Source organism: Lepus europaeus, chromosome 3 (genome assembly GCF_033115175.1).
Source record: "Lepus europaeus isolate LE1 chromosome 3, mLepTim1.pri, whole genome shotgun sequence".
NCBI lineage: Eukaryota > Metazoa > Chordata > Mammalia > Lagomorpha > Leporidae > Lepus > Lepus europaeus.
The window spans coordinates 81,473,092-81,545,180 of record NC_084829.1 but is presented as its reverse complement, the minus strand read 5'-3'; the positions used below and the strand labels follow the sequence as shown (position 1 = coordinate 81,545,180).

At 39.3% G+C, this 72,089-nt stretch overlaps 1 pseudogene; it reads right to left on the bottom strand.

Annotated features, from left to right (window-relative positions):
- Positions 1-26,137: 26,137 nt before the first annotated feature.
- On the bottom strand, positions 26,138-30,794 carry LOC133756585 (poly(A) polymerase alpha-like; annotated as a pseudogene).
- Between the last annotated feature and the right edge of the window lie 41,295 nt (positions 30,795-72,089).

Sequence of the window (72,089 nt, the reverse complement as noted above, 5' to 3'; positions counted from 1 at the left end):
GCCATTGTACCAGCCTCTGGAGAAATGGTATAGACATGATCCTTGTCTTCATGGTAGTACACACTAGAAGGGAAATTTACATTAAGTAAATACATGAACTAATATTACTTACAAATACACTGTTTTTATTTTTATTTCTTATCACTTCTGTCTCTCTCAGAGGAAAACTTTTCCACCAACATTGTAAAAAATTTAAATGCATATCCTCCAATGTCTCACCAGTGCTTCCCACTAGGAGGCTGGAAAAGTAGATCTTCAAAGACCAGTTCCCCCTCCAGAGCAGAGGATCAGTGTGGGCCGGTTCTGAGAGCAAAATGGTCAAGGATTAACGCAGGGTCCACTACATGTAATTGTTTAAGTATGTCTAAAGATACATACCTGAAAATAATACAGTATTAGTTACAAGAATCATGGGCCTAAAGGTTGTTTCACTTAACTAGAGAACTGAAAAGAGCACAAACATTTCTTTCCCTTCACTAAATCTGAATCCAGATTTGTCTGGCGTCACAACTTGGCATCTAATGTCCTTGGTGGCCTCTTAAAAAGTTTACTAAATAAGGGTCTGTTAACAATAGCATTGTAAACAATGAAAGGAAGTATGTTTCCATGGTGACTTTTTAGGTAGTGACCACTTCACTAGATTCTCCTTTTAAAGTCTAACATTGCTGTTTTTGTGTAGATCTGGGCTTTGGGATTTTTAAAAGCACTATTTAAAAATATCTATTGGGCTGGGGTGGCGCTGTGGCATAGCTGGTGGAGGCGCTGCCTGCAGTGCCAGCATCCCATATGGGCACCAGTTAGAGTCCTGGCAGCTCCACTTCAGATCCAGCTCTCTGCTATGGCCTGGGAAATCAGTAGAAGATGGCCCAAGTTGTTGGGCCCCTGCACCTGTGTGGGAGACCTGGAACAAGCTCCTGGCTCCTGGCTTTGGATTGGCCCAGCTCTGGCCATTGCAGCCATTTGGAGAGTGAACTGGAGGATGGAAGATCTCTCTCTCTCTCTCTCTGCCTCTGCCTCTCTCTGTAACTCTGCCTTTCAAATAAAACAAATCTTTTTAAAACATTTATTGGGCTGGAAAAATGACATTTAGCAATAATTCTGCCATTTTTTGAGGCTTTGGGGGGGGGGACCTTTTGCTCAAGACATTTTCAGTGACTTGAATATGTTAATTGATGTGATTCAATGACTAAAAATGGTGATAATTTCCATTCAGTAAATATTCTGTGTATTAATTTAAAAAAATTGTGGGCTGTGTTTAACAGCCAATAATCTAAATGAAGAATTGGTTGGAGTCCCCCTGGCTCCCAAGCTTTAAATGTAATTTTCAATAATGACTATTTTGCAGTCAAACTGAAAAGAGTAGGTTTGGGTCCTAGAAGAGTAGACTGCTACAAGCATGCAGGCTGCTCATTAATGGTTCAGGCATTGCCACCCAGTTTCAGCCAAAGTGAACTTAGGCAATTTTCAACAATTCTTGTCTCACAAATGACCCAAGAGAACAAGCCATCACCATAAAAAGACATTCCAAGAAAACCTGTGAACTTCTGAGTCAGACACACTTGCCAAATTGTTGCTTAACCCTAGGTCTGCTTGAGGAATAAGTTATCTTGACAGATCTAAAAACAGAATGTCAGTTGCTTCACTGTGAAGTCAGCACAGCCACAATAATAATGATAGTGGTGAATTCCTGATCCCCTCTTCATACTTTGGTCCAGCACTCTCTCAAAAGTACATTTTTATGTTTATATAGTATATGTATCATATATGTATTTACATATGTGTGCATATGTACACATATGTTTATGATATAGAGATCAGAATTATACATTTAGAATCATGATAGGAAACATTCATGCTAAATGCCTACATGTGTATATGATATCATTTATTTTTAAATGATATCTAAAGTAATGATATCTAAAGTAAATACTACAATTTTCTCCATTTCATGAATAAAGGTGTTGAGTCAAAATGATGGTAAGTTACTTGCCCGACATCTTATATCCAGTGAGAGGGAGAACAAGACAAATCCATTGTCTAACTGGAGGTGATGAGGCTTAATATACTATTGTTTAATGACTTTCATATTTCATTAATTTAATTAATCTACAAGTATTTATTATACCAGTTGTAGTGCATGTTGTATCAGAATATCTTCTATTAATCTAAACTTTTTTGTATAGTGTTTATTGGCTAAAGCATCGCCATTATTATACTAGGGGAGAGTTTTATTTGATTTGATAATATTTGACCAGAGGACAGTGGAATTTCTGAATATTACCCAGCAAATCAACTCTTTTACAATTTTCCCAAAGGAGATATACACAGAAAGAAAGAAAAATCAGAAGCATGACTTTCTTATTTGTTGTATCTATGCCTCAAATCCCACAGTGCTGAGTTCCAAAGAAGTTGGGTTGGGATTTGCAGATTAAGCTTGAATTCTAAGCAAAACGTCTGTCTTTTTTTGTACCAGAATCTTGGTCTTGGATTCCCAGAACCCTCTAGCCAGCCATGTGATATAAAATGAGATACAAATATATAGTATTTATGGGAAAGGAGAAAGATGTATAACCTGTGCCATACCAAAATCTATTTAATGTTTATTCATGAGACAAAAAGGAATCAAAAGAAACAGACAGTACATGACCACCTAACACACAGGGACCCCATGCATGGAAAACATGGTATAGTCATTTTTCTTTGATGCAACAATTGGATTATCATTCCTCTTCTTGGCTAGATGAAAGAAGAAAAGAGAGATATATATGCCCTTGTTTCAAGGAGCACATTGAAATCTCTACCTAAGATACCTGTGAATAATATCAAAAAGGGATGATTTCACAAACTTTACGTTTATACTGGGATAAGAAAAATTCAGTGAATAGCAGCATGGCAAACAAAAACCAATAACACAAATCCAGTTTCCTGTCCAATTTCTAGCCCTGTGAAACAAATTAGTTCTTTGAGCTGAACAGGTTAACTTTGGGGCTTTAGCGTCTCAGTTTTGAAATTTAGGGAATTTATAAACTAAACTCTAAGAATCTATGATTTCCCAACTATTACTAAGATAATACCTTGACACTCTTTGCAGCAAAAACCTGATTAAATGCAATAAGTCGGCTTAGTGTCTCTTTTTAGGAAGTTGTTACTGGATCCAAGCTAAGCAGACTGGAAGAAATGTTCCAATATTTACAGACAAAAGTGATGTAACTGTGTGCAGACAAACTTCCAGAAATATTACCATTCTTCATACAAAAAAAACTAACTTGGCAACTGTCAATGGATAGTGTTGTTTCATTTTGCCAGAGAAATCCTACACCGAAGGCTTTAGATCCAAATCTAAAGATTAGGCTTAACATACTCCCTAATCTCTGGGATTAACCTGGGGATACTTCAAGACTCCCATTTCTACCTGCTCTACTATCATGGAGAAACTCTGATACTTGTTATGAACACTCCATTGTAAAGAGTGAAATCTAAAGAATGCAGTGGTAAGGAGAGAAGAAATTAGATCCTCTTTCCTCTCTGAATTAAGGTAGCATTGGGATTGCTAATTTCTCTCTTTCCACCCATAGTGGGTGCTTTTGGCACCAGACCAATGCTGCCTTGACTAGGCTAGTTCACCCATGCCCTAGTTTCAGTGAGTATTGGTTGCAAAAGGTACACAATGGCCACTTTTTCCAAAGAATTGTCATTGACAGAAGAGTAGGAAATTTCCTACCTCCCTTTTAGGAATAGCCAGTGACCAATGACTTACAGACATGTGACCCTCTTGGCTTATGTCAAGAACAACTATGCAGGGCACTTAATGTCCCAGTGCCTCCTATGGAATCCGAAACTAGCTTCCAAAATAAGTGAGTTCCTTCATTAGATATCTTCCCTGCCACACTTTGCTGTTCACACTCCTCTTCTTCTACGAATATTCCATCAATATATTACTTGATAAGAATTCCCATACTGGGCTTTATGTCTGGGAGTACAATCTAAGATACACCCACAAGACTTATGATGGATGACAGGCTTAAAACTATCTTCTTACAGGGGAATACAGGCTTCCTTTCCTCAGAAATGTCTCTGGACCAGTTATGTACAAGGAAGGCCTCAGGCTTATCCCTCTGTGAAAGGATTCTGGTTCTGTTCACTTCTCATGCCTCTTCTCATAAAAGTATCAGACAGTTGAAGTCAGGGGCCAAGATACCCAATGAATCTATCTTTAGATCTTAAGCAGAAAAAGGTTCTTGAATGGTCCATCTTAATTCAACATAAATAAAAGTAGACCACATAGAGACTTAGAGTTTAAATTTGGCTAACATGAAGTAATGTGAATTTGCCCAGAGTATCTTTGATTGTTAACTTTTCCTGAAATTATCACTCAGCAGGACCAAAGAGTCTGCTATTCAGATTTCTGGCCAAATTTGCTTCTTGCCATCTAGAGCTCATTTAATACTGAATATTGCCCAACACCAGGCAGTATAAGTGTAACATGTCTTTATATGCAGGGTATATAAACCAAATCAATGGTTTCTTCTGATTCATTGCCAAGCTACAATTGGCCTAGTGATACAAAATTGGGAGAGAAAAATCCCTTGACTAAGATCCATGGCGAAGTCTAGCCCAGGAACAGATAGAGTTAATCTGTGTCCATCTGGTTTTTATTTTTCTCCAACCCACTCTGTCAGCCACTACAAAATATTCCCATGTGTTTCTGGGCACTGCTGAAAGAGACATCTGGAAACGAGCATCCTTGTTTTTAAACCACGATAACAATAGAGGAATTAGAAAAATTATGTTAAATGCTTCATTATTCTGGTGGGAAAAATCTCCAGCCATAAAAACTATATTCAGATCCATATTGGAAAGTATTGTTCTTCCAGGTCTGGTTCTCAAGCTTTTGAAGTGTGTGTTGTGTGGCAGAAGGAAGGGAAGGTGACATGGTACAAAGGGGCAGGACAAGTCAGGTGGTTGTTGGAATCAAAAAAGCCAAAGCCAAGCAATACTCTTTGAAAAGAACAAATTAAGTCAGGGGTTAAGGACCTCCAGGCTGCCTCCAATAAGGAGAAAACACCAATGGAATTTTTGAAAATACCAAAAGGAGGACATTTAAACAAATAAGAGTCTATTAGAGCACATGTGCATGTATTTAATTGTTAGTTTTGAGATATAATTATTCCCTAATCTCAGTTTAAACATCATGAAGTCATAGAATTTAAACCTCAACAGGAATTTTGTGCTTATCAAAGATAAATTTCTTCATTTACCTTGAGATTCATAATAGCTAAGGAATGGCAGTTGGTTTGAGAATTCAGCTATGCCTCACCCAAGTTAGTATATTTTGCACTGTACTATAAAATATGGCAACTCCCAAGGAAAAATGACAACTCCTCATTGTTTACTGTGGTCACCAATGCTACCCTTAAAACTATAATTCACATTAACATAAAGGTGGTGATAATATCCTTTCTCAGTAGAAATTAATATGTTCATCACAGAGATGTTACCTCTGCCTTTAACTGTAGTTCCTTCCTTACAAATCATGTGGCAGTATCATTTACTTCTAGCATAGCAAAAATTCATTGCAACAGAAAAGTCATGGAATTAAGCAGAAATGGTCCTTACTGAATTAAGTATCACTATATTGTTAACACTGTGGAATAAATGACCTTCAGATCAAAGTCAGGATGCATGAGACTGCTACAGCCAATATAGACAAGGCACAGTTAAAGGGAGCCATAAACAAAATTACTAGGCTGACAATTCTGCCTTCCTTCTGGCCAACACCAGAAAAATAGCTTAACACTGACCTCCTTGATCTCCACCAGCTTTAAACTGGGAAATCGAACTCAGCTGGCCTAACTCAGCAACATTTTAGAAGGATTCATGAATTAGAATAACTACTCCAAATAAGGACAGTGGAGTCAACCTATCGCAACTTCATGCCAAGGAGATAATTGCCTTGCACAGAGATGGACAAAATTAAAATGAAATGAAATCCAAGAACTCCACTGGAGCATCACAAGCTTTCATTCTATCCCAACAGAGTGGGCATCTCAGACCACCCTCCTGACATCAAATAAAAATGGATCAATTTGCACTTGCTCAGGGTTTCTAGGTAACCATCCCTTTATCCCCGATTCATTAAAAGCCCTGCAGATGTATAAATCCTTCTTTACATCCATATTTTTTCTGTGTTACATTACAAGTCCTCTTTGTGGATTTTAATAAGGATGAAAGACCAGGCTGTCCCTGAGAAGAGCTAATGCTTAAAGTCAAGGCTTTAGAATATTTGAGACAGCCAGACACTTACATGAAGAAAAACAGAAAATTTGGTTTCCTTCTTTGGAGTCTTCTTTTTTATTTTTTGACAACTTTCACTGAAAAGGCTATGTTTCTCTCAAGCTTCAATCAGCATACGATCCCATGTACATTATTATTTCTAGCATTGGACTAAGGTCAGGAGCTATCTTTGAGAAACCAAGAATGACAATCTCAGCCTCTACACTCTCCTTTTTCACCCTTCACTGAGCCACCTTAAGGAAGTCACATTTAAAGCCCAACTGGGACTGGTCCTCACCCACCAAGGCAGGTGGTGTTCTAATGGTGTGCAGGGATGTGTTTGGAGCCCGAGATTAACAGAAGTATCAGAAAAACCATGACCACCCAGACCTTAGCCTGCTGTGAGGATAGCACAGTCCAGTTGCCCTTCTGGGTTTTATTTACTCATTCATTTCAGTTTAGGGTACTGGAATAAGAGTTATTCACTCTTTTTGCTATCATATGTCTATGCTAGCAGTAGACAGTGATGGAGGAAGTCCATGCAACTCTCAATGCTCTGGGGCTTTCCCTTGGTAAACTACCTGGATACCTGGCCACTTCCGTACACTAATACATGGTAGGACATTAATAAAATATGATCATAAAAGATGAGCATTGAAAGGGGCTTTAGTTGTGGGTGTTTTGGCTTGGCAGTTAAAATGCTGCTTGGGACATCTCATTTCCTAATGCTATCCTACTGCTAATGTGTACACTGAGATGTGGCAAGTGACAGCTCAAGAAGTTGGGTTCTTGCCACCCATATGGGAGACATGGATTGAGTTCCTAGTTCTTACGTCAGCCTGTCCTGTCCCTGGCAGTTGTGGGCATCTGAGGAATGAACCAGTAAATGGGAACACACTCATACACAAACTCTCTTCCTTTCACATAAATACATGGACCTTCAATTTCATCTAGCATGGTCCTCTTTTTGTAGAGATGAATAAATCAGAACAAGAAGTCAAAGTGAGTTTTACCAGGTCACATTGCAACAAACCTTGGAATGCTGGAGAGTGTGTGTGTTTAATAACATGCTCAGGGCCCCAGCCCAAAGGAATAGGAGGACTTCATGAGGCCAGCAGTCTGGCAGGCTGAAAAAGAAATCTTTGGGAGCATAGGATATTTGGGTGATTCTCATGTTGTGCCAAATGGATGTTGCCCATCCTATAAAACTCTGTCCTAGCAAATATCACTGCCTGAGCAACTTGAGGGGCATAATTCATGCCCTCTGTTTCCACAGGATAAAAGTGGAAAAAATGGGCAGTGGTCTGGGCTCTCCTTTTGAAGTGGTATTCTCTTTGGACCTTTAAAAGAGAATTCTGAAAAAAGGAGACATTCTTTTCTTCCTAGACAGCTTAAATAAATATATTTTTTGCAATGTATAGAATGTCAGACTAATTATTGACATCTCTAGCTACTACCCTGTTTAACTTCCTAGTCTTCAAAGCCATGCTTTCTAAATGCTAGGGAGCGAAAGCACAAGTGAAGATGGGAAAGGGATATGAGAAGGTGAAGAGTATAGGATTTTAAGATAAATTTGGCTTAGGTCTAAAAGAATTAAGATAGTTGTAATAGAGATTAAGTTGGTTCTTTTATTGCATTTTCAATCAACCCACAAATCTTTATAATGTGGTTAGTATGTTCAAGTCACCATGGGAGGTAAAAGATACAATCCTGCCTTTAGGGAGGGAAGGTGGAAAGAGGGAAGAGACACACAGGAGTTTCACATTTCAGAACAACATTTCTGTGTCCAAGAAGCTGATACAGATATCCACTGCTTCTCAAATAAGCCCACATATCATTATTTCTGTTGCTACTTCCCTAGTACCAGCCGTCATCAGCACTTAGCTCCAGTGATGCAGGAACCTCCTAACTGACCCTCTTTCCTCTTACCTTGTCTCCAAAATCTGTTCTCCTCACTAAACTCAGAGTGCTTTCACAAAATCCAAATTACTCAATCAGCCCTGCTGGAAATCAATTAAAGTTCTCCCATTGCTATAGGATAAAGTTTCACATCTTTAATATGGCCTATTTACCCCTACATAGTCCAGACCTACTTTTCTCCTCAACGTCATCTCCCAGTGCTCTTTCCCTCACTCGCTCCCCCTAGATGTACTGGACTTTTCTCTATCTCTGGAATGCTCCCAGTTCTCTCCATTTTCAGGACAGGAGGAGCCATACTGTTCCTTGTAACTGGAGGCCAGTGTTCCTCTTCTCATCCCACTTGATTTTATTCATCAACCAGAATATAGATTAAGTGCCATTTTCTCAAAAGGAACTTCCATGGTTCTCCATTCTAAAATGCTCTCCCTATTATCTTTTCTTATAATGTTTCTACTTTTTCTTAATGTAACTTAGCTGACTCTATGCTATGAAAAGCAAGAATGTTTATGTTTTTTCAAATGCAATATAATGAATGCAAGATTTAATATGTTTGTTCAATAAATAGTTTTAATTTTTATTTATAAAAAGAAAACAAATGGAGCCAGTGTTGTGGCATAATTGTGAACTGCCACCTATAATGCTGGTCCCAGCTGCTCCACTTCCTATCCAGCTCCCTGCTAATGTTGCTGGGAAGCCAAGAGCAGAAGACCCAAGTGCTTGGGCCCCTGCATCCACATGGGAGACCCAGGGGAAGCTCCTGGCTTCAGATTGGCCCGGCTCCAGTCATTGTAGCCATTTGGGGAATGAACCAGTGGATGGAAGTTATCTCTTTCTCCCTCTCTCCCTCCCACTCTGTGTGTGTGTGTCTCTGTGTGTGTTTCCCTCTCTGTCTCTGTAACTCTGCCTTTCAAATAAATAAATAAATGTTAAAAAAAGAGAATGAATTTCATGCATTTCATATATATGGTTTTAAGAGTACAATGATAGTTCCCACCCTATCTTCCCTCCCTCCTTCTCTTCTACCCTCCCTCCCTCCTTCTCTTCTTCCCTTTCGCCCTATTTTCTTATTTTTATTTTCATTTTTGCAATGACATACTTTAATTTTTCTTTATAAACACAAGCTTAACCCTCCACTAAGAAAAAAAATCAATAGGTAGTAATTAGAAAAACCACTGTTCCTCAAAAGTATAGACAATCTATAAACAACAATCAAATATGAAAATATCAATATTGCTCATAGGTGCCTACATCAAGAAGTTGGAAAGGCACCAAATAAATGAGCTTTCAACACATCTCAAGGATCTAGAAAAACTGCAGCAAGCCAGACCCAAATCTAGTAGAAGAGAAATAATTAAAATCCATGAACATGGAATATTTTCAAATTTTGTATCATCTTCTGTTTCTTTCATGTTTTATAATTTTCATCATAAAGATCTTTCACCTCCTTGGTAGCTACTGTGAATGGAACTCTTACAAGGTCTTTCTCAGCCATGTTTATTTGTATATACAAAACCTATTGATTTTTGTATGTTGATTTTATTTCCTACAACCTTACCAAGCCCTCTCATGACTTCCAGTAGTCTATTAGTAGTGACCTTTTATTTTGCTATAGATAGAATGATGTTATTAGCAAATAGGGATAATTTGACTTCCTTTACAATTTATACCCTTTTGACTTCTTTTCCTTACCTGATGGCTTGAGCTAAAACTTTCAGAACTATATTGAATATCAGTGGTGAAAATGGGCAGCTGTCCAATTCCAGATCTTAGTGGAAATGCTTCTGACTCTTCCTTATTCAATATGATGCAAGCTGTATGTTTGTAATATATTGCCTTGATTGTGTTGAGGAATGTTCTTTCTATAACCATTTTGCTTAAGGTTTTTATTTTGAAAGGATGTTGTTTTAATCAAATACTTTCTCTGCACCTATTTAGATATTCATATGGTTTTTATTCTTATTTGTTAATGTAATAAATCACATTTAGTGAGTTGCCTATGTTGAATCATCCCTACATACCAGGGATAAATACCACTTGGTCCAGGAGAATGATTTTTCCTATGTGCTATTGAATTCAATCAGCCAGTATTTTGTTGAAGATTTTTGCATCTATGTTCATCAGTGATATGAGTCCGTGGTCCTCTTTCCTTGTTGTATCTTTTTCTCATTTAGAAATAAGGTCTAGCCTCATAGAAAAAGTTTGGGAGGATGTCCTTCCTTTTGGTTGTTTTGAATAGTTTGAGAAGAATTGGAATTATTTCTTCTTTAAACATCTGGTAAAATTCAGCAGTGAAGCAATCTGGTCTGGGCTTTTTTTTTTTTTTTTTTTTTTTTTTGGAGGTGGCCCTTTTTTACTGATTCTATCTCCATCTTGCTTATTGGTCTGTTTCAGTTTTCAATGTCTTTGTGCCTCAATTTTGGTAGATTGTGCATGTCCACAAATCTGTTTATTTCTTCCAGATTTTCCAGTTTGTTGGCGTTTAGCTGTTTGTAGTGATTCCTGATTATTCTTTTTAGTTCTGTAGTATATTTTGCTATATCTCCTGTTTCATCTCTGATTTCACTGATTTAGGTCTTCTCTTTCTTTTGTTGATTAGGTGGACCAATGGTTTATCAATTTTATTTTTTCAAAAAACCATGAATTCATTTCGCTGATCTTTTAATTTTTTTGTTTATTTCATCTCTAATTTTTAATTATTTCTTTCCTCCCACTAATTGTGGGTTTGGTTTGTTGTTTTATTTCCAGGTCCTTGAGATGCATTGTTAGATCATATATTTGATACCTTTCCAATTTCTTTATATAGGCACTTATTGCCATTAATCTCCTTCTTAATAGCGCTTTTACTAGGCCCCATATGTTTTGATATGTTGCATTGTCATCTTAATTTGTTTACAGGGGTTTTTACTTCCCTTTTGATTTCTCCTCTGACCCACTGTTCATTCAGGAGCATGTCGTTCAGTCTCCATGTGTTTGCTTATTTTCTGGAGTTTCTGAAGTTGTTAATTTCCAGCTTCATTCCATTGTGGTCAAAAAGATACATGGTATGATTTCAATTTTTTGAATTTGCTGAGACTTGCTTTATGTCCTACATGTTGTCTGTTTTAGAGAAAGTTCCATGAACTGATGAAAAGAACATGTATTCTTCAACTGTGGGGTGAAAGTTCTGTACATATCAGTTATGCCCATTTGTTCCATAGTATAGATTATCTCTGCTATTTTTGTTGATTTTCTGTCTGGTTGATCTGCCCATTGATGAAAGTGAGGTGTCAAAATCCCCAATTGCTATAGTATTGGATTCTATTTCTACCTTTAGATCCATTAACATTTGTTTTAAATAGCCAGGCACCCTAGGACTAGGTGCACATACATTTATTTAGTCATATCTTCCTGTAAATTCATCCCTTAATCATTACATAATGCCCTCCTTTGTCTCTTTTAAGTTTTTTTAAGTCTATATTATCTGATATTAACATGGCTTCTCCTGCTCACTTTTTCTTTCCATTAGCATGGAGTATCTTTTTCCATCCTTTCACTTTCAGTCTGTGTGTACCTTTGTTGGTGAGATACATTTCTTGCAGGCAGCAGCAAGAGATGAGTCTTTTTTTTTTTTTAATCCTTTTAGCCAGTGTGTATCTTTTAATTGGAGAATTTAGGTCATTTACATTCAAGGTTATTATTGATAAGTAATGATTTCATCCTACTATTTTTACATAAATATTCCCATTGTTCACTTTGAATTTCCTTTATACGTTTACTAGGTGACTTTCTGCCTTCACATTCTTTCATAATTATGACTATCGTTCTATATTTCTATGTGTAGCACATCCTTAAGAATCATTTGAGGCCGGCATCGTGGCTTAACAGGCTAATCCTCCACCTTGCGGCGCCGGCACACCGGGTTCTAGTCCCGGTTGGGGCACTGGATTCTATCCTGGTTGCCCCTCTTCCAGGCCAGCTCTCTGCTATGGCCCGGGAGTGCAGTGCAAGTCCTTGGGCCCTGCACCTGCATGGGAGACCAGCAGAAGCACCTGGCTCCTGGCTTCGGATCAGCGAGATGCGCCGGCCACAGCGGCCATTGGAGGGTGAACCAACGGCAAAAAGGAAGACCTTTCTCTCTGTCTCTCTCTCTCTCTCACTATCCACTCTGCCTGTCAAAAAAAAAAAAAGTGCTATAAAAGAATCATTTGACCAACTGATGACAAATTATTTCAATTTCTGGTTTTGTTGGAAGGTCTTTATTTCATCTTCAGGTATAATTGAGAGCTTTGCTGGGTACAGTATTCCAGGTTGACAGTTTCTTTAGAACTTAAACTATACCTCTCCATTCTCTCCTAATCTGTAGAGTTTCTGATAAGAAATCAATTGTTAGCGTAACTGGGGTTCCTCTGAATGTAATCTAGCTTTTTTCTTGTGCACATTTTAGAACATTTTCTTTCTGTTTTACTGTTGAAAGTTTGAGTACAATGTGTCAAGATGAAGATCTTCCCTAATCTTGCCACTAGGATGTTATATGACCTTCCTGTACTTGGGTATCTTTTTATTTATCCAAATTAGGGAAGTTTTCTACTATTACTTCACTACATAGGCCTTCTAATCCACTTTCTTTTTCCATGTCTTCAGAAACTCCTAAGACATGTATGCTTGGTCATGTAATGATATCCCAGAAATGTAGTATACTATTTTCAGTTTTTCTAATTTCTGCTTTTTTTTTTGTCTGAGCTATTTCCAAGGATTTATCTTCTAGCACAGATAGATATTCTTTCTTCTGTCTCACCAAGTATGTTCTTGAGGTTTTCCACTGTATTTTCTATTTGACATATTGAATTCTTCAAATATTTCCGTTTCAGTTCACTTCAATATCTCAATGTTTCAGCAAAAAATTTCATCCATATTATGTATTAATTCCTTTGTCTCATGAATTTGTTTCTCTGTGTTTCTGAGTAATTTTGTGATCATTCTTTTGAATTCCTTTTCAGATATTTCATCAATCTCTTCATCTTCACATTCTAAGATTAAAGGGTTGTTGTGTTACTTTTAGGGAGTCATGTTGTTTTCTTTATTCTCGTTTCTTATATTTCTGCATTTAATTTTAGGCATTTATGGAAACATATGTTGGTTTTCTTCTGTGATGTGTTTTGTCTTTGAATTATGCCTCTATGGTTTAGTGTAGCGCTTGCTTCTTCAGTGGATATCTAGATGTGTATGCTGAGTGAGGCCAGGGAACTCTGCTCAGTCTTCATGGGTGGGCAAGAATCCAGGGTGACACCCCTAAATTTGGTGTGGTAGGTATCTTCTATTGTCATCATGAAAGAGGTTATGATAATGCTTGTTGGCTAATCACAACCACACTTTGACTCTTCAAAGTGATCAGTGCCCAAAGTTAGCCCACAGTGGGTATAACCCCTCATTCAGGCACTTGTACTGCACAAAGAATCTGTGCAGTCCATAGTGTGAACACAGAACCCTGTACAGTGACCCAACCTAGGCATTTGTGTAGTTCTGAGCCTCAGAAGCCAGACACAGTGATTGCCCAGAGACCTAGCTATACCCCATGCCCTATTGTACAGTCACAGAATCAACACAGTCACCATACACAAGACTCCCATGGTCATGGAGTACAGAGAATCTACTCAGCTTCTTGAACCTGCCCTATCCACAGAGACAGCAGAACCATTCCCAGAGCCTGCTGCCTGTGGTTGCTTTGCCTTGGAAGTTTGAGCCCTGTAGACTGTGATAGGTTGAGGGGATGGGAGCACTTCACAGTCTTAAGTGGGTGTCAACTCACTGCCAAACCTCCTAGCCAGATTCATAATCAGTGGGGAGTGCAGAGTGTTCCTTCTTGAAAATGCCTTGATTGTGCAAGAGAAAGATGCTGCAGCCTCCACTGACATCAAGATGTCTCAGTCTCCCTATTGGTCATTGGGTACCCAGTGTGGGGGATGGGAAGAAAGAAATGTGCTTTTCCTTCATTGAATTAGGTGGTCACCTTGCCACCAAGCTAGGGCTCCAGGATGGACTTAAAATCAATGTTGACTACAAGGTTCTTCCTCAAGCAATAGCACCTGTGGCACAGGATGCTGCAGTCTGCTCTCATCTTGCTCTCAGAAGGTGGCATTTCCCCTAGTTCCTAGCTGTGGGAGGCATGATATCCCCACTCACTGCTGTGCATCTTCACTTCCCATGCTGCTACATGGTGTCCCTCTTATTGGGAATCCATTTCCTCCACTATCTTCTGTTATCTTTCCCTGGTCAAAATCCAGATGTCTTTTCATTGTTCAGCCATCTTGGATTCTCCTTGTAATTTTCATTGTAGAGACTTTTCACATCCTTCATTAAATTTACCCCAAGATATTTAAAATTTTTGTGACTATTGCAAATGGGACTGAACTTACAAGTTCTTTCTTAGCCATGGTATTTTTTACTTATACAAGGTCTATTGATTTTTGAGTGTTGATTTTACATCTTGCAACTTTGCCAAACTGTAAGTTCTAATAATCTCTTATGGAGTCTTTTGGTTCCCCAATATATAGGATCATATCATCTGCAATCAGGGATAATTTGACTTCCTGCTTTATTATTTGTATCCCTTTGATTTCTTTTTCTTGCCTAATGGCTGTGGCTAAAACTTCCAGAACTATTGAATAGTAATGGAGAGACTGAGCATCCTTGTCTGGTTCCAGATCTTAGGGGGAATGTTTCCAGGTTTTCCCTATTCAATATGATTTTGGCTGTGGGTTTGTCATATATTGCCTTAATTGTATTAAGGTATGTTTTGTCTACAGCCAGTTAGCTTGAGGTTTTTTCAACAAGAAGGCATGTTGTGTTTAATAAAATGCTTTTTCTGCATCTATTGAGGTAATTATGTTTTTTTTTATTGTTGAGGATGTTGAACTATCCCGGAATACAGGAATAGATCCCACTAAGGTGAATAATCTCTCTGATGAATTGTTGGATTTGATTAGATATTATTTTGTTGAGGATATTTGCCTCTATGTTCATCAGGGGTATAGATCTATAGTTTCCTTTCTTTGTTACATCTTTTTATGGTTTTGAAATTAAGGAGATGCTGACCTCATAGAAGAAGTTTGGGGGGGATTCCCTCCCTTTCAGTTGTTTTGAATAGTTTGAGAATTGAAATTATTCATACAGTTATTATAATTCAGCAGTGAAGTTATCAGGTCCTGGTTTTTCTCTATTGGGAAGGTCTTTATTGCTGATTTTCTCTTCATCTTGATTATCGGTCTATTTAGGTTTTCTATGTCTTCAAGACACAATTTTGGTAGACTGTATGAGTTCAGGAATCTATCCACTGGATAACATATCTAGGTTTTCCAATTTGTTGGAATATAGCTCTTTGTAGTAATTTTGATGATTCTTTTTAGTTCTGTGGATCTGTTGTTATATCTCCTTTTCCACCTCTGATTTTATTAATTTAGGTCTTTTTTTTTTGGTTTTCTTTGATTAGTTGGGCCAATGGGTGTATCAATTTTATTTTTTTTAAAAAAACTAGCTCTTTATTTCACTGATCTTTTGTATTGTTTTTTTACATTTCAAGTTTATTTCTTCTCTAGTTTTTTTCTTTTGTAAGATTTATTTATTTATTTGGAAGGCAGAGTTACAGAGAGAGAGAGAGAGAGAGAAAGAAAGAAAGAAAGAAAGAAAGAAAGAAAGAAAGAAAGAAAGAAAGATCTTCTACCTGCTGGTTCACTCCCCAAATGTCTGCAACAGGCAGAGCTGGGCTGATCCAAAGCCATGAGCCAGGAGCTTCTTCCAGGTCTCCCACATGGATGTGGGGGGCCCATGAACTTGGACCATCTTCCACTACTTTTGCAGGCACATTAGCAGGGAGCTGGATCAGAAGTGGAACAGCTGAGATTTAAACCAGAACCCATGTGGGATGCTAACACTGCAGGCAGTGGCTTTACCTGCTATGACACAGCACCACCACCTCCCTTTTTTAAGGTGTATAAATTTCATGTATTTCATATGTACAGATTCAGGAACAAAGTGATACTTTACCCCCACCCTCCCTCCTGTTCACACTCTCACCTTTCTTTCTCTTCTCTTTCCTATTCCCATTCTTGTTTTTTATGAAAATTTATTTTCGGTTAACTTTGTACACATAAGATTAATGCTACATGAAGTAAAGCGTTCAACAAATAGTATGAAGGAAAAAAAAAAAGCTATCCCCCCCCCACATCCTCACCAGCAGCCAGGAGCTTTTTCTGGGTCTCCCATGCAGGTACAGGGGCCCAAGGACCTGGGCCGTCTTCTACTGCTTTCCCAGGCCATAGCAAAGAACTGGATTGGAAGAGGAACAGCCAGGACTAGAACCGGTGCCCATATGGGATGCCAGCACTTCAGGCCAGGCTTTAACCTGCTGCACCACAGTGCCAGCCTTGAAGCTCCACCTTAATAAGGCTATTAGAGGCTGCTATGGCTGGCATATGGCTTGGAGGTTTTTTTTTTTTAAGATTTATTTATTTATTTGAAAGGCAGAGTTAGAGAGAGAATGAATCTTCCATCTGTTGGCTCACTTCCCAAATGGCTGCAATGATGGGTTGGGCCAGGCCAAACCCTGGAGTCAGAAGCTTCTTCTGGGTCTCCCAACTGGGGGCAGGAGCCCAGGGACTCAGGCCATCTTCTTTTACTTTCCTATGTGCATTATCAGTGAGCTGGAGCAGAGAAACAGCCAGGACTCCAACCAACACCCATATCAGATGCCAGCTGCTATACTACAGCACTGGCCCCATGACTAGGGGATTTTATAGCAGGGATAAATCCAATTGCTATTGACTTTGTGTCCCAAGGGTTGGTGGGGGATGGAGCATCCTCTTAGGCATATGAAGTGCTCCCTTGCCCTCACTCTATCAAGACATCCAGACTCTATCTTCCAAGGCAGATCACCAGCCAACTTTTATCAGGCAGGAAACTGGCTCTAGAAATGCCTTGGTTCTCTCTGGTTATGGGGGAGTCTTACAAGTCTGAGAGTGACTCTCCTGCTCCCTGTGACTGTGGGAGCCCTGTGCAGTATGGCTTTGGGAAGTCTGTGACTGCTCAATAAGGCATGGGGTATGGATGGGTCTCTGGGCAATCATTGTGTATGGCTTCAGAGGCTCAGAGTCCCCTGAGTGCCTGCAGTGAGTCATTGCACAGGGTTCTGCACTCTTACTGAGGCAAGCGCAGATCCTTTGTGCATGCATGGGTGGGATGTGTAGTCCCTGGTGGCTCATCTTACACAGTTGGTTCACCTTATCTGAGAGGGTGTGAGGCCATGCTCACACAAACAGATTGATCATACTTCCACCTGCTGCTGATAGAAGAGATCTATCACAGGATGTCACTCTGTGTTCTTTCTTGACACTCAAGCACTGGCTGGAGCCCCCTTGCCCAATGCAGCACATGCCTTTGGATATTCGCTGAAGGAGCAGACACTCCACTAAGTCATAGAAGTATATTTCAAAGATAAAAGCCCTCAAAGAAAATCAAAAAGAGTTTCCACAAATGCCTAAAAATAAATCTAGAATACAAGAAATATGAACAAGGAAGACTATTACTCCAAAAAATGAATATAACACTTCAATATTAGAATGTGAAGATGAGAAGAGCAATGAAATGCCTGAAAAGTAATTCAAAAGAATTATCATAGGATTACTCAAAAATTCAGGGAAGCAAATACTTGTGTTATTTGCTTTGAGTTCCACCTGCTCCACATATGACCCAGCTTCTTGCTAATGTGCCTAGGAAAGCAACAGAGGATGGCCTAAGAGCTTGGACCCCTGCACCCATGTGGGAGATGCAATGTGTCCAGTGCATAAGAAATTTTCCCAGGCAGACGAATCAATTAATTCACAAGCTTTTATTGGGATTCCACTCCCAGGCGAGGTTCACCAATCCCAACAGAGCAACAGAGCCGGGGCCAGGGAAGTCGCATGTCAGAGATTGGGAGGGCTCCTTTTATAGATTCAGGGCGTAGGGGTTAAAGGTTGAGGCGGGTCTGACCCTCATTGGTTGACCTTTAGGCACCCGAGGGGACCTTGACAAGGACTTTTCTTCCCCGGAAGTACAGGTAGGAACTTCTCCATTCCCGGAAGTACAGGCCTTCCTTCCATGCAGATCCCAAAGCTACCAGGAGACCCATAAGAAGCTCCTGGCTCCTGGCTTCAGATTGGTCCAGCACCAGCCATTGTGGCCATTTGGAGAGTGAACCAGTATACATAGAACTTTCTCTCTCTCCCTCCCTCCCTCCCTCCCTCCTTCATGTAACTCTTCATTTCAAATAAACAAATAAATTTTTTTAAAAATAAGAAAAAAGAAATCCATACATTATATTGATGAGAAATTCTATTTAGAGACAGAGATATTGGGAAATCAAACTGAAAAATTGGAAATGGAGACTTCAATATGTCAAATAAAAAAATGCAGTGTAAAACCTTTACAACAGACTCAGTGAGGCAGAAGAAAGAACATCTGAAATAGAAGACAGATCATGCTTAGCTGAAAATTTTCAGATCAAAAACAAAACAAGGATATTCATGCTCATCACTTTTATTCAATTTAGTGCTAGAAATCCCAGCCAGAATAAGTAGGCAAGAGAAAAAAATTGAAAGCACCCAAGATTGGAAAAGTAAAATTATTCTGTTTGTAGGTGACATGATCTTACAAGTAGAAAACAATGCATTTTCCATCAAAAAACTATTGGAACTAATATGTGAATTCAGTAAAGTTGCGGGATACAAAATCAAGATATAAAAATCAGTTGTATTTCTACACACTATCAACTATTTAAAAATAAATCAACAGAATAACCTCATTTACATTAGCATCAAAAACAATAATACACTTAGGAATAATTTTTTATTTCTTTACTTTTTGTATATAAAGGGAACAAATTTCATGTATTTCATATATATATAGTTCTTTTTTTAAGAGTGCTTTATTTGAGAGGTAGAGTTACAGAGGGAGAGACAGAAAGGAAGGTCTTACATCTGATGCTTCATTCCCCAAATGGTTGCTCAGGCTGGAGCTGGGCCAATCCAAAGCCAGGAACCAGATCTCCTTCATACATGAGGGGCCCACACACTTGGGCCATCTTCTGCTGTTTTCCCAGGCCATAGCAGAGAGCTGGATCATAAGAAGAATAGCTGGGACATGAATCAGTGCCCATATAGGATGCCAGCACCACAGGCAGAAGAGGCTTAGCCTACTATGCCACAAGGCCAGCCCATCATATATACAATTTTAAGAGCATAATGCTTCCCATAGTACCTACTTGCACTCCCTCACTCAATTCCACCCTACATCCTCTTTCTATTATTTCTCTTTTAATTTTTACAATGACTTGATTCCAATTTTCTTTATAATCATAAGCTTAACCCTCCACTGCATAATTAAACAGTTTGTAAGTATAAAAGCCACTATTCCTCAAGAGTACAGACAAGGGCTATAAAAATAATCATATCTCAAAATATCAGTTTCACTCATATACATTACATTTTTTTTGCTCAGTTAGCACAAATTAGAGAAAACATATTTGTCCTTTAGACACTGGCTTATTTCATTAAGCTTAATAGTCTCCAGCTACATCCATTTTGTTGTGAAAGACAGGACCTCATTTTTTTTATGGCTGAGTAGTATTCCATCATGTATATATACCACAGTTTCTTTATCAAGTCTTAAGTTGATGGACATTTGGGTTGATCACATATCTTAGCTATTGTTAATTGAACTGCTATTAACATGGGGGTACACATAACTCTTTTGGGGGGTGTTTATCAACTACAATTATGTGTTTTCCCTGATAAAAATGAGTCTTTTAGGGTCTGGTATTATAGCACAGCAGGTGCTACCACTAGCGATGCTGGGTATTGGAGTGACTGTTTAAACCCTGGCTGTTCCATTTCTGATCCAGCTTACTGTTAATTCCCCTGGGAAAGAAGTGGACAATGAACAAGTACTTGGGTCCCTGCCACCCACCTGGGAGACTCAGATGGAGTTTCAGGCTCTTGGTGTCTGCCTGGCAGAGTACCAGCCATTGAGGCTATTTGGGAAGTAAACTACTGGATGGAAGACTTATCTCCCTCTCCCTCTCTCTGCCATTCTGGCCAGAAAATAAACAAATAAATCTATGTAAAAAGATTGAAACTATAAGCAAAAATAAACATTCTCTATGTTAAAATAAAATAAAATATATTCTCTGTGTTAAAATAAGATCTCTAGTCACACTTTTCTTTTCCAACTGATTGAGATGTTAATTACTTCCTACTTACCACACCTTTGCTGAATGAAATTCAAATACGGTATTTAGGTGAATGGTTCATACTACAGTACATGTCCAAAATTTAGCAGTATCTTGGAGAAACTAAAGGAGCATCACAAGAATTTCATAGGTCTAAAAGTTTTAAAAAGAAATTAATTCAAGGAAATTTCAGATATTGAAATTGATTACCAAGTAGAAAAGAAACTTCAATAAGGTCATAAGAGTTGATAAAGTGCATAAAGTATAACTGGTATCTGGAGGTCTTGGCTGGCTATCTTCATTTCTGCAAGAGAGGAGGGGTGAGTAACTGATTGCAGACCATTATGGCCTACGCAAAAGCTTTTTCTTTTTTCTTTTTTTTTTTTTTTTTGGTATTGTTAGTCAATTTCATTTTTTTTCAGGTGAACGAATTTCACATATTTCATATATACAGCTTTAGGAGCACAATGATACTTCCCACCCTACCCCCCTGCCCCACTCCCACCCACCCTCCTCTTTCCTTTCTTATTCCTTTAATTTTTATAATGACATACTTTTAGTTCATTTTATAATCATAAGATTAATCCTCCACTACATAAACAATTGAACAAATAATAAAAAGAAAAAAAAAAACACTCTTCTTCAACAGTAGAGAAAAGGGCTGTAATCAATTATCAAAATATCAACTCCACCCATATTTGTTACTTGTTTGTACTCTATTAGCTAACACAGAACAGGAAAATATATGACATTTGTCTTTTGGGGACTAGCTTATTTCACTGAGTATAATGGTTTTCAGTTGAGTCTATTTTTTTGTGAAAGATAGGATTTCAGTCTGCTTTATGGCTGAATAGTATACCATAATGTATATATACCACATTTTCTTTATCCAGTCATCGGCTGATGGGCATCTGGGCTGATTCCATATCTTAGGTATTGTGAATTGAGCTACTGTAAACATAGGGGAACAGATAATTCTTTCATTTGCTTATTTCATTTCATTTGGTTAAACTCACCAGAGTAGGATGGCTGGGTAATATTTTTGATCTATTTTCAGCTGTCTGAAAAATCTCCATACTGTTTTCTTCAGTGGCTGTACTAGTTTGCATTATCACCAACTGTGGATTAGGGTATCTTTTTCCCACATCCTCACCAGCATTTATTGGTGTTTTTTTGTTTTATTTTGTTTTGTTTTTTTGGTATGAGAGCCATTCTAACTGGGGTGAACTAAAACCTCATTGTGGTTTTGATTTGCATTTCCCTGATGGCTGGTGATCCTCAGCATTTTTTTCATGTGTCTGTTGGCCATTTGAATTTGATCTTTTATCAAATTAAAAATATAGTGGAAAACTTTAGCCACATTACTCTTTTATATGCTGATTTGATTTCCTTTGAGTAAATTCCCAGTAGGGGAATGACTGGGTTAAATAGCAGATCTATTTTGAGATTTCTGAAGAATCTCCATACTGTCACTTATAATGGTTTTACTAGTTTACATTCCCACCAAAATTGTATTGAATTACTTTATTCCCACATCCTCCCCATCATTTTTTTCATTTTATTTTATTTAACTTTTGGGTGATAGTCATTCTAACTGGGGTGAGGTAAAACTTTAGGATATTTTCTTTATGTTTTGCTTTTTTTGAAAGTTTTATAATATGTTGTGGTAAAGATCTTTTCTGATCATGTGTATTGAGAGTTTTATGTGCTTCTCATACTTGCACGTACCTTTCTTTCTCCAAATTAGAGAAGTTTTCTGTTATCATTTCACTGAATAGTTCTTCTAACCTGTTCTCACTTTCCACACCTTCAGGAAATCCTAAGGCATATATGTTTGGTCAATTGATAAATATCCCACAAATCGTGAACACTGCTTTAATTTTTCAAATTTTTTCTCTTCTTTTTGTCTGTCTCAGATATTTCCAAGGATTTTCTTCTAGCTCAGGTATTCTTTCTTCTGCCCCACTGAGTTTGTTGTTAGGGCTTTCCACCTTATTTTTGTATCTGACATTGAATTCTTCATTTCTCTCAATTTGAGTACTCTTCAGTATCCCTGTACCCAGCAGAATTTCTCACGCATGCCATGGTATGGATTTCTTTAGCTCATGTATTTGCTTATGGTCACTGTTTGAATTCCTTTTCAGATATTTCACCAATCTCTTTGTCTTCACATTCTATTATTGAAGTGCTGTTATCTTCCTTTTGGGTAACCATATTGTCTTCCTTGTTCCTGTTTCTTGTATTTCTAATTTATTAGGCATTTGTGGAAACACTTGTTAGTTTTCCCCACCTCTGAACACTTTTATCTTTTAAATATATCTCTATCTGGAGTGCCTGCTTCTTCCATGGATATCTAGAAGTGTGTGCTAGGTAGGGACATGGAGATTTGGCCAGTGCTCATGAGTGGAGGAAGACTCTGAGTGACACACATGTTGAGTGTGGTAGTTCTCCTATATTCTTGGCAGAGGGGATGGGTACGATCATGTTGACTGGCATGACCACAGGCTTACTGCCTCTCTGCCAAGGTGAACCAACTTCCCAGGGGAGCCCATATTTTAATCTAACCCATTGCTTTATACTACTGATGTGAATGTATTCCTTATATTTGTTTAATATTTACTCCTTATCAGATATATGATATGCAAATATTTTCTCCTATTTCATAGGTTGCCTTTTCAGTTTGTTAATTCTTTGCTTTTGCATAATATTTCTACTTTGATATAGTTCCACTTGTTTGGCTTTTGTTATCTGTGATTTTGTGGTCATTTCTAAAAAATCATCTCTAGGATCAACACCAGGGGATTTCCTTTTTATTTTCTTCTAGGAATTTTACAATTTTAGATATTACATTAAAGTCTCAATCTAGATTGAGTTAATTTTTTGTGTATTTGTATAAATAAAGGCCCAACTTCATTTTCTTGCATGAAAATATCCAGTTTTCTGTACTTACCTGTTCACTCTAGCACTATTCAGAATAGCAAAGATGTCGAATCAACATAAGTGTTTATCAGTGAATGAATGGCAAAAAATACTTCTGTATATTTGTATAAATATCATTTTTATTTTTATATGTATCATATATATGACCATACAACAGAATATTATTCAGTCAAGAAAAGAAGAAAATCTTGCCACTGTGACAACAGACATGAACCTGGAGGATATTATGCCAAAATTAAGCCAGATACAGAAAGATAAATATTATGTGATATCACTTACTTGTGTAATCTAAAAAAATTCAAACATCAAAGCAAATAAGAAGGAGGATAGGCTATGGAGGAGATGGGAAGATTTTAGTCAAAGGTAAAAAGTTTCAGTTATACAGAATGAGAAGTTCTGGGGAGTTAGTGGACAGCAAGATGACTAAATATACTTTTTTTGTTTGCTAATTACTTTGATAAATCTGACAAAATGGAATTATTTTATCAAGCCTTGGGGATGAGGGCAGAAAGAGAGATCTGGGGTGAAGTTATTCTTAATCTACCAATCTTTATTTTTTTCTAAGCGATTTATCAGGATTGTACGTTACTATATTGTCCTCTGCCCTATCTATCTAGGTTTTCAGTTTGCCATCCTCCTGCTCTATGTCTTTCACCTCTGGAATATTTCAACCTTCAGTTGGCTTTACCCTCTACTCACACCTCCATCTTCCTATGAAATCTTCTGTAGTATTTTTTATCTGTTTTTTTTTAATTGTGTTTTCAATGGAGAAATACATCATCTGTTTAGAAAATATCTCTTGAAAAATACAGGGAGTTCAGATACTATAAAACAAAGCAAACTCCAGTCACGAGACACTACATACATCATGCGAAAGCAACAGTCTGATCTCCAGGCTATGAAAACTAGAATTAAAAAGTCACTACACAGAAAATGTCCAAGTTTCCAGCTTGGCAAAACTTGGGTGCAGTTATATGAAATGTTAATAAACTGAATTTTTCCCCAATGTGTAAACAAAATGACAAGACTAAATCTGCACCTGGCAATTTCAATCTAACTGTAAACCTACACAAAACCCACAGATACCTTGTACACTTCACCTGTTAGGATGACCATCTTTTTCCTGTAGGTGGTGGAAGAAAGGGAAAGGGAACTGTGCAGATCAAAGATGTAGGAAGCAGAAATATTATATACTAGCTATTATAAAGTAACATTGAAAAGAAAGCTTCAATTAATGCATAGCCTAAGGGGGAAAAGACTACACTCAACTTTGGAAAATTAATTTAGAAAGTTAAGGAAAGAGTTTAAGTAATTGCAATTTAACATGAAAAATGCACATTTGATAGAATGGAGCACAATGGAAGATTCATAAAGCATGCTCATCAGGTTTGCTTTGTCCAGATAAAGATTAAGTTTACCAACATCTGGCAGCCCTCACACTTTGTAAAGACGGATCTTCTTCTACCTAATTATGGAAATTGCTTTCTTTAAAAAAAGGAATTCCTAATCTTTTGATAGACTAAAAGAAAATAAACAAAGGAAAGCTGACTAGATGTCAAGTGCTTGCTAGAAATGATTTTTAAAATATTCCTGTATGTAAAATGCACCGACAAATTTTGGTAAACAGTTAAAAATAAAAGTCAGTTTAAAAATCTTGGAGAAAATGCCTTTTTGCCTACATGTTTAAAATTGGAAGTCAATTTACTATAGACAGGAGTTCCATGGAGTGTACAAAATTCTTCTTTATTTGGAGATCAAATGACCATCCAAGATAGATATTATGTTTCACAGGCATTATTTTAGTCACTCTAAGGGTTTCAACCATGGGACCAAAATGTAATGTTCTCTGTCATGTAGCTACAGCATCTTACTGGTTTCACATCATGGATTAAAAAAATACTGGCATTTTTTTTTCTGTGAAGTACCTTGTGCATACAAGCAAAAGGAAAATAAGAAAAAGGGATAAGGAGTACAAGAAAATTTTCTTGGTTTTGTTTTGAAGAAAACAGATTGAAGGCAAAAGAATACAGAACTTTGATAAGCTTGAAGAAAAATACTTGCTGATTGTTGATTTGTATTCACTGTAAAACAATTCTATAAATAAAACCAGTATATCATTTCTTAATCACAACTCCATCAAAACCAAGTATGTATTAATTATTCTTTCAATGTCAAATGTATACCCTAGAGTTGCCATTTCACATTCCAGGGGTATAGCTACCTCTTAGAGAGACTAAGCTAGACCTGCTCCTATCCTCTCTCTGAAATATGAAGGTACACCAGTGCACAATGGTATCCAACTGGAAGCTAATGGCAAAGGAGATTCTTCAGGAAAAAGAGGAATCCATCAAGCTGAAAATCAAAAATTAGTTCTACTTTCTAATAAAAAATACATAAAAGTGCATTATCAGAATCAGGAATTCTTATGCCAGTTTGTATTGCAAATTTTTCAGACAATGCATCAAACATAAACTCAATTCAGATGTCAATATGGATACAAATATAGCATGAGGTTTTTTTTTAAGGCAGTAATTTTTGAAATAGTTAATGCAACTGTTGCTAGCACAATACTAATAGTACTTCTGGCTTCACATACTCACCTGGACTTCTGATCAAGTACTAATTAGCCTAGTAAGGGAGGGCACCCAAAAAAACTGAGTCCATTTTCAGTCATGTCTAGTCTTGTACCCACCATTCTCCTTTTTTAGCATTTGAAGAAAACAGCTTGAGTTTGCAGATATTGTTTATGGGCCCCCTGAAGCTGTTTTACTGATTCAATCTCAGTTAATTGAATTCTTGATAACAGGAATAGGATTTGCAGGGAGAGCAGGGATATCAGAAAAGTCTGCACTAGCTGTTTTCTGAGAGGCCAACAGAGAAACTGCTGTCTGAATAGTTTCCGATTGAGATGCACTTGTCTCTGTATCAAGTTGTTCCTTTGTTACAGTTTTATCATGTCCACTCAAAGCAAGACAGTTAGCATCTTCACTTGTTTCATCCTCTTCTGTTTTGGTTTTCTTAGGGTTCTCTTCCTTATAAGGTGAGGATGTCCTCTTGACTCTGCTATAGGATTATGTACTTTTGTTGTTGCATTTCCTGAAAGTCTAGATGGTGGGTTTACCAGCCATATTGAAGAAGCAACTCTGGAGACTGTAGGCTTTGGTGCTGGAGAAATGGCTGGTTGTGTGACAGTTTGAGGAATGCTTTCACTTGATGTACCACCTGAGCTTACACTGGAATTTACTTGTACAGAAACTTCAGTAGCCTGTGTGTTGGTCACAGCTGCTGCTGTCACAGCTGGTGCAGGACTGTTTCTGCCCTGAGAGCTGCCAGAACTGTCAATGTACTGGTCTTCATAGCACTAGTGGGAGAAGGCACAGACGTGCTATTATCACTTTTCATAGAGAAGTCTAGAGAAGTCGAGGCTGCTGTCATTTAGAGCTTTCAATTTGACACCTTCTGTTGAATGCCTTTTCTTTATCTGAAGCACATGATTAGGTAGTAGTTGATGGAGTTGGTTTCTTTTTACATGCATTACAGTAATTTTCATATCTACCTCAAACATCTTGCTGTTTATTGCTTGCCTATAAACTATATTAGTAAAAGACTGAATATCATAGATGAAATCAACACAAATTTTCAAAGTTGTCTGTTTTTTTTTAAATGCTAACCCAATCACCCACATTGTTCAAAATTCTTCCTTGTCAGGATTTTCTTTGGGTACTGGGAATAACTGGGGGCGAGGATAATAACTGGGCCAGGGTAATAAATTCATTCTTCTATAGCTTCCAACCAGGATGCAGATTTTTTATTCCACCAAGCCCACCCATTCTAGGCACTGTTTTTCTGTTGGTGCACTTGCTAGAAGTACAATAGAATGCTTCTACTTTTGAAAGAAGTTTGGAGCTTCAAAAAGTTTAGACCACTCTGCCTTACTCAGCAAAATTTCATATGTGATAGCAAGACCTTGTAAAATTCCTCTACCATGACAATCTGTGTTGGAATGGACACATTGTACAGGGAGTTCTGTTGTGGGTATGGTGTAATTATAGGCATAAGATAGTACCTATCACTGGGGTTTACCTTTGGGTCACATACAGGCAAATTAAGATTGCATTCTTCAGGCTGTTTCAATAGCACTGGATTTGACCATTCCCATTTCGAAAATACCAAGAAAATTTTACGTACAAGAGTTGATGTTATTGCGTTTGGATAAAGCTGGCAAGTTTTCTTTTTAACTTTTATTTAATGAATATAAATTTCCAAAGTACAGCTTATGGATTACAATGGCTTCCCCCCCCATAAATTCCCTCCCATCCGCAACCCTCCCCTCTCCTGCTCCCTCTCCCCTTCCATTCACATCAAGATTCATTTTCAATTCTCTTTATATACAGAAGATCAGTTTAGCATATATTAAGTAAAGATTTCAACAGTTTGCACCCACATAGAAACACAAAGTGAAACATACTGTTTGAGTACTAGTTATAGCATTAAATCACAATGTATAGCACATTAAGGACAGAGATCCTACATGAGGAGTGAGTGCACAGTGACTCCTGTTGTTGACTTAACAAATTGACACTCTTGTTTATGGCATCAGTAATCACCCTAGGTTCTTGTCATGAGTTGCCAAGGCTATGGAAGCCTTTTGAGTTCACCGACTCTGATCATATTTAGACAAGGTCATAGTGAGAGTGGAAGTTCTCTCCTCCCTTCAGAGAAAGGTACCTCCTTCTTTGATGACCTGTTCTTTCCACTGGGATCTCACTCGCGGAGTTCTTTCATTTAGGTCTTTTTTTTTTTTTTATTTTGGCTGGCAAGTTTTTGCTACTAGCATAGCCCAGGAAACACCACAGAGGAAACCTGTATATTGGAATAGATGTTGTGGCATTTGGCCCCCAGTTCGATAGCTCTCAGAGTTAACCTGAAGTTGTCAATGTTTGCTACTAGATGTAAAATTTCATCGGTCACCCTGAAACTGTTAAGACTTGTTATGCATCTTATATCTAAATTTTTAGCAGTCTGTTATCTCATAGGTCCAAATCTTCTGGAATAGTTTGCAGTGGAAACAAACAAAATATCAATCTCTGTCCCATCAAAACAGAGTTTGATAACTGGAACAAATACTTCTTCAACAGCTCTTAAATATTTTACTTCTTTTTGTGATTTCAATTTATCATAGAATGAGGTGAAAAAGTCACTTCAATCAACATGTCTAGGTGCAACACACAACGCATCAGTATCAGCACAAAGGCATCCTCTCCTGTACCAGCACCGACCAGTCACTCCCCCCACTACCCACCCACCCCCAGTGCAGCAACCACTGCTGCTGCCCTGGGCCAGACCCACTGAGGTGGGAGTGGGGCCTTGCCTCAGCCCTGGACCCAACCCCACTCCTGCACCCACTCCCAGTGCTTTAAGCACTTCTCCTTCCCCTTCATCCTAAAATGGCGCCCAAGCACTTCTAGCATCTGTAACTCAGTGGCTGCTATTTATCCTTCAGGTCTGGTTTTTTTTTTTTTAATGAAGGTTTATTTATTTGAAAATCAGCATTACAGCGAGAGACACATGGAGAAACAGAGATCTTGGTTCATGGTTGGTTCATTCCCCAAATGGCTACAACAGCTAGGGCTGGGCCAGGCTGAAGCCAAGAGCCAAGAGCTTCATTCAGGTCTCCCACATGAGTGGCAGGGTCCCAAGTACCTGGACCATCTTCTGCTGCTTTTTCCCAGGTCATTAGCAAGGAGTGGGATTGGAGACAGAACATCCGGGCCTTGAACTGGTGCCCGTATGGGATGCTGATGTTGCAGATGATAGCTTTACCTGCTATGACACACCACTGGCTTCCCTATCTTTCAGGTTTTATTTTGGACCCATTGTAAGAGTCCCCACCATTCCTTATCTACCCTGCATACCTTGACTCATTTTTGTCATCCATCCAGTCCCTGAAGCCTTTTAAACTTGTGACCTGGGGCCAACTGAGGGACTAACCAAATGATTTCCTGAGGTTCTGTATTTGCAATTAGGGTAGGATTTTTTTAAACATTTATTTGTTTATTTGAAAGGCAGAGAGAGAGAGAGGAGAGAAGAGAGAAGAGAGAGGAGAGAGGAGAGAGGAGAGAGGAGAGAGGAGAGAGAGAGAGAGAGAGAGAGAGAGAGAGAGGGGTCCTCCATCCACTGGTTCACTCCCCAATGGGGTAGGATTTAACAGATATTTTATAGCATGGTGTTCCATATAATCTAACTTCCTAAGACCAAGAAACTCAAAAAACAGGTTATTTTGGCTGGTGCTGTGGCGTTGTAGGTTAAGCCTCTGCTGACAATGCCAGCATCCCATATGGGTGCCAGTTCATGTCCCAGCTGCTACTCTTCTAATCCAGCTCTCTGCTAATGGCCTGGGAAGGCAGTGGAAGATGGCCCAGGTCCTTGGGCCCCTGCACCCACATGAGAAACCAAGGGGAAGCTCCTGGTTCCTAGCTTCGGATTGGCCCAGCTCTGGCCATGGCAACCATTTGGGTAGTGAACCAGCGGATGGAAGATTTCTCTCTGTCTTGTCCTCTCTCTGTCTGTAACTCTGCCTCTCAAATAAATGAATAAAAAGCATTTTCTTTTTCACTCTATAGGAGATGTTAGTAATTCCATTTACACCAAAGAAAATGCTGACTTCTGTTCTGTCATTTTGGGCTCCAAGTAATAAAGATATATAATTACTATTTTCTGCTTCTTTGTTTTCCTCTAAAAGGCTTTTATTAAGTCCTTATTTGTAGGTAACATTAGTCTTGTACACTACTCATGGAGGATGAATTTTAAATTGCCAGAAAAAATGAAATATGAATAATTGAGACATGGAAATCAATCTTATCTATCATATCTCTTTAATCTTTTATCTACATATATATCTTTATTAGATATACTATTTATGGATTTAAGATAATATCTACTTAAACATGAATCCTGACCTTAGGCATACAGAACATTTCTTGGTATTTAGCATAATTCAATTTATTTTATGTTTCCAACACCATTCTCACAGATGAAGGAAACTCAATCTCAGTCCATTCAGTTTTGGTTCACGAGTGGGTCTTTAAGTTGATCAGAATCCATATAAAGTCCTTGAGTAAAAGTCCCTGCCTACAAATTCCCAGATGCCTACAGAGAGACAAGATGTGGGGAGTTTGACGGGGGAATGCCTTGTATTTTACTGCTGTCTCTTCAATCTGGCAGTTGCAGAGTCATCCTGAATTCCCATCACTTTGCAGATCCCTGCTGCATTTTCCTTATACCACTTGAGAGGTGCAGACAGGACTACCAGAGTCCTTGACGATGTCTGCACCCCTTTTAACCACTCTGTTCCTCTTTCTCCTTCCCCACATCCATCCTCCACAAGGGAGCGAGCAGATCTCTGGGGATGCCTCAGGAACATCTACCTGTGGATACCTGCCATAGACTTTTTTATTCATTTTTCCCATGCCCAGCAAGTCTGGAAATAGTGTGGAGGGGAGTGCTGCACTCACTCAGTTTGCTCTGAGAGCTAAATAAAATAGTGGAAGTAGCCATGGACATGTTTTGACATATCCTTACAGAACAGATAGAACATTTTGGTCTATGTCATGGCTTGTGAATAGGTTCTGAAGTTGATGTGAGATGTCTCAAGAAAAAGGATGCTGAAGTAAGGAAAGGACAGGGTGGAATGTTGAGGAAGTTCAAGGAGATGGGCTCTGCTAAAGGATTTCCACAGAGGAGCTGATCTTCTTGAACATGTACTTTGATGCAAGATACTTCTAGACAGTCTCAGAAGTGATGAAGAGATGCATATAGTACATGCTAACATTTCACCAAGCATTGTTTAAAAAAATGGATGTAAATGTCATCAAATCACCCTCTGGTTTTAGGCAGTGGAAAATATCCTGGAACCCTCAATATTTGGCTCATCTACTACATATAATATGGAATTCTCATTAGCTCCTTGGTATGGAGGTGTGGCACCACTCTAGCTGCCCAGATTTTAGGTCTGTATTTAGATAAATGTTTTAGAATAATAGAAGACAAGCTTCACTTCTTCAGTGACACAGTTTTGATCATCTTCTAAAATAGTTTTATCTGGTTCTTTAAAAAGTAATTTCATTGTAGAATATTTTAAAAATACATTTTAAAAACTTAAGAAAATAAAATCACATATAATTCAATCATCAGATAGCCATCATCAACATTTTGATGTGTGAAATTTCAGTCTTTAAATAAAGGTGTGAATTTTTATTACAAAACTGGTTATACCTTATGAATCATTCTCTAACACACTTCTCTGCCTTAATTGATTATAGATATTTTCCAAGTCATTAACTACTCTTCCAAAATTATTCTCATTGGTTGCTCCAGATTCAATTGTATTTACAAATATCCATTAGTCCAATTCCCTGTGGTTCAACATTTAAATTATTTTTAATTTTTTGCTATTACCAAGAACATGATTTTTCTTTAAACAAGGTAAAGAAGAAATTGCTACTGCCATTATCACTGCATCTTTTCAGTGCAGTACAGAAATTGAAATCACACAGTTCAAGGAGTGAAAAAGTCAAAAAGAGAGGCACACTGTGTTAGCCATGCTGAGAATTTTTAGAGCTGAAGCTGTTTAAGTCAAGGGAAAGTTGTCTTCAGGAAGAGCTGCTAATCAGTAAGGGGAGAGAGGACCAGTATTTGGTCTAAGACTATAAGAGAAGACAAGCTTCACTACAACGAGAAATGTTGAAAAGAGGACTGAAGAACTAAAACATAGAATCCAAGGCTGATATGAAAATTATTTAAGAAACAATTTTTTTTACTTTAATGGCAAAGAAGTCAGATGCTAAAGTTGATGTAAGGGCCGTGAGACAGTGTGATACAAACAGCCTGGGGGCATAGACTATGTGGCCTCTCACTGCTGTGCATTAGGTCTTAGCATTAAGCCAGCCCAGTTAACACACTGACTTATGTTATTTGCAGGCATGACATTGTACCTGCATTTAAGCTAAGTAGGGCAAAAGCAGTGTGTCTGCAAAATTTTATCTGCTTCTGAAGTGTCTCTGAGAAGTCCAGTCTCTTGTGATCCATTTGTGCTACTCAGCAAGTAACATCATTTTGAAATGATTTCTAACCCAAAGGATTTTTTCCAACTTGAAATGGAATCTGTGAGGATGTAAAGTTAAAGAACAATGAGTCATAAAGTGTTTTCTCCATGTTTGAGACATTCAGAATTTTTTAGGGAGACCACAAGTTCCTTCAAAGAAAAAGAACTGGGTATGATTCCCAAAGACTCTCCCCTTCCAAGAACAGTCCAAGATAGCTTGTTAGGAAGAGCCCTGACTCTAACCTCCAATTTCTGACATGATGCTGGGGAAAGCCAAGAGATGTTCACAGTAGGGTGAACAAAAGTGTTTGTGACGTGAAAAGACAGCAACCTGTCCTAGCCCATACTTTGTATCACAAGTCATGAGTATGATTTGCTTTCCACTCAGGCAAGCAAAGAGAAAGTTGAAAAAGAAGTTCAAGGATTACGTTTCCATGTGTGTATCCATTCACAACAGATGGCTTCCACACGGACAAGCTTTACACAGTTGGTTATCTCCAGATGGGCAAATAAAATGCCATTTTGATCTTATTGTAAATTTTGGAGGGGGGTAGTTAAATGCTTTCAATCAAGCAGAAGGGAAAATGAGTTTTCTTTAAGCAAGGACTCAAAGCTAAAACAGTAAACATATTAATGGCTAAATAAGAATTTTACATGTAAATATGTTAGTCTTCACTGAAGTTTAAGATTTCATTAGTTGTAAGCTTTTGATGAAAAAAATTTATGAATAATTGTAGAAGAGTTATTGATAGGATATATATACAATATAGTCAAAAAACATTCAACTTTTAGTAAGTCCTAAGAGTCAATATTCATTGGGAAAATATTTTAACAGTTTCATTGAATACTTAATTTTGTAATTTTCTTCCTATTTAAAACACCCTTAAAAATGATTTTATTCTTTTTTCTATTAAGCAGTCCATTTTCCAGACTATATCCTAAAATATTTCCTTTCCTCTTTATTTTCACAACTAAAACCACAGCAATATCATCTGGCGCCTCTTTGATTTATGCAATACAGCACACAATAGATTCCTTGCCTTTGATTTGGTGTTTCATTCTGCTTGCCTTCCTCAGCCAGTATCTCCAATATTCTCCTCAATTATGAGATACTCCCATCCTCCCCCCCCCCCCCCAACACACACACAAGCATCTGATTTCAGTAGCTACCTCATGACTGAAGTCCAGGATCCTGACTAAAGTATGGACTCTTAATTATCAATTTGGAAAAATAATGTTGTATGTAAACTTCAATTCTGAAAAGCTTCGTCTGCTTTGGTAATAGAGCAATATAGCACACATGTACTTTTGATTCTATAATTATGTTTAAATATCATAGACTTTGCATTTCAAACCAGGACACCAAATTTAGCCAACACATTCATATGGAAACATTTGATTAATGTGCCTGCATTTTTCATTAACCAAATAACCTAGCCCAGTGTTAAGCATATAGTCACTTTTCACTTAATGATTTAAATATATTGTAATTTTTTAAAGATTTATTTTATTTATTTGAAAGACTGAGTTACACAAAGAAAGGGGGGGGGGAGGTCAAGAGAGAGGTCTTCCATCCACTGGTTCACTCCCCAGATGGCCACAACAACCTGAGCTGTGCCTATCCGAAGCCAGGAGCTTCTTCCGGGTCTCCCGTGTGGGTGCAGAGACCCAAGGACTTGGGCCACCTTCTACTGCTTTCCCAGGCCATAGAAGAGAGCTAGATCAGAAGTGGAGCAGCCAGGACTAGAACTGGTGCCCATATGGGATGCGACACTTCAGACCAGGGCTTTAACCTGCTGCGCCGACCCCTTGTAATTATCGATTAGTGTTAATTTTTAAAACTCAATACCCTCTGATAGCTACAGTATATTATATTAAATTGAGTTACATCTACCCATAGTGTAGCTAAGTATGAAGCAGCATTGCCTATTGGCAATGACCATGGTCTCTGGAATTCAGTAGAGTTGAGTTCTAATTCTGGATTCTAAGCATTCTAAACTCTTATTGCCAGTTTATTTATTTATTTATTTATTTGACAGGCAGAGTGGATAGTGAGAGAGAGAGAGACAGAGAGAAAGGTTCACCCTCCAATGGCCGCTACGGCCGGCGCATCGTGCTGATCCAAAGCCAGGAGCCAGGTGCTTCCTCCTGGTCTCCCATGCGGGTACAGGGCCCAAGGACTTGGGCCATCCTCCACTGCCTTCCCGGGCCATAGCAGAGAGCTGGCCTGGAAGAGGGACAACCGGGACAGAATCTGGCGCCCCGACCAGGACTAGAACCCGGTGTGCCGGCGCCGCAAGGTGGAGGATTAGCCTGTTAATCCACGGCGCCGGCTGCATTCTAAACTCTTAAACATTTATTTCTATCCAAGGAGGATATCTGCCTCATTAAGACTGAGTTTCCACATAAATAGAATGGAGAAAATAATAGGTTCATCAGATTGTATGAGGCTTAAATAAGATGGTACATGTAAAACCCTTTATATATTTTAGCAATAACTACACCCAACAAAACACATAGTCAGGATTATGTTCTGCATCATTGTACTCTTTCTTTGTAAGGTCCTAGAAGACTCAGGCTTTGGTTGTATCATGTTGGACAAGGATAAGCAGAACATCTCTTACTTTACTATACCTTTGCTTTATTGTTTATTGTTTTTAGTTCTTTGCTTATTGTTACTCTGTTAATATATTCCCCCATTAATCTTCTATTTCAGCTGCATCAAAAACCTTATTTTTACAGTAAATCCTGCATTCTCTTACACCCTCCTGAGTTCATCCTATAACTGCATCTATTACACCATTCTCTTTCCCAGAAGTTTGGGGAACTAGTAAGTTAGGCAGTGGCTTTCTAGCTGCCCTCATGGATGTAAAGTTCACCTAACTTTGACATCTGTGGCCTCACCTATCACTACAGCTGATGTGACTGCTTTTAATCAAAAGCACCTATGTCTCCTTGCATTATCACCTGGTTTTGGCACACCTTTTCAGAAGTTACATCTTCAGCCAAAAAGCCCAACCATTCTTGGGAAACAAGAGGCATCCTCTATTCAAGGATGTAGAGAGACAGTATGGCTGTATGACCCTCAACCACAATTCTGAGAATACAAACCCTGACAAGCTACTTGTGCTCAGAATTTCTTCTCCAACCTACTGAGAACCCACATTTCTCACTGCATATGGGGTTTATAGTACTGTCTGCCTTACTTCCTCTCACATACTTATCGCTTATCTGAATCTTTTCATTTTTAAAAAAATTTTTATTTGTATTTATTTGAAAGAGTTACAGAGAGAAGTAGAGCCAGGTAGAGAGAGGTCATCCATCTACTGGTTCACTCCCCAAATGGCTGCAATGGCCAGAGCTGAGCTGATCTGGAATCAGGAGCCAGGAGCTTCTTCCAGGTCTCCGACATGGGTGCAAGGACCCAAGCACTTGGGCCATCCTCTGCTGCTTTCTCAGGAGCATTAGCAGGCAGCTGGATTGGAAGTAGAGCAGCCAGGACTCAAACTGGTGCCCATATGGAATGCCTGCACTGCAGGCCAGGGCTTTAACCCGCTGTGCCACAGCACTGGCCCTTGAATTTTCCAAGTACTAGATCTTAACAAGTTCAAAGCATCTTTCAACTCTGTGTTTGGCTGGGCTTGGTGATCAGAAGAAATGAGTTTATGGAAAGTAGGGGGTGCTTTAAGGATGAAAACATGCAATGTATTTCTCTTTGTTATTCTCTCATTTTCCCCCAGTTGAAGGTGTACATAGTGGCTGGCAGTGGCTCCTATTCTATAGGAATCCCAGAGGGACAGATCAACATTTCAGACATTTATTTGAACATCTCACCCTATCATATAGGATTTCTGTGAATTCCTGCATATCTAAATATCAGTGTTTTTAATGAAAGAAGGTTGCATGAAAAGCTCAAAATAGTGTCCTCTAGTTTGCTTCTCCACTACTCCGTGGTACTCATAGGTAAAACTCAAATGAGTTTTCTTATAAGTTCAATTTATTTTTTCTAGCATACTAAAATTTATATTCTCTTTCAAGGAGAAAAATTATGGTTCTTGGTCATTGTTATTTGCCTCTTTCTGCAAAAATGACTGTGGAACAATCTCTGGGTTCCCTGGTCTTAAAAGCATACACATGCAATGTTCATAATTTCACATGCACTGTTCTAGAACTGGGATCTGAATGGACTCCTCTGGGAATTAAAATGCCAAACTGTTAATCAGTTTTCATGATGGAGAGAAAGCAAATAGGTTATTTTGACATTTTTAACTATATATTAAAAGTAAAAGATGACCTCATAGACTTTGTGGTCTGGTCATGGCTGATGCAATTATGGCAGGAGTTCCCTGTAAAAGTAATTAGGGAAGTTGAAAAAGTGAGCACGCCCCAGATGTGATCTTACCAGTGGCCTTCATAGATGACATCAATGAGTTAGATGAGGAAACTTCCAGAGGCCAAACATCTAGGTCTTAAGTTTCAGATGAGGTTTTTGCTTGTGTTCACCTCAGGAAATGAATATTGCATTCATAAATTGTTGTTCTTATCCAGGAGATGAACCATAGCAGTTTCATTTAGCCCTAGAGTATTAAATTTCTTTAACACTTTGCCACATTAGAATATGTTTTCCATCTGAATCACATGATGCAATATTTGAAGGGAGAAATAGTTAGCCAAGTGACATTCCATAACAAGCTATAAAAGTTTATGATGCACATAGTAGGATAATTGGCACAACAGGAATTGAATACTTCCTTATGGATAAGATTTGACAAGATATGGTGTGTATAACAATCATAAAATTTCAATCAAGCAGTGATGGCCACTTTAGCATGCATTTATTTTATTGTCTCCATAATGGATTTTACCATATTAGAATCGGGTCTACTGTACTAGAAAGATGAAAACAGGAACACGTTCTTCTCCCTCCTACGTTTATTTTCCATTTTAATCTTTTGCTTGCGCATTTTCATTTTGTTCCAACCCCCAACACTGATTATTTCACCACAAGTTGTTGACAAACGATTTGTTGAAACCCAAAGCTGGTGAACAGAGATGTTTTATTTTTGTACTTGAGTCAGCATTCTCTTGGAGAAAAATCCTCTTACAATATTAATTAAATCATTCATGGACAGTGGCCTTTCTCCCAGTTTCCAGATTTTCTAAACCTCACACCTGTTTTTCTTTGGGGTTTGTGCCGTATCAGCTTATAAATCTTCCTATATTTTCCACTATAGCTTCTTATGAAATAACACTTTCTCCCCCCAAAAAACCCTTTTGCTCAACTGTTTTCAATAGTGGCAGTCAGGCCTGAAGTTGTCAATCAAAGAACAGCTTATCAGTCTGAGCTTTTTCTTTTTAAGCTTCTACTCAGTGACTTTTGAAACCTGTCAACACCCAGTTGATTTTAGCCCTAACAATAAAATCACACTCTATCTCCCACATAGAAGCTTTAAGATTAAATTCTGATGTCATATACGTCATATTTACATAGTTAAAACTCATAACAAGCAACCCACAGGCAATAGGATGTAATAACCATGCAACAGAACCATTTCCTGTCCCCCTTTTTTCTCTCACACTATGTTTTGTGCAGTTTATTGGATGTGAATGTTGTGAAAATGAAAATCGTCTGGGAGAAACCTGCTGGCCAGGTCTAAGGTTTAGAAGAATTCAACCGGAGGAGTACATACAGTTGTAAATGCCTGGACACCTCTTACATTTTAAAACAGGAACACTTTCAACATTCTTTTCATTTCCAAGAAAAAGGGGAGATGGGCAGCCATAATTATATGCACTAACAGCTGGTTTTTAATATCTTTAATTATTCTGGTATTAAAGGAAAACAGCTAACTTGGAGTCAGAAAACTTGAAAAATCAAAATTTTTACAGTTTCATTTCTAAACAGAGCACCTACTTCAAATGCTCTGCAAGGTGAACTTCAACTGTACACACGATTTAAGAGTGAAATCTACTGTGGCGCTTCAAACACTCAATTTAGGGAGTTAAGTATTTTCTTGGCAATCACTTTAGAGCTAGAAATATGTGTGTCATGTTGAAGTAAGAAAATGAAAAACCACTGTCTGTGAATTAATTTGAAACCTCCATCATGTCAAAAGATTAGGCTCTATATAAAAATATTGACAAGAAAATAAGGCTCTAATGGAAGGATATTATATACCATGATGTGGACACTTTTATTCAGTTTCATTATTTAAAGAGAAGTGGAATAAAATCATTCTCTTAGTAGTATTACTTGGGAAAATGCTCTGTGTAAATCAAATCTAAAATATTATTTCAAAACAAGTTCTTATTCCTTCTGGGACTGATCTTATTATTCATGCTTAAAGATGTACACTTAAATTTAACAACCAGATTTTGCCACTATGTTAGAAAATATTTTCATTGCCTTTCTTTAATACCTAAAAGGTACAGTCTATTCCTCTTGTGAAATAACATTAAGAAAAATTTCAGGGAATTAATATTCTTTCGTGTTTACATTTCTATCAAAAATTAAGATGAAAAATTTTTAATAAAGTCTCAAATAGGGGCTGGCATTGTGGTACTGTGGGATAAGCTGCTGTTTGTGACACCAGCATCCCGTACCAGAGCGCCAGTTCAGGTCTCCGCTGTTCTGCTTCCCATCCAGCTCCCTTATAATGTGCCTGGGAAGGCAGCAGCAGATGACCTAAGTGCTTGGGCCCCTGCCACCCACCTGAGATAACCTGATGAAGCCCCAGGCTCCGGCCTGGAGCAGCCATGGCTATTATGGTCATTGGGGAGTGAACTAGCAGAAGGCAGAAGGAAGAGCCATCTCTCAATCTCTCTCTCTGTCTCTCTCTCTCTGAAATAAATAAATAAATCATTTTTGTAAAAGTCTAGAATAGCACTCTTTATGGAATCTCAAATTCCATAGCTTCCAGGCAAAACCAGGTTATTTCCACTTTTTTTTTTCCTTTTTCAAACTACATAGGAAGCCAAATTTTTGATTCACTGATTTGTTTTAGCAAATAAAATAGAGCTCCTAAAATACATAAGCTTCCTAAAATCCACCAATGTAAATGTTTTCATTTGTCAGCAAAGGATGCATGTGCACCTCTCTGTCCACCCCTCTCCCATGTGAACACAGGCACATGTACACACCACACACCCACTGAATGGCTGAGAGAATTCAGGAAAGGAACTCTCCATCTAGATCTACATGCAGCCAGGCCTGAGGTTCTACAAGCAGGGCTCATTCCTCCTTATTAGACATTTTCTTTTCCATAGTTCTCAATTCAAAAGAAAATAGGCTGGCACCACAGCTCACAAGGCTAATCCTCTGCCTGTGGCGCCAGTACCCCGGATTCTGTCCCAGTTGTTCCTCTTCCAGTCCAGCTCTCTGCTGTGGTCCAGGAAGGCAGTGGAGGATGGCCCAAGTGCTTGGGCCCTGCACCTGCATGGGAGAACAGGAGGAAGCACCTGGCTCCTGGCTTCTGGCTTTGGATCAGTGCAGCGTGCCGGCCGTAGCAGCCATTTGGGGAGGGAACCAATGGAAGGAAGACCTTTCTCTCTCTCTCTCTCTCTCTCTCTCTCTCTTTCTCTCTCTCTCTCTCACTGTCTAACTCTGCCTGTCAAAAAAACAAAAAAGAAAATAATTCCTACAAAAACAGTCTGTGGGGTCTGTGAACTACACCCATGACCACCCTAAAGAGCCAACCCATTTAGCTAGTACTGCCATTAAACATATGTGGAGAAATCATTTAATTTCAAAAGCAATTGTGTCAATCCTCCTTCTGTGATTTTCTCCATACATGTTAAATAAATCTATGTGTCTTGCTCCTGTTTTCATTTTTTAAGTTTCTTTTTTTTAATTTTGAAAGACAGAGTTACAGAGAGAGAAGGAGAGACACAGATCTACCATCCTTGGGCAATCCCCATATGGTGGCACCAGTCAGCACTGGGCCAGGCTGAAACCAGGAGCCAGGAGCTTCATCCGAGTCTCCCACATGGGTGGCAGGGGCCCATAGTCTTGGGTCATCTTCCCCTGCTTTTCCCAGGCCGTTGGCAGGGAGCTGGATCAGAAGTGGAGCAGCCGAGACTTGAATATGAACCCTTATGGGATGCCAGCATCATGGCAGGAGCTTTACCTTCAGTGCCACAAAGCTGGCCCCCTCCTGTTTTCTTTAGAGATGATTAGTGCACATCCATGAATTTGGGGGGTGGGGGATGAGAAGCACTGTGGGAATATTGGAATATCAGGGTGACTAAATCTCTTACCAAATGGGATATGAAACAGACAAGTAGATCTCATCCAAAGGGAAAAAAAATTATAATGGGGCAAAATGGAGAAGGGAATTGAAACTTCAAACCAGAAATATCAAAAGCAAATTACTTTCTCTAGTTTTGAATAGTGTGACCAAAGAGCCAACATGTAGCAACAAAAATTTTTCACATCTACATCCCCCTACTTTCCCTTTTTCAGAGGACAGTCTTAGGGAACATGCAAAATGAATCATGCCAGTGAATAATTTTTAATTGTGAAATATATAACAACCAAATCATTTGTCTTTGTGAATAACATTCTGTCAGATTGCAAACATTTTCCTTTTCTTTCTTTTTTTTATTTTTATTTTTTTACAGGCAGGGTGGACAGTGAGAGAGAGAGAGAGGAAGGTCTTCCTTTTTCCGTTGGTTCACCCCCCAATGGCCGCTGTGGCCAGCACGCTGCCACCGGCGCACTGCACTGATCCGAAGCCAGGAGCTAGGTGCTTCTCCTGGTCTCCCATGCGGGTGTAGGGTCCAGGGACTTGGGCCATCCTCCACTGCACTCTCGGGCCACAGCAGAGAGCTGGACTGGAAGAGGAGCAACCGGGACAGAATCTGGCACCCCGACCGGGACTAGAACCCGGGGTGCCGGCGCCGCAGGCGGAGGATTAGCCTACTGAGCCACAGCGCCAGCCGCAGACTTTTTCACAAGCTTTATGAAACTTTAGTTTTTAATACAATTGGTGTGGAAATATGAGAACATGCTTCTGAGTAAAAAAAAAAAAAAAAACTTGTTTCAGAAGCAATTGTGTCAATCCTCCTTCTGTGATTTTCTTGTGTGCTAAAGAAGACTAAAGGTGAAGAAACTTTAAAAAAGTTTCGGAGGGACAGGCATTGTGGCATAGCAAAATAAGGCACCACTGGGGAGGACCACATCCCACTTTACAGTGACCTGCCTCCTCCACTTGAGATCCAGCTTTCTGCAAATGTGCAAATCCACACCCTGGGAAGCAGCAGATGATGGCCCAGATACTTGTCCCTGCCACCCATGTGGGAGACCTGAATAGGTTCCTGGCTCCTGGTTTCAGCTTGGCCCATCCCTGGCTATTGTGGGAATCTGGGGACTAAACTGGCAGATGAAAATATCTCTTTATTTCCATTTCTCTCTCTCTCTTTCTGCCTTTCAAATAAATAAGATCTTTAAAATGAAAGAAAATTTGCATTGTGATATGTGGTTTAAAGGAGCTACCTCTTGTATTCTTACCAAGTGCCTCTGTCCTAAACTTTTGACAACCATGGTTTCATGTGATGCTCACACCTAAGTGCAAGATGCAGACTGTGTCTTCATTATTCTAAGGTTAAGGAAACTGAGGCACAGAGATTGAAAACAACACTAACACTCCTGCCACACAGGGAGTAGGCAGAGCCACAGATTCAAGACAGAGTGGTCTCCACAACCCTTATTCTTAAGCACTGTGCTCTGTTAATTCTAACATTGGCTCTAAGAGTTCTGACCCAGTGCAACAGGCTGCTGGATTTTTTTTTTTTGACAGGTAGAGTTAGATAGTGAGAGAGAGAGACAGAAAGGTTTTCCTTCTGTTGGTTCACCCCCCAGATGGCTGCTATGGACGGCGCACTGCGCCGATCCGAAGCCAGAAGCCAGGAGCCAGGTGCTTCCTCCTGGTCTCCCATGTGGGTGCAGGAGCCCAAGCACCTGGGCCATCCTCCACTGCCTTCCTGGGCCACAGCAGAGAGCTGGACTGGAAGAGGAGCCACAGGATTAGAACCCAGCACCCATATGAGGATTAACCAAGTGAGCCACAGCGCCGGTCCCCAGGCTGCTGGATTTAACATCTACTCACTATCAGCACTCAATTTTCCAGTTGTCATCGTTTTCAGTCATCCTAGGGCTTGATTTTGAAGCTCTTTGACCTGCTTGCAGGGGCCTACCACACAACCAGGGATTCAGTATGACTGCCCTGCAAGCCAGTTTCAGGACAGCGTGGTGGCAGCTGTGGAGAAAATTGTATACCACAGTGCCCTCGGAACACTGGCATTTGAAAATTCTAAAGATAGAGTGTTTGCAAACGTCAGACCCTCTTGTAGGTACACAAACTTCCATCATGGCTGATTCCAATGACAGCATTTATTTGGATCCAGTAAGTTCAGGGTACTTGGAAATACTCAGAGCAGTCAGGGTCAAGGCAAGCATCTTTGTTATACTCTGCAGGTCTTTTGCTTGGCATGGGGCAAAACAGGAGGCCAGCAACAGTGTAGATTTCAGAATCAATCAGACGTGGGTACAAATCTAGAATCTTCCACTCATTAGGTGCATGACTGTGGCTAACTTACTTGAATTCACCAAGTCTTAGTCTCTGCAACTGTAGACTGGGGGCTCTAATACTCACAGGGCATGTGAGGATTAAGTAAAATGCATGGAACTCAATTTTGCGTGGTACACGTGATAGCATTGCACCTTCCTTAAATATGAGTTCCTTCTTTTTTCTGCAAATCCTTGGGTTTCCAACTGAAAACAAATTATCCTCCAAACCATTGACTCAGCTTTCTCAGAGCATTTGGAAACGTAATTGCAACCCTGTAATTTAGAGGCACAGAAGGTTACTTTTACTGGTCTTGCTCATGAGTCACCCCTGCTATTTTATTTGCCTAAAGTTTAGTGCCTGCAGCAGGCACCAATTGGGCTCCAACTGACAGAGACAGCACGTGGGAGGAGGTGTGGGGTCCGACAAAGGGCTTGCAGCTGTTGAGAGAATATTGGATTAGGCAGCCAAGACCAGAAGCATCTGGTAAAACCGGCATTTTTTCACAAAATTGACGTTTCTGTCATAAACGATAATTCCCAGCTTTCTTTTCACTCCATTTGGGAAACACTTTTGTGAGTGGGGGAGTGAGAAGACAGGGGGAGACCTCTGTCCATGCGTTCATCTCTTTCTTCAGGGGGAAGTGGGGAGGTGCTTTTCCCAGGCACAACAAAGCCCCAGGCATCTGTGTGCCTCTGTCTTCAACACAGAAAAGGTAGGAGGAGAGGCTTCAATTGTTCTTTCTCCTTTCATGGGTCCAAGGAGGCTTGAAATATCCATGAGGGTGATTCTCAGGGACCCACAGAAGTTTGACTAGCAAAAGGGGTGAATCAAGAGTATCAATGAGATATCGTTTATCAGCAAGCACTTTGAAACAGCTGTCCCAGAACCCTGTGAATTTGTACTTTTGTACTTTGCCCAGTTCTCCTTTTCACAAAGGCAGACCAAGAGCCACCTGAACCTTACAGGATGAGTCCAGATGCAGAGACAGGGAAAGAAAATGGTATCTAGAACAACCCTGAGTCATTCTGCTTAGAAGTAGCCCTCAAGAGGAACTTGCACTGTGGTGTAGTAGGTTAAGCTTCTGCCTGCATATGGGCATTCGTTTGTGTCCTGGCTGCTCCTCTTCTGATCCAGATCCCTGATAAAGTGCCTGACAAACCAATGGAAATTGGACCAAGTATTTCGACCCCTGCACCCATGTGGGGGACCCAGAGAAGCTCCTTGGCTCCTAGCTCCGGATGGGCCCAACTCTGGCTGTTGCAGCCATTTGGGGAATGAACCAGTGGATGAAAGGCCTTTCTCTCTGTCTCTCCCTCTGTCTGTAACTCTGTCTCTCAAATAAACAAGTGTTTTGAAAAGAAAAAAAAATAGTCCCCAGGAAGCTGGAGTGTTCACAGGGACCATGTGGTGGTTTTGTTCACTCCAAATAATATTCAGATTCAAAACCCGAGGGAATCAGAAAACAAAAGTAGACTCAGACCTAACCCAGGATTTCCCTGGCCTAAAAACTATGTTCCTGTGTCAGTTATAGCCCAAAAGTTAACCTACATTGTTCCCAATAGCTCATTCAATAAATATTTACTGAACACCTAGTGTGTGTCAGGGACCGTTACTGCTGTCTGAAGTTAGGAACTAACCACAGAAACCTCCCCTCCTGGAGCTTATCTTCAGGCGGAGGAGAGAATTAAAAAGCTAAATAGTTCAAGAATTTGTTTTTGAGAAGTTCTTAATGTTCTTAGCAATTTTTGAGATCCGCTTCTTGCATTTCTTCGATCTCATCATCTTCATAATCTTGAATTGGGGTGTCTTTTTCATTTGGGGGCGTCATAGTGTCTTCCTTGTTCTTGTTAGCTTGGTTTTTGCGTTTGTTGTTTGGCATGTTGGAGATACTTGGTTTCTTCACTGTGGTGTTTTTTCTTGTTACACTATGGCTCCTTATTAAGTGGACTGTCTGCTTTCAGTGGAGCCTTAGAGGCTTGAGATGAGTGTGGACTGAGAGCTGTGTTTGGTTCCTCAGGGCTGAGGGTGTGTCAAAGATGACACTCCCAGGTTAGGCGTGGTAAATCTCTCTTTCTTTTTTTGATTCAAAAGGGAAGTAATTCCGCACAGCTGAACGTAATTGGAGGTAGTAATTAGCAGGCAAATGATATACCCACAGGAGCCAGAGATCGGAAGCTCTTTCCCAAGGACCACACAGGGAATCTCTGCTGCCCTCAGTGTGGGCTCCAATTCTCCTGCAGTCTCCCACTGGGTTGCCAAGTTAGATGCTAATCTCCAGTTATTTCACCCCTCCCCCCAGAGTCAGGTTTTTCTGCTAGGCTCAGGGCTGGTGCAGACCTGAGGTCGCCCTGCTTATGACGTATGTCCAAAATGGCGCCTGCTCTTTGTCTTGCTCGCCTTTGAGAGGTGAGCGGAGAGAGAGAGACTCGTGTCCGTATCGGTCACTTTTTTTTTTCCTCTCTCTCTTCTAGTTAGCCTGGTGAACTTTTCCCCACGGAGTTTCAAGCCTCGTTCCCTCTAGCCTCCTCTTTCCGCTTGCCCGCTGGTGTCTCGGGCTATGGAGGTTCGGCTCACCTCGCGTTCCAGCGCTGGTGCGTTGAGTCTGCCGCTGCTGTCCCGAACTTGGGCTCCCACGCTCTCCACGCAGGTCCACTGTGAATCACTAGTTCCGGAAGAGTTTCCTCTGCTGTTTCTTCCCCTACTCTTCCTTGACCCTGCAGTATCTCCACTTATATTAACGTGTGTCTTGACGAACTATCAATGTGCTTCCTTCCTATTCCGCCATCTTGCCGCTCCCACCACAGTGAAGAAACCAAATATCTCCAACATGCCATACAACAAACGCAAAAACCGAGGTAACAAGAACAAGGAAGACACTATGATGCCCCCAAATGAAAAAGACACCCCAATTCAAGATTATGAAGATGATGAGATAGAAGAAATGCAGGAAGCAGATCTGAAAAAATTGATAAGAACATTAAGAAGTTCTCAAAAACAAATTCTTGAACTACAGAAATCCTTCATGGACAAGATAGAAAATCTCTCTCATGAAAATGAAATATTAAGGAGGAATCAAAATGAAATGAAACAACTAGTGGAACAAGAAACTCTGATAGTGACGAGAAATCATAATGAAATGAAGAATTCAATAGATCAAATGACAAACACATTAGAGAGCCTTAAAAACAGAATGGGCGAAGCAGAAGAGAGAATATCGGACTTAGAAGACAGAGAACAGGAAAGGAAACAGGCAAACCAAAGAAAAGAAGAAGAAATCAGAAATCTAAAAAATATTGTCGGGAATCTACAGGATACTATTAAAAAACCCAACATTCGAGTTCTAGGAGTTCCTGAAGGCATGGAGAGGGAGAAAGGATTAGAAGGCATTTTCAGTGAGATACTAGCAGAAAATTTCCCAGGTTTGGAGAAGGACAGAGGCATCTTAGTACAGGAAGCTTATAGAACCCCTAATAAACATGACCAAAAGAGATCCTCACCACGACATGTTGTAATCAAACTCACCACAGTGAAACACAAAGAAAAGATCCTAAAAGATGCAAGAGAGAAACGTCAGATTACTCTTAGAGGATCTCAAATTAGACTCACAGCAGACTTCTCATCAGAAACCCTACAAGCTAGAAGGGAATGGCGAGACATAGCCCAGGTACTAAGAGAGAACAACTGCCAGCCCAGAATACTATATCCTGCAAAGCTCTCATTTGTGAATGAAGGTGAAATTAAGACTTTTCATAGCAAACAGAAACTGAAAGAATTTGTTGCCACTCATCCTGCCCTGCAAAAGATGCTTAAAGATGTGTTACACACAGAAACACAGAAACATGGTCACCAATATGAAAGAAGGTAAAGGAAGGAAACCTCACAGCAAAAGATCACAGGAAGCTCAATTTATCTTTGACATAGAATTAAACTCTGATGCTCTGTTAAAGCAATGTGTTAAAGTAATCTATTGTGTTCTCTTGATGTCTGTTAAATTCTAATTGTTCAAAAACAGCTGAATTTTTATTAAGATCTATGGGTTATGTAAATATGTGCTTATTTTCAAAGATTTGAATAATCACCTTGTAACAAGATCAAATTTGGTCTATGAGTTTATAATTTTAAACATGGCGACTTAAAGTCTTTTGTCATCCACAGTTATATATGATTTGCTGCTCATAAAACTAAAGCGTTGTTGGTTCTGTGTGTAGCTGTCCTCCTATGGGTTCCTATGGACTTTTTCCAGCCACTTCCATTGTATTCAGTACTTTGGGATGGCTCTGTAAACAGATGAAGCCAATAATGTATTAACAGTACCAACTGAGAGAAAATATGGTTAACTGAGGTTACTAAAAAAGCAATTCAAATCAATTGGCAATCTACAAAAAGAGTTAAAGATTTTAAAAGCTATTATTAAAAACGCTATATTGGTCTATTATGCTATGTTAAATGTGTGTACATATTGTATGTCCACATGGGGAAATTTTATTAAGAGTCTTATTTTAAATGGCTTATAGATAAGATTGTCCATAAATTTAAGCTGCTAAAATCAATCAAAGATACATTTTAATTTGAGTGACCTGAATCTATGTATCATATGTTTTAAACTTGTAGGTAGAAAGAAACTAAAAACATTTTATATGGTTGTGCTTAAGTTTGCTGGTTAAACAAACTACACCATGTTAGATATTTAAGAGGTATTTTCAAATACATGATTCTTAAAATTTATAGAAGGCATTGGACCTTCTGGTAAATGTTTTCTTAAGTTGTTATCTAATGGTTGAAACTGTTTGCTAAGTATTCATGTGATATTGCTATTGTCAGCAAGCGATCTAGGACTTGCTCCCTCATTTCTCTATTCTAAGCCCAACTTATTCTTTCATTTCTCTATTCTCTTCAAGATAGGAAACTAAATCTATTATGAAGGAATCTGTAGGACGCACAATTTAATCTTTAGACCTTATAAAAGAGATGGCTAACATTTTTCTGTAATAGCATAGCCAAAATAAGAACTTAAATAATAATCTCATAGCTAGATTCACTTCGCCATCAGCAAAGTATACAGTAAGTAGAAAAAACCTCCCTTTCAGACCAAAGGGAAAGAAAGTTTTAAAGTGAGAATATAATTTTCCTCATGGGCATTGTCTACCTTAGAAAAACTACTACAGAACATGCCTGTGACTATAGACTTGTAGTTCAGGCCACCGAAGATTAGAGATGGGACACGGGCACTCCCTTGACTTGCATCCTCTGGTCTGCTTTAACACAAACCAGGAGGAAAACAAAGCTAGGCATCAGAAGCAATGGGTGGCAGGCCTATTAATGGCTGTTCTGTACAGTGATCTGCCCTCAAGGAGACCCAACAGGCCAGTCCACTGCAGTGGCTTTCAATGAGGTAAGCCTGGGCTTCAGCAGAAGTCAGCTTGTGAAGAGCCCTGGCAGCTCTGCCAAGAGTTGGATCACTGGAAATGGACCTGCCCTGGAGTCGAAGGATGCCCAGGTCAGAGCCACAGATCTTATTGGCTCTAAGCTGAAAAGCCCTTCACTCAGCCCAACTTCCAAAGTGACCACTGCAGCTGAGGGTGAGGTCAAGTAGGGTCAGCAACATTGCAGGCAGAACTGTAAATTTCTTGTTAGAGTTGCCACCTGCCTTTACCTGGCCAGCTCTCCTCCCAGGCCAGCCAAGTAATGAAAGTCAACAGAGTGCCTTCCCCTAGGAGGTTCACACCTCCCTTAGGATATACCCCATGTGAAGAGATAGATAGGTCTGGGCCTCTTAACTTACAAGGCCTAAAGCCCACCAGATTATTATCAAGCCCCTTCTATCAGGTTCTATTTGCCTCTCAATCAGAAAACTTAATTGTAGCTTAGACAGCACCTTTCTTAGCTCCTCTAAGAATGACTCTGTCCTTTGTTCTAGACCCTGTCTAGCGTACTTGGGCCTCATTCCTTTGTAATCATAACCTCTACTCTACCACCAATGGCTCTACTCCCAACATGTGTGTACTGATGGTCCTCTTCCCCACTTAATGCTGTATAATTGTTCAAACCTGGTAAATGCCACTCTTAGGATCATTGGTTACTATTCTCACTCTGTCTTTTATGACCTTGTCTAAAAATGATCAGAGTCGGCAAACTCGGAAGGCTTCCATAGCCTTGGCAACTCATGACGAGAGCCTAGGGTGGTTACTGGCGCCATAAATTAGAGTGTCAATTTGTTGGGTCAACAACAGGAGCCACTGTGCACTTGCTCCTCATGTGGGATCTCTGTCCTTAATGTGCTGTACATTTTGATTTGATGCTATAACTAGTACTCAAACAGTATGTTTCACTTTGTGTGTCTATGTGGGTGCAAACTGTTGAAACCTTTATACTAAATTGATCTTCTGTATATAAAGAGAATTGAAAATGAATCTTGATGCAAATGGAAGGGGAGAGGGAGCGGGAGAGGGGAGGGTTGCGGGTGGGAGGGAAGTTATGGGAGGGGAAAGCCACTGTAATCCATAAGCTGTACACTGGAAATTTATATTCATTAAATAAAAGTTAAAAAAAAAAAAAAGAAAAAAAAAAAGCTAAATAAAGGAGATGCTATGGATTATAGTGCTCATATCAGGTGATAAGTACAGGAAAGGGGACTAGGGAGTAAAAAGAGCCTCTTTGGATTAAATTGGGAGAGTGAAAGTGAGCCTCACTAAGAGAGCGAGTTTGCTTTAGGCAGTGGGAATGAGGAAGGAAGCCTGCAAGCAGCCCAGGGAAGCACACTTCAGGTAGGGGCAGCAACACCTGTCCACTCTATAGTGATGTCAAGCAGATACATCCACTCCTTTTCAAACAAGAAAACTGCAGGAGGAGCTCAAAATGCAAAACTTTCCAAAGATCATACAGCCACAAATGTCAAAGACTGAAGACATAAACTGGAGCCCTTGCTGGCCAGAGCTTCATTCATGTTTCCTGCAGGAACGTGGGAGCCAAAAGCCCTGGGCAGCTGTCACCTGCCAAGCTGACTGTGGCTGCCTAAAGTCATCCTCTTCTGAAATAGTTGCTATAGAGTGTTGCTGTCTTTACATCTCTCTTTGATCCTACATGCCACCCAATTTGGAAGTATCCAAATGCATGATTCCCAAGACAGGTAAGAATGTGACTTCCTCAGGAAACATTCAAAATATATGGATTTCAGAGCCCCACCCCAGATGAGTGAATCAGGAAATTGTGGATCCCAAATGTTTTTAATGATGGAATACTTCAAAGAGATAAGTGTTGGGAAGATGGCATTTTGGAAGCCAATCCACAAGGATAAATCTCCACATACACAGATTTAGATGCCACCAAATTAGGGACAAAAATAAAAGACTCAGGAGGAGTAGTAGCTTGCTTTGTTGTCCAGTTAACTGATTTTTTTTTTTTTTTTACTTTTCCATTTTTGGCTTGGAACTAGGTAGCACTCAGTAGATGTGCTTAGCTAACCATTTTTAAAGATTTATTTATGTATTTATTTACTCGAATGGCAGAGTGACAGAGAGAGAAAGAGAGAGAGAAAATGCATCCTTTGGCTAGCTCTCCAAATGTCCACAACAGCTGAGGCTGGGCTAGGCTCAAAGCAAGGAGCCAGAAATTCCATCTTGGTTTCCCATGTGGCCGGCAGGAACCCAAATACTTAGGCTATCATTCACTCTCTTCTAGGCATGTTAGCAGGAATCTAGATTAGAAATAGAGGAGCTAGGACTCCAGGTAGCTCTCTGAATTAGGGTACAGGCATCCCAAGTGGTGGGTTCACCCAATGGACCACAACACTTGCCCCTAACTGATAGTTTTTGAGCTACATGATTTTGCAGTCTAATTACTACTTTTAATAAATATAACAATTTACCTGTTAAAAAAATCCAAAGAAGACAATTGATTTAAACTACTATAAAGTTTTGCTGTGCTCTTTTGTGCCAATCATTTCACTAAATTTATAATAGAGAAGTAAATTCTGTGTCCTCAAGAAGCAATAAAATAATCTCCTAAGAAACATCATGAACAGTAATTGTTTTAAAAATCCAGACCAAAATACATCTATCTATTACCAGTTGTCATGAGATGGATTTTCTTTTTGGATTACTGAAATAGGGTTTATGTTGCCTGGGGTGTCAATCCTCCACAAAACATTGATTTCAAGATGCCAAGGGGTACCAAAAATCCATGGCTGCTCAGGTCCAATATGTAAAATGGTATAACATTTGCATATAAACCATGCACATCCTCCCATATAATGTAAATCATCTCTAGATTACTTATAATATCTAATACAGCATGCATGCTATGGAATTTATTGGTTTTTGTTTGTTTGTTTTATTTTTTTAACTTTTATTTAATGAATATAAATTTCCAATGCACAGCTTATGGATTAGAATGGCTTCCCCCTCCCATAACTTCCCTCCCACCCGCAACCCTCCCCTCTCCCGCTCCCTCTCCCCTTCCATTCACATCAAGATTCATTTTCAATTCTCTTTATATACAGAAGATCAGTTTAGCATATATTAAGTAAAGATTTCAACAGTTTGCACCCACATAGAAACACAAAGTGAAACATACTGTTTGAGTACTAGTTATAGCATTAAATCACAATGTACAGCACATTAAGGACAGAGATCCCACATGAGGAGCAAGTGCACAGTGACTCCTGTTGTTGACCCAACAAGTTGACACTCTAGTTTATGGCGCCAGTAACCACCCTAGGCTGTCATCATGAGTTGCCAAGGAAGCCTTCCAAGTTCGCCGACTCTGCTCATATTTAGACGAGGTCATAAAAGACAGGGTGAGGATAGTAACCAATGATCCTAAGAGTGGCATTAACCAGGTCTGAACAATTATACAGCATTAAGTGGGGAAGAGGACCATCAGTACACACAGGTTGGAGCCATTGGAGGTAGAGTAGAGGTTATGATTACAAAGGAATGAGGCCCAAGTGCACTAGACAGGGTCTAGAACAACGGACAGAGTCATTATTAGAGGAGCTAAGAAAGGTGCTGTCTAAGCTACAATTAAGTTTTCTGATTGAGAGGCAAATAGAACCTGATAGAAGGGGCTTGATAATAATCTGATGGGCTTTAGGCCTTGTAAGTTAAGAGGCCCAGACCTATCTATCTCTTCCCATGGGGTACATCCTAAGGGAGGTGTGAACCTCCTAGGGGAAGGCACTCTGTTGACTTTCATTACTTAGCTGGCCTGGGAGGAGAGCTGGTCAGGTAAAGGCAGGTGGTATCTCTAACAAGAAATTTACAGTTCTGCCTGCAATGTTGCTGACCCTACTTGGCCGTCCCCTCAGCTGCAGTGGTCACTTTGGAAGTTGGGCTGAGTGAAGGGCTTTTCAGCTTAGAGCCAATAAGATCTGTGGCTCTGACCTGGGCATCCTTTGACTCCAGGGCAGGTCCATTTGCTATGGAATTTATTGTTAGAGTACATGGTTAAATGGAAAATGACAAGGGAAAAAATTTGTGCATGTTCAATACAACTGCATTCTTTCCAAGTATTTTTTCATTTTTAAGTTTGGTTGTATTCATGAACGTGGATCCCATGGATATGAAGGGCTGACTGTACTTGATTTTAGTACTACAGGAGCCATGGTAACCTGCCATCATCTTCACAGAGGAAAGAAGTCAAGGCTTTTTCCTTTGCTGTTCTTGTCACGTAGTGGAATAGTACTAAGAAGGGGTGTGCCCTGAGAGTGTCATAATCCTCACACCCCTCTCACCACTCCTTCGGCTCAATGGCCCAAAGATAAGTGAACCATAAACTAAATTTCTCCCCCAACCATCCCAGCATGACAGCATAAAAGAGCCATCTTTTGCTTTGTGTTATTTTGTATCTTTGATTTACAGGTTTGTAACTTTTAAATTACATTCTACTGCTTGAAACAGACCACAGCAAACATTACATCATCCCTGCTGATGGACAATCAATGGATATTCAGTTTTCAAAATCACTTCCAGATAACATCTCCCACTCAAATCATTTGAAGTATTTTAATGTTTCCATCTGAAGTGGCTGCATTGAAATTGACATTTCTCTACTAGTCAGGGGGTTTTAGTTTGTGGACATCTCAGTTAAATTGTCATAAAAGCCACAGTCTAAAAATAACCACAGTTGTCCTGAGGAGGCAAGTAGATTTACAACATACTCAACGCAAATAAAAAGCAAATCCTTTATTGCATTACACTCCTGAAAGGTAAGTGGTCTTTGTTGCTTCCACTATAACCTAAAATGGCCTGACTGCTACAGTATGCCACCTCACAGGAACTCATTATAGCAGATTCACCAAGAGTCTGTCCATTTGAGCTCTCTCTATCTGCTCCTTTTCTTGACTTTTTCTGTTTTGGATCTGTGTGTTATGGCCAAGCACATACAACATTGTTTGGCGATAGCGGTGGTGGTTGTTTGCCTTCTGGTTTTAAAACTAGTAGAGCAGCTGATGCTGTGGTGCAGCGGGTTAAAGTCCTGGCCTGCATCACCAACATCCCATGTGGGCACCAGTTCAAGTCCTCTCTACTCCACTTCTGATTTAGCTGCTATGGCCTGGGAAAGCAGTAGAGGAAGGCCCAAGTCCTTGGGTCCCTGCACCCAAGGGGGAGACCCAGGAGAAGCTCCTGGCACCTGGCTTCAGATCAGCTCAGCTCCGGCCGTTGCGGCCATCTGGGGAGTGACCCAGTGGATGGAAGACCTCTCTCTCTCTCTCTCTGGCTCTACCTCTCTCTGTAACTCTTTCAAAAATAAAATAAATCTTTTAAAAAAATAGGAGTAGAGCTATAAAAATGTTAGATCCTTCTTATTTGCATCACTACTAATCTATTTTCTATATTTGCCTTGCCTTTTCTTTCCATGGCATATTCGATAGCTAAGAACTTAGGCTTTAGCATCAAGCACACCTGCACTGAATCACTTAGATGGCTTCTTGGCTTCAGTTTCCTTACTACAAAACAGCAACAATTAGATACCTACCTCATGAGTTTGTGTTTTGTTCTTAAGATAAATGAAAAGTGACTATAAATCATTTAGAAAGCATAGTTTCTGAATAACTGTTTCATCATGTGGTTTGTGTGGGTTTTTTTTAAGATTTTTTTTTTTTTGAAAGGCAGTAACTGAGAAAGAAGGAGAGACGGAGAGACAGAGACTTTCCATCCACTGGTTCACTCCCCAAATGGCAAAGGCCAGGAACCTGGAACACCAGCAAGGTCTCCTACTTGGGTCATCTTCTACTACTTTTCTGGGCACATTAGCAGGGAGCTGGATTGGAAGCAGAGGATCCAGGACTCAAATCCTGGCTCATATGAGACACCAGTGTTGTAGGCGGCAACTTAACCCACAACCCACAACACAACTGGTCCCTACAAGAGAGATTTCTGAACACATACTTTTTACAAGCATTAAAAGGCAATAACTAAACATTCTTGTAAAAACCCACCCCAGGTAACAGTAGTTTAAAACTTGTATTTTGTATTACATATTAAAAACATACTTTATTATAGTCAAAAATAAGTTATTTACTGAAATTTTTTCTTCCTTTTGTTTTGTAGTTCTTGACCAACTCTCCTGTGCCTCTTTATTAACAAGAGTAGTTGGGTAAAGTCATTTGGCAAAAGGTATTAAATAGGCAGATCTGACATCTTTTTCTGTATATCATTTATTAAATATAATAATTTTTGACAAGCAGAGTTAGAGAGAGAGAGAGAGAGAGAGAGAGAGAGAGAGAGAAAGGTCTTCCTTCCATTGGTTCACCCCCCAAATGGCCACTACGGCCCACATGCTGTGCTGATCCGAAGCCAGGAGCCAGGTGCTTCCTCCTGGTCTCCCATGCGGGTGCAGGCCCAAGCACTTGGGCCATCCTCCACTGCCTTTCTGGGCCACAGCAGAGAGCTGGACTGGAAGAGGAGCAACCAGGACAGAACTGGTGCCCCAACCAGGACTAGAACCCGGGGTGCCGGCACCGCAGGTGGAGGATTAGCCTAGTGAGCCATGGTGCCGGCCTAAATATAATATTTTTAAAAATATTTCCAGTCAGTGTCTTTTTGCTTAAAAACAAGAACATGATGAGAAAGCAGTGACTACTTTATTAGTATTTTTTTTCCTTTCTGCAGGTGTTATATTTTGTTTTTCTCACTTTCTGTTGGGGTCCTTATCATCCTCTAAAGAGCTCCTTTGACAATGAATTACAGCACACCCAGTCGACAGCTCCAGAAACCAAAGAAAATTGGCATGTCTACCAAAAGATGCTACTTTAAATTTTGAATGTGTTCAGCTTTACATGACCTGGACCTCCACTTTTGCACTCATGTTGAAAATGTAGTTCATTATAGTGAATTATTCCTGAAATGGCAGCACAAATAGCACTTCCCCATATGTATAAAAACTGCAAACACAGAGTTGCTAATTGTGATTTGGAGTATCTTTTTTAATGGCCAGTCCTGGCCATTCTTTATGACTCCCAAATGAATTTCTGACTGAATGTGCTCAGAAATCAAGGTGGTAAACAATATATATATATATATATATATATATATATATATACACACACACACACACACACACACACTTATATATATAACTGCTACATTAATATTTTACACACCTTTAAATTTTTGGTTTTGGTGATTAAAATTTTAATTAAAAATAAATAAATAATTGACCCCAATGTCACTGCCAGTGCCAATGGCATTCTTATGGGAACAAAGATATGGTACCTGGGCAGCCAGAAGGGCACTTTTTCTGCTTCTTCCTGAGACTTGCTTCTTTCTTCCAGCCAGAGCAAAAGGGAAGGTACCATTTGCAACAAAGCATTACTTTGTTTCTTTCCATAAGTGGTGCATATATTTTAGCTTTCAAAATAATTTCTTTTCTGAAACAAAAACAAATCTTCGTTTAAAATTTATGATCTCCTTTAAAGGACTTGATTGTCAAACTAAAAGTTAGTTAATGTCTTGGCTTCAATAAAACTTGATTAAAGCTGAAAGATATAGGAGTTACAAAATCAGAAGAAATAGACAGATGGCATTGGGTTTTTAACTTAAATCTCAGCAAATATATGGAAAGTAAGATTTTCTAGAAAGAACCAAAATGTAGTTATTCTTGATGCAATATATTTAAACTTGTTTGTAATTCCCCTGCCCCAATAGAAAAATTATTTTTAAGTTAGGAAAGGACAAACGTATATAATATACATATATACAGGCGTTGTTGGTATTTTTAAAATTCAAGAGATAATTTTTTAAACTAATTTGTTTATATTTTGATTATCTTTAAACATGTATTATAAATTTCAATATTTTACAAGTAGTTGTTCTAGTATCTTAGAAATTAAAACCTAAAATTTAATTGAGAACTAAATGAAGAGCTGAGACTATTTTTATTTTTTGGTTTAATGGACCTACTTAAAGTTTAGAAAAATGCATCAAATTAAAAACAATCCTCAATTTAGGCTGCAACACAAAACACCCACAGACCTCAGGAAATCACCAGGCTCATTCACCTTGACCTTTGGCCTCTCACACATTCTAACATTTAGCTTTCTTCCCTCTGTCCATCTGCTTGAGCCATTAGCAAAGTTCTTTTGCAACAGCTCGCACAAGTAAGCCAGCTGTCATCGGAGCATATTTAAACGCTGCCTCTTAGTTTCCAGTGAATCATGTGTTTGCCCACAGGTCTCATTAAATACAGGGAAGGGCAGGAGTGCAGTTTCAAAATACTCTGGGGGGAACAAACCTTCTAAATAAAAGGGTGGTCCAGAGGCCCTTGAACCAACTTGCTCACTTACTTTTCTTCTTTTCAATTTATAGTGGGAAATTTTGTGTAAGGTGCATCTAGAGCCAAAAAGGCAATAGTATATTAACAAAACAGAAAAAAATTCTTTAAAAACATCAGTTCCTTTATAGAAGTGAAAAAATATAAGTAGTGGCTATGAGAAGCTGGGGAGAGAAACAGAGAAGACTTGGGAAAGGTTGATTGATGGGTACTAGACAGAGTAACAGATTTTAGGGTTCCATTGCAAAGTAAAGTAACTATAGATAATTTATGTTAAGATCCATTATATTTCTCTATACAATATTTAGAGAAATTTTTAAAATATTTTTTTTAAAAAATCAGTTCTCTTAAAAATTAGTTCTGAGAACATACACACAAAAGGCTCTTGAACAAACTCTCATGGCTTGATTTCATTTAGGAAGTAAATCATTCATGATAATTTCCTGATCTGACCACCAACAGCCTAGCAAAGAAGGAAATTCAAGAAAATGGTTAGATCAAAATTGTCAAACCTCCAGCTTGGAGGTTAATTGAATTGTCTTTAGTAAAGCCCCATGAAGAAAATGAAAAAGTACCCACTTCCGTACTGTGGAAAGAGTTAAAACTCTGGACTTCAAGTGAACAGGATATGAAATTTAAAGGTTCATTCTAAGGGGTAAGGCCAGGAAGCAATTAACACCAGGTAAAATAGGCAAACTAGAATGGATATCAGGGCATTTGGGGTTCCATTTTTCATAGGTGCAGTACAGATATTTTGGCTGTCTCCTGAATACCTTTCATTTTCCCTGCCATCAGCCTGCTGAGACTGAGGTCAGACTGTAAAATCAATCATGATGAATATTAACCAGGGCACACTCTGCTAAAACCAGCCCATCAACAGAATGATCAGAAACACAAATCAACACGCAAGGCTCAAGAGTTTCATTGTCTATCCTTGGAATAACTATCATTTTTGCATCTGAACCAATATAGTCTATTTCAAAGCAAAATTAACTGTGGCTTTCCCCAAATCTCTCTGAATAATACACACTCTGATGGATGGAGTCCCATCTCACAAGCTCTCTTTGCATTTCGGTTTTCTCTCTCTCTCTCTCTCTCTCTCTCTCTCTCTCTCTATATATATATATATATATATATATATATATATATATATGCTTGTATACTGTACTTTTTCAGTCACTAAAGGTTACAAAATAATATGTCAATGTTTTCATGGCAAAAGTTATTCCACATAGAAATCCTCTTTGTACCAGATACATACTTTAATTTAAGCTCACTTTGTGGTTCTTTGTTTGTGTACAGTACTTTTCTTAATTATTTGTGAGACAACTCCCCAGTGAGAATTTTCAAGATTAGTGGGCAAGGAGGAGTTTACCTCAATGTCTCCTCACATTTAAGCTTCTGCCTTTCTCTGAGAGTGTGCGCCAGCAGTAGAGAAAGGGTGTGTCCTCTCTGAGATACTGAATACACAAAGTTGATGTGGGTAATAAATATATCAGTTGAGATGGAAATACAAAGCAGAGATTGGTTTCATGTGCAAATAGGGACAGAGTTTATTTAGCAGTGAGGGAATAAATGTGCATTCACGCTCTCTGTGTGGCCCCACACAGAGAAATATCCAGCATGAGTGGGCCCAAGAATTGTCCATAAATGAGAGAAAGAGAACAAACTGAAAATGGTTCCTATAATTGGAAAGGACCATCTGAGAGTGGGAGAGTGTGATATTGGGGTAGGTCTGTCCCAGACCACCCTACTCTGGAAGAGAGAAAATGAGAGCAAGCAGTACATCTAGGTGCATTCCATAGTGGAAAGAGAAAATGAGAGAGTACAACCCTTGGTGGACAGGGAGTGTCTATTGCCTTCCACCTCTTTTTATAAGAAGGACGATGGTACTTCAATTGGATATACTAACAGAGTGGAGTCTTAGCTTATATCCTGGTCCTGGGAAAGTGAGCATATCAAATCAATAGTTGGAAAAAATAGTGTTACATTGTACGGGTACAAGACTTCCATCTTGCCTGAACTCTGTCTAGTTAGACTATATCAAAACCACAATGCCAAGATCATACGTAAAGATAGAACTCTTACTCACACGTGTAGTGACTGGCAAAGTAAACCAACCCTCTTATATATAATAACTAGCAAGGAAGTCAATTTATGGTTAATTAGACTTCTAGAAAGTCAAACAGCTATCTGTAGGAACATTCCAGAAAGGCAAAACAAGTGACCTCCAAATGGCCAGGATTTGATTAATAGCTGATCAATTCCCTAATTTTTGTCCTCACTTCCAACTTAGGACCTACTAGAGAAAACCAAGCAGTATCACTACCAGTCATGTAGGATACCCTATTTCTAGTTATCACACCCACAGCATCTCCATGCTAGCAACCTCTGAGCAAAGCATGCCTAAAGTCATCCCTGTTGCACTATAATGTTTGCCCCACTCCTCTATTTGCCTTTGAGTCTTTGCAAAAATATTGGTGTCAGTGGCTGATTCCCCTACCATGGCAAACTGAGTAAGTAAACTTTGTTTATTATTATTTGAATGATCTTTGTTTATTTCCACATCCCCAAGGAAAAGGAGCGATTAATCTGAGTATCTAATTGATGTGTTGGCTAAAGCACATTTTCTCAGTCTTCAGGGCAGTAACTGCATTTACACACAGATTAATAAGATTTGTACTCATTTCCTTTTTTTGCAATTTCTGTGTGTATCTACCATCAGCCAAACCACAGTGGGAAGGAGAAAGCTGGTGCTATCTCTGTTCTCAACCTGTTGACTTGCTACATGGAGTCTCTTGGGTACACATTCAGGTACCTACATTTTGGGGCCAAAATATCCAATTAGGAGATAAGAACTTTCACTTGATATAGACAGGTGTGGCACCAGAGACTTTCCTGGATTTAGACAGTTGCTGCCACAAGTGTCTTCAGCTCCTATGATCTGGGATGGTTCATATTGTCACAACTGCTGTTGTGGGCTGGCCATTAGATTAACAGAAAGTGAATGCCAAAATGGACAGGGGTATCAGGTACCTAAATTCCACAGCAAGTTCAAGGCAGCAGAGTTTGATATTCAGGAACTTTCAAGAGTTTATAAATAAAGTGCTTCATACATAGGTAGGTGACCTTTGGTAGTTCTTGAAATCATCTTGATATCCACAAGCTCCTGGAGTTCTCAATGCCCCCATCCCATCATGTGTCCTCAAGCTTGTATAAGTTTATTCATTGCATAAATTGTATCTAGGTTAGAAAAAGAAGCATTTGAAACAACCATTTGAACTTCCTACTTTTCACCAAAGATCCCATTAGAGCAAATCCACAGTATGATAGAAAACCAGTGACTAGAATCTGAAGGGAAGTATCCAGTTCAAACACTGTTTGCCCTATTCATGTGCTATGGTTTGGATAATAGATTGGGTATCCCACAAAGGCCTGTGTGTTAAAGGCTTTAATCCTATATTCTTATATTAATGAGTAAGAATGGAACATAATCACACTATGGTACCATGAATTGAGGCCTTGGAAATTGATTGGATCAGGTTGTTAAAGTGGAGGCTGTATTATTGAATGTTTCTGTAAAAAAGAGTTGTTTATATATTTGAAGAACAGTAGTACAGAGGCAGGAGGGAGAGAGAGAGATCTTCCATATGCTGGTTTACAACATTCAGTGCTGGGCCAGGGTGAAGCTAGCAGCCTAGAATTCCATCTGGGATTTCCATGTGGGTGTAGGGGCCCAATGACTTGGGACATCTTTCACTGCTTTCCCAGGCTCATTAGCAGAGAGCTAGTAGAGCAGCTGGGATTTGAAAAATCACTCATGTGTGGGATGCTGAAATCCCAGGCAGCAACTTAATCTGCATCACAGTGCCAGCCACACCGTGATTTAATCTTTTTTAAAAGATTTATTTATTTATTTGAAAGGCTGAATTACAGAGAAAGAGAAACACACACAGAGAGAAAGAGAGAGAGCGAGCAAGCTTTCATCTGCTGGTTCACTACCAAATAGCTGCAATGGCCAGAGCTAGGCCAGGCAGAAGCCAGGAGCCAAGAGCTTCTGGGTCTCCCACATGGGTTGCAAGGGCCCAAGCACCTCAGGCCATCTTCCACTGCTTTTCCAGGCATATTAGCAGGGAACTGGATCAGAAGTGGAGCAGCTGGGTCTTGAATGGGTGCCCATATGGGATGTCAGCATCACAGGTGGCAGCTTAACTCAATACATCACATCACAGGCCCCAGGCTTGCTCTTGAGAGTCTAATATAAGGGCTTTCTATTTCCCCATACTTAAGGATCCATAACCTGTTAGAAAAAATGTCAGAGCCTTCTTAAGCTTGTAGGAGTAGGAATCTGCTGCATGGCCTGTATACTTTCTAGAACTAGGCTCTGCTCACCATAGGTAAGGATGAGCCCTAAATATTTAACTTCCTAACAGATAAGCTGTGCTTTCTCCTTGGATACCCAGTAGTCATGTTCTTCAAGGAAGCTAAGAGTGTTAGTTAAATGCCCAAGATCAGAGTCCTGGCTGGGGAGACAGATGAGCAAGTCATCTACCTACTGGATTGATCTTCCTACCACCCTCAAGAGAGAGAGCATTTCAGTTCTCCATTGCGGCCTGCTCAGATAGGTGCAGCTATATCCATGTTAGCTGTTACTTTGCATTCTATTTTCTAACCCATTTAAATGTGAATAGGAGCCAATAAGAGGGGTTTTAGGCTTAATAATAACCTGACAGGCTTTTTTTTTTTTAAAAAAAAAAAGGATTTATTTATTTGAAAGTCAGAGTTACACAGAGAGAGAAGGAGAGGCAGAACAAGAGAGAGGTCTTCCATCCACTGGTTCACTCCTGAGTTGGCCTCAATGGCCAGAGCTGCACTGGTGTGAAGCCAAGAGCTCTACTAGCTCTACAAGCTCTACTAGCTCTACAAGCACATGAGTGGAGGGGCTCAAGGACTTGGGCCATCCTCCACTGCTTTCCCAGGCCAAAGCAGAGATATGGATTGGAAGTGGAGCAGCCGGGACTCGAACCAGTGCCCATATGGGATGCTGGCACTGCAGGCGGTGGCTCCACCCACTACACCACAGCGCCAGCCCCTCTGACAGGCTTTGAATGCCTGGCTGGGTGTGTGTGAGGCCCATATCTGTTCATTAACCTGTGGATCTGTATTTGCATGTGGAGTACAATGCATTCTTGACTCTCCTTAAGCAAGGTATCACGTTGACTCCCATTACCTGACTGGACTAGGAGGAGAGCTGATCTGAATAGGAGGCTAGCAGAGTAGGTGGCCACTATATCTTAAAAAAAAATTCACAGTCTCACCTGCTGCATCAGCAATCACCCTAGGCTCTGCCTCCTTGGGTCATGGTCAGCTTGGGAGTCAGGCAGAGTAGAGTGAAGCACTTCTTTAGCTTAGAGTCAACAGTCTCTAGTTCTGACCTGGGAGTCCTTTGATGTGCAAGTCAATTCCATTTCTAATGGCCTAGTTTTTGAGAGTGGGCAGGACTTCTTCAGAAGCCAACTTCTGTCACAACCACTATTTGCCCAGTGCTCTGGCGTTCCACGTTGATATCAAGTGTTACCTGAGGAGTTACTGGCCTTGCTAGGTACTTTTGAGGACAGATCATTGTGTAAAGCAGCTATCAGCTGTGCGCACCATCTAGTCTGTGTTCCTCCTCTTATGTAGCTCACACCTCTTGTTCCTGGTCTCTGTTAAAGTAGACCATGGAGGCTACTTCATGATGTCAGCTAAGGGGGTTCTCAGTCGCATTTCTAATTTTTAAGGCTTTTTTCCTAATACCAGGGGTGGCAGATGCTAGAAATTCACAGTCATGGGTATGTTCTGAAAGTATTTGTCTTTCCTTCTGAGTTAAGATGTTGCCTGTGAGGAGAATTATGTCTTCTAGGTAAGATCAAACATGATGGCCATCTTATACAACCTGTATATAAATGCTGAGGTCGTCAGTAAAATGTCCTATCTTCTCCTTAATTTGGTCTGCCTTTACTGCACCCACAGCAGAATAGATGTAGCTGAACAATCTTATAATTTAGGGTCTTGTTTTTGCTATGATTTTTGTTCCTCTAATTTATATTGTGGCCAGGCAGTGTTAAAGAGAAAGATTAAAGTCGAGAGTTCAAACCGAGCATCCCAGTGGAGAATCACCTGGTAGAGAGCATTGATCTCCCAACTGGAAGTGAATAGAGAGGAAATGGGGCAACAACTCAGCTTTTCCTGAGCATCTCCCCCCAAAGGAAAGAGCTGATGTCTTTCCTATGGGGTTTTGGACGTAACTATTGCTCACCATATAGACTGTTTTCCCAGGCTTCTAGAATTAATGGTGCTCATCATGTAACCCACTTTCCTAGCTTTCTGCCTCAACCAGTGCCCACCGTGCATCCTGCTTTCCTGGGCTTCCAAATTTCCACCCTATAACCTGTGGGTTATGGGCCATGAGTTTCCAGGCTTAACTAGCATTACTGTGTAATCTATAAATTTATCTATTGCATAGACCGTGAATTTAGTATCCATATTGACCACATAACCAATCTCTGAGTCTCTTTTTGGAACCTTTCCTCTTTTTGGCTGGACCTCCCTTTTTTGACCCATATTTTAACTAGAAAATACCTTGACTACTTAATGTTTAGCTTGCCTAAGCCTTTGTCAACCCCCTTTAAAGATCTAGCTTGCTTGCTGAAACTGCCAGCTTTGGCAGGGCAAAAGTGCCTGTTTACCCTTTTTTCCTTTCTCTTTAGCCAACTGCAGCCAGAAAGACAGCACATGCACCTCTTGCATGCCTGCTGGGCATCTCCCTGTCCCTCATGTGGGCGCTGTGCCCAAGGATTGAGATTCCCCATGGATGCATCACCCTGACCCCTATGTGGAGGGCAACAGTCACCCCTCAAGGGTTTTAACCCTTAATGCCAGGACACACTAGATACCTGGAAAGGATAGAGGGTTGGGGGTTCTAACAAGAATGTGTTGGAGGGGGACAGCTATTGCCTATCTCAGCACCTCCCATGCCCTGATCATATGCTGGAGATAAGGGAGAGAACATTCATCCCTGTTACCCTCACTATCACACAAGCAACATAAGGTGCAGGACAAACTATCAAATCTATATCCATGGGGTTTGGGTCCACTCTGGAAATATGTCTCATTACAGAGATTGCTCCCAGCATGTAAAAAAGCAGACTTTTATTTAAGCACAACATAGGTTTAACATCATTTTATAACCTGTCGATGCATTTTACACAATCTAAATAACTTAGACAATGATTATCTCTCCTAGTTGAGAATCTCTGCCTTTGGGAGTTCCAACTGGAAGCCCCAAAGTCAGAAGATTCCATGTAGAATTTTTGCCAGAGGTTCAAAAAATTTGGTCAAAATAAAAGTAATAATCCATTTCATCTGAGCATTTTAACCAAAGCTGTGGGCCAAATATAATCAGAGTCTAGATAATCCCTCAGAGAGAATGATCCAACATGGGAAGCGGGATACACAGCAGACTCATAGAATGGCAGATGTCCTAAACAGCGCTCTGGCCTCAGAATCAGCCCTTAAGGCATTTGGATCTGGCTAAAAAGCCCATGAGAGTATTTCAGGCATGGAAATCCAAGACACTCTGGCAGAAAAAAAAAAAAAGAGGACCTAAATGAAAGATCTCTGTGAGTGAGATTCCAATGGAAAGAACGGGCCATCAAAGAAGGAGGTACCTTTCTCTGAAGGGAGGAGAGCACTTGCACTTTGACTATGAACTTGTCTAAATAAGATCGGAGTAGGTGAACTCAAAAGGCTTCCATTGCCTTGGCAACTCATGACTAGAGCCCAGGGTGATTACTGACGCCATAAACAAGAGTGTCAATTATTAAATCAACAACAAGAGTCACTGTTCACTTACTCCCAATGTAGGTTCTCCGTCCTTAATGTGTTGTTCAATGTGAATTAATGCTATAACTAGTACTCAAACAATACTTTATACTTGGTGTTTCTGTGTGGGTGCAAACTGTTGAAATCTTTACTTAATATATATATTAATAATAAATTGATCTTCTGTATGTAAAGATAATTGAAAATTAATCTTGATGTGAATGGGATGGGAGAGGGAGCAGGAGATGGGATGGTTGCAGGTGGGAGGGAAGTTGTAGGGGGGGGAAGCCACTGTAATCCAAAAGCTGTACTTTGGAAATTTATATTTATTAAATATATATATATATATATAAGTTTTAGGGAAACACAAGAAATTAGAATATAGCAAACAATTTATCTGACTTTCCTATTTCTTGATTGTTTCATATATAAAAATAGGAAAAAATAATATAAAGTGTCTAACTTGTAAAGTTATTCTGAGGACTGAGTACAATTGAGAATGTAAAGGACTTGGCAGCATATCTGGCCCAGGACAAGAATTTGATGATTGCCAGCTACTGTTGTTACCATTACTCTTTGATTTATAAATCTACTAATTGGATGGATGAGATCTCATATAATTAATTCATCACAACAGGAACACTGTACAGAGAGGAAGTTTGGATTATATATCATAAATTCAATCTTGAGTTTGAGGAATGTTTGATATGTCTAATAGATGAGCCAAGCAGTCACAATAAGTGAGCCAGGTCCTTGGATGAGAGGTATCTGCTTGAGAAATACATTGGCAACTTGCAGTCGCAGTATTTCTAAGTCTGAAATTAAGCCATCATCGTGGATGATATTTCCCAAGGAGAAATTTAAAAAGTGGGAGAAGGGGTGATAGAACTGAAATTCATTGAACTCTAACATTTAATGTGTAAAAGGGTAAGAATGAGCTTTCCTTCCAGGTGACTGAGAAGGAGGAGCCAGAGAGAGATGAGAACCAAAGGAATCTGGGTCCCAAATCTCCTGAAGCTTGGTTTTCCTGGTGCAAGGTGTTTTAAATTGAAAGTTGATTCTGATGTTAAATGTTCCTGATATTTTACATGAGATGGAGATTGAAAATTGCCCTTTGTGTTTGTTAATGTGGAGGTCAGTGGTGACCAGATGGAGAGGTTTTTATTTAAGAAGGAAGCCCGGTAAGAGTCAGTTGAGACATTGGAGGTGATAATCTTTTTAACAGAAAGAGAGTGGTAATTTGGAAGCTGAAAGGGGTATGAGTATGTACATGTATGTAAGTTAATAAGAGATATCTTGCCTTTTCACCTATCACTATGACAGAAAATGCTGACTATACATAAGAAAGAGTAATTAGGCAGGAAATGAATGATTCTAAATAATAATTGGAGAGATAGGTGGGTATATAGATACAACAAACATAAGAAGTAACAGGTGACTGGTGCTGTGGCATAGTGGGCTAAGCCTCCACTTGCAGCGCCAGCATCCCTTAAGGGCGCCAGTTCATGTCCTGGCTGCTCCTTTTCCAATTCAACTCTCTGCTAATGGCCTGGGAAAGTAATGGAAGATGGCCCAAGTGCTTGGGCCCCTGCACCCACACTGGAACCCTAGAAGAAGTTCCTGGCTCCTGTCTTCTTGGTTCAGATAGGCCTATTTCCAGCCATTGTATCCACTGGGGGAGTGAATCAGCAGATGGAAGACCTCTCTCTCCCTGTCTCTCCCTCTCTGTCCATAACTTTACCTCTCAAATAAATAAGTAAAATATTTAAAGAAAAAAAAAGAAGTAACAGGAGCTGGCACTGTGGAATAGTGCGTAAAGTTGCTGCCTACATTGGGCACCCACATGGGCACCAGTTAAAGACCTAGCAGCTCCACTTTTAATCCAGCTCTCTTCTGTGGCCTGGGAAAGTAGCAGAAGATGGCCCTAGTCCATGGGCCCCTGCACCCATGTGGGAGACCCAGAAAAAGCTCCTGGTTCCTTGCTTCAGATTGGCACAGCTCCAGCCATTGTGGCCATCTGGGGAGTAAACCAGTGGATGGAAGATCTCTCTCTCTCTCTCTCTCTCTCTCTCTCTCTCTCTCTCTCTCTCTGTTTCTGTGTAGTTCTGCCTTTCAAATAAATAAGTAAATCTTTAAAAAAAAAAGTAACAGATAATGGTACAGATATGGCAAGAGGTTTGGCATATGAAGTTGATAGACCCTCTTCCCCATGTGGTGATTTCAATTGCTTTCTGGGAACTTATCTACAGAAAAGGGGGAGTGTGGTCTGATACTGAGTTAAACATAAAATCCAAGAGATAAAAATCTAAAATACAAAACTGAGGAGATAGGAATTTTAAAAGATGATTTACAACAAAAGTGATTTTATTTTTAGAGAATCATTTCATTGTGTTGTTTAAATTTGTTGGAGGTATCTGAAGAGCAGGACTTTTCCACAGAAGATGAATTTAGAGCTAAGGGTATAAGACATTAACTTAAAATTCTTTCTGTGATCCATTTCAAAGCCTGGGGAGAATGGATAAATTGTCCACTTCATTGTCTTAGAAAATAGGATGAACAGAGCTAGTAGCAAAGAACAGAATCACATACCAATGACTTCAAAAAGTTCATGGAAAACTCAATGAAAAGGTATTTGTTCTGATGCAAAAAAAAAAAAAATTGAAACTATATCTACGTGGGCTGTATATACTTGGGGTCTTCAGAGAGTTCAAGAAAATTGCATTTTATGAAAACACTGCATGAAATTTAATTTTTTCTCATCAAAATAGATTTATCTTTTAATATCTTTTTTTAAATTTTTTAAATTTATTTGTAAATCAGAGTTACACAGAGAGAGGAGAGGCAGAGAGAGAGAGAGAGGCCGTCCATCTGCTGGCTCACTCTCCAATTGGCCACAACGGCCAGAGCTGTGCCAATCCAAAGCCAGGAGCTTCTTCCAGGTCTCCCACACCATGCAGAGGCCCAAGTGCCCGAGGCCATCTTCCACTGCTTTCCCAGGCCATAGCAAAGAGCTGGATAGGAAGTGGAGCATCTGGGACTCTATCCGGCACCCATATGAGATGCCAGTACTGCAGGTGGCAGCTTTACCTGCTATGCCACAGCACCGGCCACTAATGCCATTTTCCATGACTTTTTGATGTGCCCTCACACTGAGTTAGCAGTCACCTCATAAATTGCTGGCCTTTTTTTACAGGACTTGGTTTACCCTGAACTTGGCTATTAAAAGAAAAAAGGTGTGGGCAGTGTGGAGCAGTGAGAAGCCATTTATGATGCTGTTTGCATTCCTCTCCCCTCTTTCAACATGGGGGAGGATTCTGTACGGAGTTCCCTTTCTTCTTTCCACATTGCCGGTGTTCACTGCTGTCCAATGAGGATCTCTTATCTATTAAAGTTTCTGGCTTCTCCACTGTAAAATGACTACCCTCTCCCCCTTTTCATTTTGTACTTTAGAAAGGAATCATTATGTGCTGACTATATTTAAGAAATGAGTGTTAGGCTTACTGCCATGAAGGAAGAGTACTCATTTAAATTATTCAATCTATTTTCTCTTATTTATTCAGTAGATAATATAATCATCTACTTATATCAGCATGTATGCATGGATATTTTTTATTCTCAGTTATAATCTGATACTACTTTATTTTATTGTTCAAGTTGTTCTCACTTTGGCCACTTGAAGATTTTTGGTTAATTCCTGAGTTCCTTTAACATACCTCCATCATTGTGGATCCCGTTTTCTAGGTACTTCCTTAATTTCTGATGCTATAAGATACTCCAAGGCCATCTTGTATATGCCCAAGCTAGTTTTTTCCTCCCACATTTTCACAACACTGATTTTGTATTTTGATGCTGTGTCTATCTCAGCAGACTCCAAACAAATTACCAAAAGAATGAACTTAGTCAAATTCCCAAGAAGCTTTTAGCTTCACATCTGGTAACTAATAGTGTAAGTCAAAAGCAATGAGACAACAGCAAGCATCAACATCATAAACATAACCCAAAGTCCATGCCAAAAATTGTCCAAGTATCCAGAAGATGTAAAATACTAGGAAGCATCTTTTCTGTAAAACAGATCTCAGACCTTCTGTTTCCATATGGTTAAATAGAAATCCTGACAGGCATTTCAGCTAACAGTAACTTCAAATGAAAGGTAATTTTAAAAGCACACTTTTAAACATATCTATAACCTGTTAAGGAAGTGAGAAATTGTCAGACTCCAACAACTAAGGGAAAGAGGAAATACAGAAAGATTAGCCAAGAATTCAGAATGGTTTGCTTTCCACAGGTTAACTGCAGCTTCAGTTTTCAAAGTCTGCTAAGCAATAAAAGACAGAAGACACAGACCAGGGCCCGCCCATCCTCATACATAGCTGATGTCCTGCAAAGTCATACCATCTGTGTTATGGTGAGCTATAAATAAACACATCCTTCTTCTGCTCCCTAAGGAAGAGCAAGGGAAATTTTCTCAGATGTTGGTGCTAGGAGAGGAGAAAAAAACTCCCTTGAAATTTTGGAACAAGTTTCCCTTATCTGAGTTAAGGCCAAAATTCACTCTACCCTGAGTATATGAAGAATCTCAAATCCAGAATTGGTAGCATCCCTGATTGACCTGAAGAACAATGCAGGTCATCTCTGGAGAAATCTACCTTCAAACCAACCCTCAAAGAATTTCTTCAGATGTGACTTCCATAAACTGATATTTATGACTTAATAAAATTATTAATAGACATGAGGAATAAAGTACCATGAACACTCCCCTACCACCACCACCAAAAATACACAAAAATGTATCCATCATCTATTGGTATCATCAGGCGAATTATAAATTCAGTATGTTTTAGACATTTAATGAAATAAAGTATGGGGATGTTAAAATATGAATGAGGACAAGGAGAGTTTTGAAATGACCAGATATTTAGAAAGCAGTAAAACTTCAAGAAAGTAAAAATATACCTGTTAGAGTTAAAAAACTCACTGGAAAAATTCAATGGAGCTTAAATAGAGGTAAAGAATTAATGAACGCAAAAGCCAATCTAAAGAAATATGTATAATGCAGCACAGAATGAAAATGGGATAAAACCTATGAAGCAGACATCAAAGTAATGGAAGATATGGAGATCAGGGTTCCTCAGTGAGAAGTGAGTCAGATGTGAGGGCTACACTTGAAGAGATAATGACTGAGGATCTTCCATAAATAGTATTATTGAAGCTTCTTATCCAGGAGGCCTGGCTATAAGCACAGAGTTATATAAAGAAATCTATACCTGGATACATCATGATGAAAGTACACTACACTAAAGGCAGAAAAAATGTAATTTTTTATTTTCATTTTAATTGTACTGTCTTCTAAAAGTTTTTTGCATCAAAAATAAACATTTTAATCCCATATTATTATTATTTTTTTATTTATCAATTTGAAAGCACAGTGACAGAAAGTGAAGGAGAGAGAGAGAGAGAGAGAGAGAAATCTTCTGTGTACTTGTTCACTCCCCAAATTGTCCAAACTGCCAGCACTAGAACAGTATAACGCCAGGAGCCTAGAATCGCATCATCCTGGTCACCCATGTGGCTGTCAGGGGCCCAAATACTTGGGCCATCATCAGCTGTTTTCCCAAGCATTTTATCAGGAAGCTGGATCAAAAGTTGAGCAGCCAGGACTCCAATAGGTACTCTGATATGATACACCCACACCCCAGGTGGCAGCTCAACCAACTAGTCCACAATGCTGAGTCCCTATAAACCTTATTTGAAGTAACCCTGTGTGTGTGTATGCATTATATATATATATATACATATATATGTATATATATATATAACTTTAAGCTGCTATATGGTATTCCAGGATTATTTCCCCCTGTAGCCCTTGTGTTTCATTGCTATTTATAATGTAATGTTTTCACTATTTTGTAGCAGTTTATTTTGTGTCTGATAATTTTATCTAATATCTTCATTATTTCTAGGAATGTTTCTTTTTTGCAAAACATAGAATCTTATAGTCTGAAATAAAGATGCAATCACTTTTCTAATTATAATTGATCATCTCACTTTTAAAATCATTTTATTATTCAGATATTTAGAAAATGCTAACTAACAATAATGATCATGAACATCTATTCCTCATGCTATTTAAGAAAGTTTATATTGTTTCACCATTAAATATAGGGCATTACCTTCTGGATCAAGGCTGATATTCCGACCCAAGAAAATATCCAAATTTCCAACTTTATTTTTTTCACATTTAAATCAGGAATGGATATTAAATGATGCCATTTTAGACTTCTCAAAAACCTATTGAAATAATCACATAGGGCAAACTGTTGAAATCTTTACTTTATATATAATAAACTGATTTTCTATATATAAAGAGAATTGAAAATGAATCTTGATGTGAATGGAAGGGGAGAAGGGGCGGGAGGGGGGAGGGTTGCGGGTGGGAGGGAAGTTGTGGGGGGGGGGCGATTGTAATCCATAAGCTGTACTTTGGAAATTTATATTCATTAAATAAAAGATAAAAAAAGAAATAATCACATAGACATTCTTACCAGGTCTATTGATGAAATGTATTAATTTTTAGTGTGAATAATCTTTGCATTCCTAAGGGAAAATTTATTAGTGAGGGTAACTGATCCTTTAATTTACCAGTTTTAGTAACATTTATTTAAAAGATAAATTAATCTGTAACTTTCTTTCAAAACTACATTTGTCAAATTTTGGTTGGATTTTCCTATCACAAAATTAGAGTTATGGCAATATTTTATAGTCATAACAGATAAGAGAATATAAAAATTATTTTCTTTAAAATAACAGACTTCACATGAAAAAAACTCTCCCTCCGTTTCAAGGTATTTCTAAAATAAATACAATTTTCTTTTATTGTCTATTTAAATATTCTGAGTCTGTTTATATTTTTTGTATATTGACAAATTAAAATTGTATGTTTATGGAGTGCAGAGGGACACTGTATATCTACAATGTGCAATGATTAAAGCAAGCTAATTAACATGGCTATCACCTCACATTCCTTTGTATGAGAACATTTGAAAATTTACCTTCTTAACAATTTGAAATATATAATATGTTGTTATTAACCACAACCACATTGCTGTGCAATAGATCTCATGAAATTTTTCATTCTAGCTAGATGAAACAGTATATGCTTTGATCAACAGTGAGATCATGTGGCATTTGTTCTTCTCTGCTTGGCTTATTTCATTTGAAAGTGTCCTCCAGTTTCATTCACGTTGTTGAAAATGACAGAATTACCTTTTTTTTTAAATAGGTCTATGGCTATTCCATTCTATACATATACACCACATTTTCTTTATCCATTTATCTATTGAGTCATTATAATCATTTAGTATTCAATAATATAACCTGTTTTATCAAGATTTTCAAATTCCTGAGTAGTCAAAGA